The sequence below is a fragment of the Echiichthys vipera genome, assembly GCF_963691815.1.
Source record: "Echiichthys vipera genome assembly, chromosome: 1".
NCBI classification, from domain to species: domain Eukaryota; kingdom Metazoa; phylum Chordata; class Actinopteri; order Perciformes; family Trachinidae; genus Echiichthys; species Echiichthys vipera.
Genome location: NC_139826.1, coordinates 37,623,724 through 37,695,812, shown reverse-complemented (window position 1 = coordinate 37,695,812; position 72,089 = coordinate 37,623,724). Strand labels below are relative to the sequence as shown.

Below are 72,089 nucleotides of genomic sequence, written 5' to 3'. Positions count from 1 at the left end.
CAAAATCCCTGTGACAGTGATTATAACCGTGTTTGACATTCAGTCAGTCAGCTACGGCTTTAAAGGATTGATGTGCCCTTCAAAGGAAAAGACAGAGGGAGCGACGGAGGCGCCGTGTCTGAGCCCGCCGTGTTTTTTTAAGTTGGCAGAAACCTGTCAGATGAACCCGCTTCCAATAGGTCAAGGAATTCAAAACCTGCCTCATTTTCAGATTGACCTTCATGCATTTTTCAAACACTTCTTAGACTTGCACTCGAGGATCGTGTGAAGCTGCATCTAACTTTTAAATGTAGGTTAAAATGCAGATATATGGGGGAATAAACACATTTGCACATCAGCGGGGTCGGTTACCGTTTGCGCGGAAGACAGCTGAACATCGGCCGGTTCAATACTTTACAGGCTCCCTCTTTATTCAGCTTTCATCAGATTACAGCGGAAATGTGCTGCTGCCGCTGCTTCTCCATCTCAGGTTGTGGCTCTCCCTGAGATCTGCCCTACTGTACGTCTAAAAATAGAGGAAGGAGAAAGGCTGATTTCTCCTCCCTGGAGACAGATCAATAACTGATGATTGAGACGGGATGAGAAGCGGGGTGGGAGGAGGAGGAGGAGGAAATGGAAGGTGAGGAAAGATAAAGAGTCGATGAAGAGTGAGAGAGACAGAAAGCTGAACAAACATGGCAAGAAATGTCTCGTGAGAGTGGATTTAGAGCCGAGCCTGGGGATGTGGGAAGTTGTTTGGCTGCGTTGTTATTTATCGGCGAGAGGATGTACGGCAAATGTGTGTGTGGCCTATATACGTTTGTTGTGTGGGTGGGAATGTGTGTAGCTGCGTAGGTTGCTGTTGGTGTCTGAATCTCAAGAAATGTGTCTTTTCCTTTTTCAAATATGACTCTAAAGTGTGAAGTGTGTGGGGGGGTATTTATTTATGTGTACATGCATGTATGGAAATGTGTGCTCAAGCCTATAAGTGTGTGTGTGTGTGTGTGTGTGTGTGTGTGTGTGTGTGTGTACGTGCCTGTGTGTGTACTTCTTTGTTGGGTGTGACGGTGCTTTTGTGGATCTTCCTCGCTGCTCGGCCATCTGCTCGAGGTGATAACAAACACATCAGCCCCCCCAGACTGAAGCGAAACAACCGCTCTCTGACGCTCACCGGCTGCATGAGGATTACTCCTTCATATTACCTTTAAGTCTCCTCTGAGGACCAGTAATGTGTTTTCATCTGTCCTCCTGCTGCGGTGCACACGCAGCTGTGTCATCCTCTTAATGTCACAGGAGGCCGTTCAACCCTCAGCCAGGAGCTCCAGAGTCCGTCTCATCGATACTACGATTGGAGTTAGATGACGGGTTCACTGACCGGACTGACTTCATGTACGTTGCGCGCAGATTCGAGAGATTTTGCTTCAACACTGCAGCAGGTTTATGGTAAATTGACTCCATGACTTATGGAGCACCTTACTCGTCTTTTGACTACTGCTCATCTAACCTAATCTAGTCTAATCATTGAAACCACAGCCACACGCCCATGTCCAACACAGGGGGCGGTTTGTGGTTCAGTGTCTCACCTGAATACCGGAGTAGCCGGGAATGGAACCGCCAATCTTCCAAATGGAGGCCGACCCGCTCTCTGAACCACAGTCGAGCGTCCTCTATGGTTCTGACTGAGCCGGCTCTAGCAGGCAGCTGTTTTTAGGAAAGAAGTGTGGGAAATAGTTTTCCTTCTTTCTTTGTAAGTGTTTCCTAGGGCGCACTCACACTGTCCTTCCGAACCGTGCCCCGTGCTTTAGGGTCCTTGTCCCCCCGCGCCCCAGGCCCGTTTGTACTCACACTACCTGGGCCTCGCGCAAATGCTTCTTGCTGTCCATACGTCATCACACCGTAACATGTCACACGCATTGATGACGTCATGGCGATGCGTCTCTTTGTTTACAAATCTTTCTGTAGACCTCAGAGTTTTTGTGCGTCTTGTCGACTGTTTTTGAATCTTTTCATCGACCAAATCTGCAGTAAACACTCCACCTCCGCATCACACCAACGTGAACCTTTCGCCGCCATTGTTGTTGTTGTTAAATGTCCGCGCATGGTCCCTCCTTCTATTTTCTATGTCTGAACAGGCGCACATAAATTACGTCAGAACCGCCGTAGGCGTCGTGCTCGTACACGTGCGCACGCTCGTGCTCGTACATGTGCAAACGCGCTCTACAAAAGCCCACCTCTCTCAGACGGGCCGTGGACGGCCAGCGGGCCGCAGTTATGCGCCGAGCGGTTGCACTCACACTGGTCAAACGCACTAGGCTTTACCCGAAAAACCTGTTTTGGGTGTGCGCCCTTAGTCTATGATGTAAATCCTTGGTTTCTGTATGTTGATTAACAGTCGGGCTGTGGATAAGTGCTGGGGGGATTACGGAGAGGAGTCACATGGGGGTTGCAAATGGTGACATTTGGTGGTCGTAAAACACCGATAACATCCACTGGGGTCATGAACATTGGGTACTGCGTTTTGTTGTTTTTGGCCTTGTGTTTGTAAGGTACTCTGATGTGACTGCATGTATACTGAAGCTACTTGGGGAGAGGCAGAGAACATTTCGGACCCGGTTGGGGAGCGTCTCTCCTGTATGCATGCGGCTTTGTGAAGACATGATTTGAGAAACTCTGAGGACACCAGAGAATTTCTCTCACAGAAGTTTGACGACTGAGCCACACATCCGTACTTGCCAACCTTGAGACTTAGAAGATACGGAGAGCTCCAGAACCAAAGCGGAGGGTCCCCCACCGGCAGAGAAATTCGAGCTTTAAAGACATTGTTTCCCACATTCTGACGACTTTAAAAGAATGCACATTGCAACACAATTCATTGTCAACGACTTTAGCCTGCAGCACCGTCTGGGTCGGGAACATACTGTAGTTGTGGGCCAGTCCTGTGACATTGAGTTAGCAGTGAGCAAAGGCTATTCTGTTACCTCAAACAAGATGCATTGCTTGTTTGGTATGCACAAAACTGACTGGACCTGAACCTGGTTTGCAGGTATTCACACATCTTACGTGAGCAGAACGTGACGGCTACCTGCGCATGCACACGTGTGTGGTGTCCACGCGTAAAGCATCGCTGCTGCGGCGCTGCCTGCCTTTCTGCATTGAGAAGACCTATAATAATGACCATGAATAAACATTTCATGTCATTCTAAATGTCATTTATATTTGATCTAGAAAGAAAAGGTTAAGATTCTGTAGTAAAAGCTGTTGTGGTGTCAAAAGACCATTCACTGTCTCTTTTTGGTGTCAGCTGTGTGTAAAAATAGGCGGGCGGCGTGGATCATCGCTCCAACTTGTTAACACGATGGGTGCAAAGAAAAAAAAAGGAGCAACAGGTTTTTAGTGACGCAGACGTGCTACTCAGACAAGATGTGTCCCAACCGTAAGTCATCCCACTGTACACTGTCACCAAACAGCAAACTGAATGATCAGCGAGCAGCGGAAGAAAGATTCAGATCCTTTATTCAAAGGGAGTGTGATTGATGCTCATATAGCCACATAACGGCATATAACAATTTAGCAGCAAACAAATCTGTTCTACGTAAAGATGTAGTGGAGCAATGGCATCCTGAGCAGGGAATGAATGAACTGGAGCACCTTTTTAACGATCTGCTCCAGACATGTATGAAGACATACTGTATACAAATAGTCTGTTTGGTACTATTGTGGGAATTTTGGATATTTGTCATTCATAATCATAGTTTTGTCAAGTAAATGGTAAATGCACTTGTACTTATATCGCGCCTTTCTAGTCTTCTGACTACTCAAGGCGCTTTCACAGTGTTTGTCACATTCACCCATTTACACAGACATTCACACTGATGGCAGTGGACACCTACAGACCATCTAATCTGATCATTTACACACCCATGCGCAGCACGGGGAGCAATTCGGGGTTCAGTTTCTTGCCCAAGTGCACTTCGACATGTGGACCGGGGGAGGTGGGGATCGAACCGCCAATCTCTCGAATGGAGGACGACATTCACCTACACCACTGATTCCACTGACTACACACGCCATGATTAGTTTAGGTTACTTTTGAAGTTACTTTTTCTTCAATAAATAATTAGTTGATTGTCTCTCGTGTGCATCTCCTTGCTTTGTCGTGGTCATGCGGCCCGGTTTGTGACATAGAAACATTTTCACTTTCAGCTGATAAATGTGAAAACAGCCTTCGAGTGTCAAACTTTTCCTGTACTTTTTGTAATGACTGATTTAATCTGACCCGTAATCTGTAATCTTAATTGATTTCAGTAAAACCATCACAGGATTTAGACCTTAAAACATTAAAAGAGAAGTCTAGCTGAACAGCTGTCCACCTACATACACAATATAGAAGACGGGCAGATATTGTTTAACCAACTCACCCAGCTAGTGCTTTAATTTAATGTGAATGACAAGTCAGTAACTGCAATCACTTGTAAATGCTTCAAACCCATGTGGTTTCATTTCTCTTGTCTTCGCTCAAGCCGAAACAAAAATCAGTACTCGGAGAAGCCGTTTCTGTGTGATCTAAGTGTAAATCTATCTCTCTGCTTCCCTGAACAACCTCTCGTAGCCCTCCACCACCACCACTCCCACCACCACCACCACCACCACCACCACCACCACCTCCTTCTAGCTCCCTCATTAGATCAAAGTCACACAGAGAGGACTATTGTTCCGTCGTATAGGCGAGCACCACTGCCCGCCCGCTCTGGAGACCAGAATAATAAACACTCACTGCACATATGCACGGGTGCACACACATTCACACACACACTTGGTATTGTTTATTTTATTTTTCATGTGCCTTCATTTGCATACAACAAGGACATTTCAGCTGTTTTTCTCTTTGGGTATATTTGCCCGACACCTCCTAAAGGCTCACTAATTAACACATTGTGTCTTGTTAGTTAAATTTGTTCACCATCAAAAACATTTTTTTTTGAGCATACAACAACGTTCCCAAGCTGTGTTCACTTGTTCACTGACCCTCTCAGTTCATTTTTGCTTTCCAGTGGTGCACACAAAATGCAGTAAGGCAACCAGCACAGCAACACATCAACGTAGCGCTGAGTGATGCAAAATGAGGCGTTTTTAAGGTGCTCTACTCGAAAGACTAAAAGAAAAGTGAGCTACACTAAAATCTGGATCAACACTGTTCAGTTTGACAGTCTAAGTTTGTTAAATTGCGTTGGACACAGTTTGCCAGATACCTTCATTAATGAAATTCGAACGTAAACCTGCTTTCAGTCATCGTCGAAACCCTGATGGGTCCTGATGAGGCCACTAACGGACGTTGTACGTACGAGTGGTGACACAGAGGCTAGCACTTTACAGGCTTTTCCCATGAATAACTCTCCTTGAAACCACAAATTGTCACTTTTACATTTCTGTGCGTGCTTCACAAACAAGATACATTGTGTAAATGAGTGAGCTTTAGCGGTGTTTGTAGCTAGAAACGGGCTAGCTGGTTCCCTCCGTTTCCTGTCTTTATGCTAAGCTAAGCTAAGCTAAAACCATCCCACCTCGAGCTCTCATCTCGTTCTACATGTAGGGCGATTTGGCTTGTAAAATAGCAAATAAGAGTTCTCATTAAAGCTGTGTACAGTTTTCCTCAGCAGTGAGTTCATGACTAGAATGTGAAACGGTTGGGTTTATGTAAGATTCATCACATCATCCCTGCCCGTGTCCAGGCTCAGTGGCATGTGCTGCAGCATACATCCCCATTATGCCCGTGTTTACTCACACACACAAAGGATGAAACATCTTTTTGCTCTATGAGTTCAGACAAACACCCATTGTGAAGCTCCAGCTCAAGGCCGACCACCCCCATCTCCCAACAACAAAAGAGGCGGCGTGGTGGGGGCCGCTGCTTCCTCCTCTCCCACTGCCATCGAAAAGTAAAAGCGCCTTTGAAAATGACTTTTGTTCGAATTGCGGCACGCAGCCTTCACAGACGCAGAATCGGTGCGAGCGGGTCCAAATCCCCAGCCGCTGAGAGGAGAGAAGCTTGATCCTGATGAGAAAGGAATCACTGCCTTTGACACTTTGTCTTAAGCAGCTCATCAAACCATATGATACCGTATGAATAAGCAACAACATGAGCGGCTGCCGGCCATGGAAACTGACTCTGTGCTTATTCGTGACAACGGGTTTCCATCTCTCCCTATTTGTAATGTCATCAACAAGGACGTTAAAGCAGATTAAAGCCAAATCTCTCCTCGTTCACTGCAAAACGGCTTCAAACTGAGATTTCAGCGAATTATTTTGTGATGAAGCATCCGCTATTTCTCTCCTGGAATCTACAGCGCTGTCAGAAAGTAATAGGACGGTGATGTTTTCGTTGTGTCGGGAGGCAGAAATGCTGACTTTCAGCTCGTGTACACGTCCGTGTTGGCTGAATTTTTTCCACTTTACTTTAAAGTGCATATAGTCAATTTTTTTTATGCTGAGGCAGTTGATTGAATCCTGACTGAACACTGATAACGAGAGATTTGTGCCACATAGAAATGAAAGATTTATTAGTTAAACTATGTAAAGAAACGTAAAATGGCAACCTTTTTTTTGGCGACTGACAAATGTTTCCACAGGAGGTGGTGGGAACCAAAAACGGAGCTAAAACAGAGATCGTATGGGATTTAATTCATCAGATGGACCCAAACACGACTCCAATTGAATCGTCATGTTGCTCTGTAACTGCCGAATGTGAATCATGTGTAGGGACCTTAAGCTGCTTAACTGCTGAATGTGTAAATAAGCAGCGGTCAACTAAAAACGTGATAATATGTCTATACAGTTTTTACAACCTGTGTCCGCTGCCCCCAGAGTGCAGAGTGAAAGGTCGGCGGCAACGAGGTCACAGTTCAAGTGATTTGAACTTTGGGCGTAGTGGCGGAGAGGCAAACCTGAGCGGTGCACGCGGCTACCTTGGCCTACAGCCTCCTCTATAGGATTTTTCCCGCTTATCATGTGTAGGGGCCTTAAGGCTCAAGCCGCAAAGATGAGATTCTTATAGCAAGAGGAGATGTGCTATCATCTCATTCTTTGACTTGTGAAAGGTCGACGGCAACAAGGCAAATCTGAGCGGGGCGCCGCTACCTTGGGGCGCTACAGCCTCCTCTATAGGGGATGAATGGATTGGTCGGCGCACACGTTTTTCCCGCTTATCATGTGTAGGGGCCTTAAGCTGCTTAACTGCTGAATGTGTTAATAAGCAGCGGTCAACTAAAACCTTGATATGTCAATACAGTGTTCACCACCTGTGTCCGCTGCCCCCAGAGTGCAGGTCTGTTACTGCAGGTTTGGTAAGGCTATAAAAACAGCTAGAGCGTCTTCACTGTTAATGAAATTTTGGACTAAATTTAAAGCTGAAAGTCAGAACTTTCAGCTAACTGTTTCATTTCAGATCCAAAGATGCAGCTACAGAACCACAAAACTAAACTCTGCACACTGTGCTCTCCCTCTGCCGCCCACCTCTGCACGGATGTGTGATTATGTACTGTTTTTTTCTCCTGAATGCATTTCTTGTTTGACCTTGCTTCATATTAATACACTTCGATTGAAGCGGTTGGGATAGCAACAGTAACAAAGAGCGAGGTTTGCTACTGTGGCTGGAAAATCTTCTGAAGTACATTTCTCCTGTATAATGATTTAAAATGCATCTTTAGATACGGTGCTGCTGATGATTTAAACTTAAACAATAGAGACATGGACATGCGTATGCCTAATGCAAGCAAGTTATTTGCAGGAGGTAGAAAAAAAATGCACAGGAATGTTCCAAGAAATATTGTATTCTGGTTATTTTGCAACTTTGTTTTGATCAGTACGAAATAACACTGCGCTCATAGTTGCTGTCAGACAGGAAGAAACCAAGCACCAGGTCAGGCAAACCTACGTGGAAGAGAAAATGAGCATTACTTCCCAAAGTGTCACCGTTTACAGACAAACTTTGACCTACTGTTCTTTGTTTTTGTTGTTCAATATCCTTCATTTAACCAGGTAAAAAAAAAAGAGATTTAAATCCTCTTTTCCAAGAGTGACCTGGCCAAGACAGCAGCACAAAAGCAGTTAGCGTTTACAGCAGAAGCAGATAAAATACGATCACACTCAACAGAAAAACAAGAGTGGGATTTCCTGATTACGCCGTGCACTGACGAGGTCCAGTTGAGCTTATTTCTCTGTCTTTTACAATTGACTTGAATTCCCCCAGAGCTAAGAGGTGTGTCAATTTCAAGTCCTTATGCACTTAGTTCCAGGTCGACAGTGCAGATCAAAGCCTTTTTGCCCAGTTATTATTTATGCTAACATTTATAGCCACACTAGCAGCACGGCTCTATTGATAGTGTTTGCCAATATTGTATTTGTTTGAGTTGCCATGAAACCTTCCCCCAGCGCCACCAGCAGGTAAAGGGCTTTACCAGTTAAATTTGACTGCAGATAGACTGGCAAGTTTAACGATGAGTCTGGCTCAAGCCCCCACCACAGCGACTTCCTGGTTGATCCAAACAGGAAGTGCCATAAACTGCAGTTCTCTGAGTGTCCACCAGGGTCAGGTTTCATAACAGAGCAGTTTCTCATTGACTCCCATGTTAAACAGGCCGTTTTCACAGTATCATTAAACCTGTTTAAGGACAAAAGAACATTTTAGTCTGTATGTTTGGCTCATATCTCCATGACAACACTGAGGGGGTTGAATTTTTTTGTACCCGGCTAGTTTTTATTTTATTTGAGGTTAAAGTTCATGAATAATTAGGGGCGTGGCCTCTTGAGTGACAGCTAGCCTCTGGCCCTCACTTCTCCTCGGAGGTAAACGTCAGCCAGATGGACGTATCTCCCTCCCCCCAACGTCACATACATGCCCTTTTATGGTCAGAGGAAATGAGGCGGAGTCAAAGTCTGACAAGATGGCGACTCCCGTAGGCGAGGACGATTGGATTAAGTTGAGAGAACGGACCTCAACGGAGACGCTACGTCCATTTTTTGAACAGTCTATGGTCTGGCTAATGTACAGCTAGTTGTTGTGCACCTAAAGAGCTTTATTTTGAGGTTAAATAAAGTTGAATCAGGATGGATGATCAGCGATGGATGTTTTTAACAGGCAGAGAAATCATTTCACACTTCACTTTCGTATCTCTTCCAAAGAAAAGTTTGTCCAACCTGTGGGTTTCTTTCAAACTTTCCACATCCGCGTTCTCTGTATTTCTGCACCGTCACTGCAGCCGAGCAATGACTGTAGCGGCACAGTTGTGACATCACAACAGGACAGGAAGTCCAGACGGCTCGTTTAAAGACTGAATACGGGCTGTGTGCATTTCTATGTGGATTGAGCGTTTTGGTACTTTCACAGTGTTCACATAGCACCCCCCCCCCTTTTATAATCACAACAGACATAGGATTTAATATTTTAAAATGTGTGCCCTTTAACATGTGCATTGAGATGTTGACTGTATCATAATTCTACCATGACAAAAGACTTCTTCATGTGTCCGTCTGGCATTAATGCTGTACCTTAGTACTCTAAAACTGTCCTCATTTACAACAGGTTGGATATAAAAGTCAATATAGTTCAGTACATTTTGGGACACAAATAATAATAACCGCACAACTACCCCGGCAGACTGCAGTGGCCTTTAACATCCGTGGAGCGTTGCCGGTTTGAAAAAGAATAAAAATCAATAGTGTTTTACCTGGGTCTCTCAGCGAGGTGAGAGATTGATTCCAATTCAAAATCCTCCCAGGGCTGATTTAGAAAGAGCACAAAACCAGTTCTTTCTCTCGCCTCCTCACATCAATTTGACGAAAAATACAAATAAATGAACGTCATGTCACATCTGCACGTGCTTACAGATGAATCGTAAAGGTTTCCGTAAAGGTATCGATCAATAAGGCCGTTCTGTTCTCGATGCGGGCTGCAGGCTGGGACTGATACTCTGAAGCCGCCTCAGTCGGACGCCCACCTGCTGGGAGGCCCGGATCAAAGCTCGGGCCTCTGAGGGAGGGTGGATCTAAAAGATCACTCCTCTGACTGGAAGGTAAAATCAGAACGTACACTTCGACTGAGGATGGACATCAAAGTGCTCAGAGACTGTCCATTATTACAGAATTGTCTTTAGAGGCAGTTGTCATGGAAATGACCTGCGGGCACTCAAACACATCTCAAATAAAGCACAAAAACAAAGGGTTGAAGGTTAAAATTCTAATTGTTTATGGGCTGAAACGATTCCTCAAGTAACTCGGCTACTAAAAACTTGATTAATACAAGCTTCTTTTGTTTAGTTGATTTAATGGAAGTATATTCAGCGGACTTACGCTGTGAACAACAGGCGTAAAAGAAGACGTGATGGGGCGGATTACAATGTGGGGGAAAAGAGAGAGAAAATATCAAGGGGCGAAGAGAAAAGACAGGCCACAGAAAAAAGACAGTCTTAAGTTCGGGATCATTTCAAGCTGAAACTCAGTCAGTCTACTCAGTCAGTCTACTTCATAAACGCATGGCCCAACACAGGAGAGCTAACTCCTCAGGCCTGGACTCGGCTGTCCACTTACACCTCAAGGAGAAAGCCCACTCCTTTGATGACAGCAATGTCCAAATCATGGACAGAGAGGACAGAGGGTTTGAAAGAGGAGTAAAAGAAGCATCTATGTAAAAGCGGAGAAACCATCGCTAAACAGAGGAGGGGGTCTGAGACACCACTTATCTCCAATTTACAATGCTGCCCTTTCATCCCTTCATTCAACAATCTAACCTCAAAGAACAATTGTTCTAACGAAGTCGAAACCAACTTCCCACCAACGACTGCCACTCTAACGACTGCCGTTGGCACTTGGAGCACAAAGGGTTCCAGTGACATCATCGGCCTTGTGAGAGGTTAAGTACCTGGATCTCCACACCAGTTAGTTGGACCAGTCCCAGCCTGGTCCTGGTCCTGGTCCAGTCCCAGCCTGGTCCTGGTCCTGGTCCAGTCCCAGTCTGGTCAGATGCGTACATGAACTGATGAAGCCTCTTGGATGAGAGGTGAAACGTCTTCCTAGACAAATAACCAAGTCCAATTGCTTTTGACTGAATTTGCTCCGAGGATCAGTCAGTCTACACATCCAGTCTCCAGGCAGCGACCCGACACAAGGCAGCATTAATGACGTTACAAGGTAGGGTTAAAGCACCTGCTGATGAGACACCCGTGGAGTTTGATGCAGCAGACTTCTGTATGGAACGTCTATATTGCTTGAATGTGACACTTACAGTTTTAAGATTTTGAGTTTATTAAGTTAATATCTGTCAAATAGGGAGTTAAAACAATGGTGATTGATTATATGACCCACTAATGAAAGTGCTTCTCTTTGCCTTTTTGCTGTGTAACCCAATATCCGTGTCTGTGGCGACATTTGCAGGCTAGATACGTTTACGCCGCCATGTCAGTGACGCTGCTCAAAGCGGTTGGTCTGTCGGCCCAGATTGTCACCAACGGTTTTGCTGCTTTCACTTGTAATCGGATATCAAGAATTCCAACCTCCGAGTCAGCCCCCCCGCGACCCCGACAGGGATAAGCGGTTGAAGATGATTGATTGAGTCAGTCTTGTAGTAAGTGTCGAAGTATAATGGTAACATTTTACCGCCAAAGAGGCAGCTACAAACAAGGTATCTGAAATCTTATAGAGTACAACTTTAAATGCACTCATTTATTTATTTATTTATTTTACAGATTATAATATTGTATGCAATTAAAGCAATAAAAATGTTGATTTTTCTAAAAAGGAAACCAACTGGTTCCTTTCAAGAAACATTTCTTATTTTCTCTTTTGTATATTAACTATTGCCCTTTAGTTAAAAGTATTTCTAAACCGATAAATCCATAGAATAATCAGTAGAATTACCCAATGATGAAAGATAATCAATAGCTGCAGCCCTATTATTGTGCAATAAGAACAGAGACAAACATTTATGAACATTTATGAATAATTAGGGACGTGGCCCCTTGAGTAACAGCTAGCCTCTGGCCCTCACTTCTCCTCTGAAGTAAACGTTAGCCTGATGGACGTATCTCCCTCCCCCCAGCGTCACATACATGCCCTTTTTTGGTCAGAGGAAATGAGGCGGAGTCAAAGTCTGACAAGATGGCGACTCCCGTAAGCGAGGACGACTAGATCAAGTTGAGAGAACGGACCTTGACGGAGACGCTACGTCCATTTTTTATACAGTCTATGGTCCGGTTAATGTACAGCTAGTTTTTGTGCACCTAAAGCGCTTTATTTTGAGGTTAATTAAAGAACAGTACAGTAGAATGATGTTGAATCAGGAAATTAAATCACTAACAGAGACAAACGTCATCACAAAAGTCAGGTAGAGAGAGTCTTTTAGCCAGGGAGACAGAAAATGCATCATACAGTTTTCCCAAAACCAGATCTGATTGGCTTAAGAAGACAGGCTGAGAGGGATATGAGCGTCATGAGACGTCTCACTACAGAACAAAGCCTGGTTACACTGAGGACCTGATCCCCGTCGGACTAGTTTTCAGTCTTTAACTTACATCGTGTACTTTCTGTTTCCAGAAGAGCCGATTCACAGTAACTGAATAAATGATAAATCAATGTTGAGTGAGTGAGTTTATTTTCACACCGTTCCCCTGTCGACTTCTGTGTTGCACACTTCATATAATCAGAAGTGCAGATTAAAGCCCAGCGGACTGTCGGGTTTCTGCATCTGCACTACAATCCCTTTTTGTGGCTCTTAAAGTCTGTACTTATGAATATTTAATGCTTTTACTTCACACTGTCTTCACTTTTGGGACTAATTGTAAAAAAGGATGATTCAAAATTGGTTCTGCGTTTTCTGTGCTGACAATGTTTTGCTCTAGACCAGGGGTCTGCAACCTTTACTATCAAAAGAGCCATTTTGCCCCCCTCTTCCACCAGATACAATTTCTCTGGAGCCGCAAAACATATTTGATGTCACAGCTTATAAAGGTTTATATAAAGTGACTGTTGACATTTTATTCCTATTGTTACCTGTCCTAAAATTGCAGTTGTTCGCTAATTTCTCACCACATATCAAGCACACAGGTAAGCCACCGTCATGTGAAAGCAAATTAATATTTCCACCAAACACTATTTTCTGTCGCTAATATTTTTTGGGGGGTGTTATCCAGCAGCAGTGCGGGTCACCAACTCAAGATTAGCCGCCTGCAGGGAAAGGCGCTGGGCCGTACACCAAGGATGTGACGCATATTTTTGTTTCACTTAATATTTTTTCAATATCACCTTTATCTCCAAGATAAAATGTTTCCCCTTGTCCACTGTTCAAAAAAACACGTTATTTACACATTGTTTATATCATTTTTTGCCAAAGCTACAGGGAGCCACTGATAAGGGGGCTGAAGAGCCGCATGCGGCCCAGGAGCCGAGGGTTGCAGACCCCTGCTCTAGACTCTAGACCAGGGGTGTCAACGTGATCCAGTAAAGGGCCGTGTGGCTGCAGGTTTTCATTCCAACCAAGCAGGAACACACCTGACTCGACTCATTCAATCACCTGAACTGCCTTCACACAGTTGACTTGTTGGACCAGGTGTGTTTTTGATTGGTTGGAATGAAAACCTGCTGCCACGTGGCCCTTTACTGGATCAGTATGACACCCTTGCTGTAGACGCTGACCTGAAAAATGTGTTCGCGCTCTCTGGCTGTGGTATCGTTGAGTGCGATTTATGTGATTTCCTCACTCACGATCGTGAATTCATCATGCATTTTTGTACATTTGTAAGAAGCATCTTCTGCTCAGTAATGCATAAGAAGTGAATCTCCTAGTCAATTAAAAACAGAGTACCAAACTGACAGCTGTGCTCCAATCAGAAAAATACCAGTCAGCATGTCTGCTTGTACAAATGCAAACATTAAATAAAGTTTAAACACAGTTTAAGCTTTCCTTGCATGACACTGGCTCTCATGATATCACGCTACTATCACCTTGTCACGTCAAGATCATGTCACATGAAAATCCATCTTTTCAAGCTTCAACTAATGCGTGTGTGTTTTGAGTCACTGTGACCCAATCAGCCAATCAGCGACCTGTGAGGAGCTACTGGCAGTTGAGAGGGAGGGCGGCCTGTGATAGACACATGGTTCATCCAATCACCTGCCTGGTGTGTTTCAAAAGTGCCTGCCCTTTTCCAAACTGTAGCAATGACGGCGTCTTAAATGGTTCTGCGTAAGAAACCATCTGACGAGTTTGGTTGGTTTGAGCTACCAGTCCATTAAAGATGTTATGTCACAACAGTGCACACTAACCCAAACTGCACACAAGCCGGACATTAACTTGATTTTCTGGAAAATCAAGTTAATGTCAGGGGATCAGATGCCTATGGACCGCATTTATATTGGACTTTCATTTCACACACACACACACTCACACACACTCACATTGATGTCAGCAGAGCTACCATGCCAACCTGCTGAGTCACAACAGCCACAGCTGCCAAGATAAGGGCGATGGAGGAGCATATTGATGGGTTTTGTTTTCCTGCAATAATGGACAAAAGCACTTTACTATGAACTTTGTTTCTTGAAGAGGAAGCTACAACATGAAGACCATTTTACCTTGTTATTTTGCGGGCCGATCGTTTGGCCTCATTCAAATAACTTCACACTCAAACTCACTTTCTTGGGTCTGGAGCGATACACATGTGCCTTGACATAAATGCGTACTGTTGTATGTGCACAGTGTACATGTTTACATTACGCACTTCTAATAAATATGTTCACAGATCTCAAGAGCTTGCACTCCCCACTGCACTCACTTGGGTCTTCAGCAAATCACCCGCTAAGTAAGGAGTCAATCGGATGAACGATTATCGAGAAAATGGAAGTACAGACAGAGACTGTTTACATTTTAGATGGTTAAATTATTATCTTGTCTAATCCATATATTTAAAATATGGTTAGCACTGCCGCCTCACAGCGAGAGGGTTCCTGGTTTGAATCCCGGCTGGGTCCCTTCTGTGTGGAGTTTGCATGTTCTCCCCGTGTCTGCGTGGGTTTTCTCCGGGTTCTCCGGTTTCCTCCCACAGTCCAAAGACGTGCAGGTGTTCGGTTCATTGATGACTCTAAATCACCCGTAGGTGTGAATGGTTGTCTGTCTCTGTTTGTCTCTATGTGCCCTGCGATAAACTGGCGTCCTGTCCAGGGTTCGACCCCGCCTCACGCCCGATGTCAGCAGGGATCGGCTCCAGCCCCCCCACGACCCCGGCAGGGACAAGCGGTTGAAGATGAATGAATGAAAAAATAACACAATTGAAAAATATATCTGAATTTAAAAAGAACAGTGGATCAGTCATGTACAGTATATCTCTCCTGCTGCTTCTTCCAAGCAAACACAGTGGGAAGGGAACGTATTGGGCGGCGATCATTATTTCACCCTCCCATCCTCTTTCATTATTGAATAGTCATTTGATTCTGCTTTTGGCTTTTTGATCCATGTGCAGGTCTGACACCCCCCTCCTCTGCTTCTCCTCCTCCTTCATTTGCAAGTGCACAAAGGGGGAAAAGAAAAGACACAAGAGTCTAATACGCGCCCCCCACCTCGCTGCTACCAGCTGAAACTGGAGTGACCTGGTCACTTGGGACAAGATATCAAAGAGAGCCGAGGGGCTGTTATCTGGAGGTGCAGTGACAGACCCCTGCTGCTGCTGTCCCTCTCATTAGTCCCTCTCCCTCCCTCCCTCCCTTCCTCTGATGCGTCTCATTCTCAACGCCTGTCACCGCGCTGTCAGCTGCCTGCTCAACTGTAGACACAGGACCAGCCTGGGGACCGGATGGATGGATGGATGGATGACTGGATGGCATGGATGGAGAGAACGACAGAAAGAAGGAACACAAAAAAAGAAAGAGAGATTTGGAGGAGTAAGCCGTCCTTGTCAGCCGACGCAAACAACAGAGGAAGATCCATTTCTATGAACTCTAATCCGCCCTGTAAACGTCTTCTTTCTCCTGCCACAGTCTGAGCACAAAGCAAAAACCTGGAGCCGAAAGACTCTCTCAGTCCTGTCAATTCACCCTGTTCTACGACAGGGAGAGACAGAATAAAGAAAAGAGAGAGAGAGAGAGAGAGTAACAGCTAAGGCAGCAACCTGGTGTCTCGCCAGGGAACACGGGTGACAGTGACAGACAGACAGTGACAGACAGAGGCAGCAGACTGCGCTCAGCGTGTCATTATGAGCACCAAATACACAAATGTCAGTCATGTCAGTTGCTGTTTGGCGTTAAAATGAGAGTGTAGGGTTGCAGGGGAAGCCTCACTGCACGATTTTAAACACCGACAAATATACTAGGGGATTATCTTGGCCTGTCTTTTATTGTCTGCATCTGGATTTTCTTTTCGTTCTGCAGCAAACAAAACAAACCAAACAACAAAAGCAGGTGAATTGTTGACATGTTGAGATATTTCCAGCACATAAGGAGACGTTTCTATGATCTGAAACATCAAAGGTGCACATCAGGTTTTAGCGACACTTCATAGAATCAAAGAGCTTCTTTTTAGAGCCGCCATTTTACTTTTACTGATATTCAACGGCCATACGGGGAGAAATCCATCAGAGGAGGAACGGAGACAGACGTATCCCCTTATTCATGGTTAATCCATTTAGTGCTTAAAATGAATCTGTTGTTATAACTCCGGCTCATTGAATTCTCTTTTGCACTATTTCAGTTTATCTGATTAACTCAGGGAATGTGTTGAGTACGTGAGCAAATGTGTTAAATCCTCAAAATGACTGAATCACTGGATCAGTAGCTTTTGCCTTGGTGCTGCTTTGAGCTCAATGCTAATATCAGCGTGCTACAGTAACTGATGCTGATGTTTAGCATGTTGTTTAATGTTTACCATCTTAGTTCAGTGTGATGGCATGCTGTAACAGTGAACACTAAATATAAAGAACAGCTGAGGATGATTGGCATTAGTTTTGCAGACATTCTGTCGCACATTTTGAGCCGAGAAGGGGATTTATTCCCTAGGGACCATGTATGTACAAACGTTAGCATGTTCATCTCATCTCATCTTCATCCGCTTATCCGGGGTCGGGTCGTGGGGGCAGCAGCTTTAGCAGGGGACCCCAAACTTCCCTTTCCCGGGCCACATTAACCAGCTCTAACTGGGGGATCCTGAGGCGTTCCCAGGCCAGTGTGGAGATCTAATCTCTCCACCTGGTCCTGGGTCTTCCCCGAGGCCTCCTCCCAGCTGGACGTGCCTGGAACACCTCCCTAAGGAGGCGCCCAGGGTTCATCCTTACTAGATGATCCTGAACCACCTCAACTGGCTCCTTTCAACACAAAGGAGCAGCGGCTCTACTCCGAGTTCCTCACGGATGCTGAACTTCTCCCCCTCTCTCTAAGGGAGACTCCAGACCCCCTCCTGAGGAAACACATTCCGGCCGCTTGTACCCACGACCTCGTTCTTTGGGTCCTGACCCAGCTTTCATGACCACAGGTGAGGGTAGGAACCAAGATTGACCGGTAGATCCAGAGCTTTGCCTTCCTCAGCTCTCTTTTCGTCACAACGGTGCAGTAGAGCGAATGCAACACCGCCCCAGCTGCTCCGATTCTCCGGCCGTTAGCATGTTAGCATGGCTAAAAATCAGTAGCCAAGTGAATGCGCTTGTATACTTATAATATACACTTATAGACCCAGTTTTGTAATGAACTGTAACTGTAACCGTTTTAAGCAGCCTGCATATACAGCACTGACGTATAGAGAGAACAGGATGCAGCGTTCGACTCTCTAGTTAAGCGCTAGTCGGCCCATAGAGCAGGAGCACAAGCGCTGACTACTTCCTGTTTAGCGCTCCAGCTAACTTGAATGTGGCGTAAATGATTTAATCACGTGGCTCTTCTAGACCACACGTTAGCAACCTTGGGCACAGGTGCCACCATTGGCATCCTGTAGCTTAACCAATGCCACACCATAGCAACAAGTGTGCAAGGCGACTTTGAGGTAATTATGTTGCGCTTTCTCCTTTCTCATTGGTTGGTGCACTGCATGTTCTTTATGGTAGTTTGACTTTTTCCTAGTGAAGCTTCATGAAGAATTACGCTGAAAGTTACATCCACTCAGCAACCGGGCTTCTCTCAGGGGGGGAAAACCGCCGGTCAAACGGCCGCTGGAGCAATTCACATGCAAATTAGGGGCGTTTCGGCGAAATATGTCCACGATGTCAAATTAGCTTCAAAGTGTGGTGCACTTCCTGGGGGCCAGAGTACACGGGCAGAACTAATTATACTCTATATTGACGACATTTCTAACAGGCTCAAAAATTATTTATTCTTTTCTCACTGTTAAATACATGCTGCATATTTTTATTCCATCATAAGACGAGGGTCTTTACACCTCTCTCTGTTATCTTCACGAAACGAAACTGCATGTGAAGCTATGCGGTTGAACAGCGGTGTGATTGCTTACCTTAATAATACAATAATGTAAACAAATGATGTGAGAGTGATTCATAATTCCCACCTCTTTAGTCAATTAATATACTCTTTGGTTGCTTTCACTCCCTCTGCTCTGTCACATCCTTTTCTCACACTGCTGGGAATAGAGGGATGCAAACTTTGACTGTATAGAAACATAAAGACGGAGAGCAGGAGGAATTCTTCTATTTAGGACCGGAGAAAATGTAGGTTTAGTTAAAGGTTATGTTTTAGAGGAGAGGGCTCAGGTTTGGGTTCACAGGAAGTGCGTGTGTGTGTGCGTGTGTCCTCTGACGTCCTCTGCATCCGTACGGCCGTGTCCCTTTCGCTCAGGGCTTATTTTCTCACTCTTTCATAACAGTTACCCGAACCTCGAGGTGTGACGGGAATGCTTAAAAATAACCTGACTGCATCTCTCTCATCGCTCTTCTGTAGTTCTCACACTTTGTTTTCACACGTTTGTGTGTGCTCACTGGTCCACAACACACACACTCACCTGCAGGTGGTCAATAATCTGATGCGGTTGGTTGCATTCTGTTTTTTCTCTGTCCTGTGTGGGAAGCAAGGAACGTGCCCTGGTTGCTGCTCGCAGAGGTGTATTCAGCAGCAGCTAAACTGCCTCGCAAAAGGCCCCGCGTTTAGTGTAATTTGGAACATGCTGCCGGTTGTACTGCTGTACTGTTGTTACTGTGCTGTACTGCCTCGTTCATATAACAGCAACAGCATGTTTTACTGACTCGGATGGTCAGTTTATGCTAACTCTCATCCCACCTCTTTGAAAACATGATCTGCAACAGCCCCGTGGCTAAGAAACCGTTCTGACTTTGAAATACTCTCTTCTTTTGCGAAACACTTTATGTTGTGCAGCAATTTCTTTCTGCAGCTTCGGATGAAAGATCAAACCACCGCCACCCTCCGCTGACTCACAGAAGGTTATTCGTGTAATTAGCTGCTCCTGCCTCTCTCTGGAGTCTTGTTCAGAACACCAGCGTTGGCCTCACTCCGGCGCCAAACGGAGAAACAATCAGTTTCAGTTTCACCCGCCCGGCATGGGCTCCGCGTCACGTTTTGGTTGCTATGGAAGTACATTGCTTTTACCACAGGAAAACCATCTGAGATGCTATCTTGTAATTAATTAAATGACCCCCCCCCCCCCAGCCCGTAATTACCACATGAATATCTCCAGAACTATGAGATACAGATTGCATAATTATGTTAAGTCATTATTACAAGATACAGAAGCCATAATTCGTTTTCCTTTGATGAATGCTCTCTGCAGGTTATCGTACGGATTTAACCCTTAAGCACTGGTCTGTGCTGCTCGACGCCGTGTTCAGGACCTCTTTAAGAGCCGCAGCCTTATTTTTGGTAAATATCTCATTGTGGATCATCGGTGGCATCTACGTTTGATCTGGGAGATGTGTGCGTTCGGCGCTGTCAGCGAGGTGTGTGAGAGAAAGAGTGAAACCAAATCCAAAAATAACAGCAGCATGAAACAGGACGTCTGAAGCTCGTTATTCCCTCTTATTGACACTCACTAACTTCAGCAGTTAACTTAAAGTGACTCAGCCCTGTGAATTCTCATCAGCAGACAATCCTCTGGGAAAAGCAACACCTGTCACGGTTCGCGACAGACAAACAGCAGAGTGATAATTTTCCAAATTAAAGCAGCTTTAGCAAGAACAAGAGAAACGAGAGAGTGAGAGCACCAGAGCCTCCGCTTGGATGACGTGTGAACTGCTCTTTCGAGGGGACTTGTGGTCCTGAATATCTGAGAAGGGTCACTGCCCTCTGTCTTGACGTGTGAAGAAGACGTGTGTGTGTGTGTGTGTGTGTGTGTGTGTGTGTTGCTTTCTGTGGAAAGTTTTTCAGTATCAAACCCTAAAACGTCTGTAGTTGTGAAGCTGGCGTCCACTCTGCTCTGATGTTTCTGAGCTTCTAAAAAACGTAGACGTTTGGAGACACACCGCTGAGCCCGTTTTAGGTTTAAAACTCAGGGGTTGTGTTTTAGTCTGGACGGGCAGAAACGGAGAAGTTTGGAAACGAACACGCAAACAACCACGTCAGTCAAGCCCTGTTAAATAGTATACTTGTTCATGGTGAATTGCCTTCAGGAAACACACATCACCCCCCGGCCCCCCCATGCACACGTCGCACACAAACACAAACACACCCCTGTTAGGTTACCACACCAAATAGGCCTACACCAGACATTACATATTTTTTTGCAAAATAACGCAAATTATAATACATTTTTACGCATTACATATTTTTTTTATCCGATATTATTTTTTATCAATCGATGAAATAATTGTTAGAATACTCAATTACAAAAGGTTTAGTTATCTCATCTCATCTTCAGCCTCTTATCCGGGGTCGGGTCGCGGGGGCAGCAGCTTTAGCAGGGGACCCCAAACTTCCCTTTCCCGGGCCACATTAACCAGCTCTAACTGGGGGATCCTGAGGCGTTCCCAGGCCAGTGTGGAGATCTAATCTCTCCACCTGGTCCTGGGTCTTCCCCGAGGCCTCCTCCCAGCTGGACGTGCCTGGAACACCTCCCTAGGGAGGCGCCCAGGGTTCATCCTTACTAGATGATCCTGAACCACCTCAACTGGCTCCTTTCAACGCAAAGGAGCAGCAGCTCTACTCCGAGTTCCTCACGGATGCTGAACTTCTCCCCCTCTCTCTAAGGGAGACTCCAGACCCCCTCCTGAGGAAACACATTTCGGCCGCTTGTACCCGCGACCTGGTTCTTTGGGTCCTGACCCAGCTTTCATGACCACAGGTGAGGGTAGGAACCAAGATTGACCGGTAGATCCAGAGCTTTGCCTTCCTCAGCTCTCTTTTCATCACAACGGTGCGGTAGAGCGACTGCAGCTCCGCCCCCGCTGCTCCGATTCTCCGGCCAAACTCACGCTCCATCGTCCCCTCACTCGTGAACAAGATCCGGAGGTACTTGAACTCTTTCACTTGCCCTAAATTCCGTGATTTAATGAAGATAAAGACAGTTCTTGGCATCTGGGACAGCCCTGGTGTTTTCCACCATCGTTACCGCCGTATACTCATGTGATGTGTTACTTTCAGTAACAGTTCCATATCGGCGTCAGTAAATCTCTGCCTTTAGCGTTGTTCCTCCTTGAAAGTATTTTCGACTTTTACATTCGTGATTTGTGGAGCTAATACGCTCGAGTGGAAGGAGATCAAAGAAGAACCAGTTTCCTCCCGGAGCAGAGAGAGAGAGAGACCTACTCCACTATATCTTTACATAACAAATGTTTGTTTGCTGCCGTCTTCTGAACGATCCTTTAAATAACTCCACTTCTCACTATTCCAAGTTCCCTCGTCAGCACTGCAGCACGAACCATCTCCTCTCCTCAGGCAGTGAGCGCTCTGTCTTTGTTGCTTAGTGTCATTGCTCTCGAGCCTCTAATACCCCTTTTAGCTACAACCTAATGATTCAGTGGGTTTAATTCACCTCCATCCTGATCAATAAATCACTGAACTTCTCCTGTTTGCCTGGACCGTCTGCATCTGCTGCACACCCCTCCCTCCAATTCTTTGTTCTCACCCACGTGACGGTTTTCTGCTGAACATCCATTTCGGTTTTAATGCAGGAACCCGCAAAGGATTGAGTGTTCTTGCAGAATTTAAGTGGCTGCGTAGCTACAAGACTCTAATAATAGTCTACCTATAAGTTGTCCCGTATGCTTCCCTCTGTATCAGGGGTGAAGCTTTCCGTTCTACATTGGGAGGGACACGTGAAGAGGGGGTCTGTGGGCCTCCCCTTGAAAATTCAGAGCATCGAACACTTAGTTTCCTGCGTTTGGGTGAATTTTCATGCACCAAATTATGGTGGAAGTGTTAAGGACAGGTGATGGGTGACAACTTAAAATATAGAAATGTGTTTTTTTTAATGCAATATAATGAATTAAGTCCCGTTATAATTGGCAGACTAGAATTTGGCCTGTTTAGTTATCATTCCCGCTTCGATTTAAGGCTGTATTTGTTGTTTTATTTATCGTCTTCTGAGGTTGCGTACTGCACCCGACCTCACTCCAGGCATGGTTTCATTTAGGAGTGATGTTCTTGTGGTTCCTCAAAATAAAAATCCTCCGCAACTCTCATGTTTTTCAGTGTTCAGGGTGACGCGTTCGTGATCTGCAGCAATTCTTTACGAAGCTTAGAATTTAGCCACGTTCATCACCATAAATCACATTGCATGGGGAGTCTAATCTTTGTAGGTTTTAATGCTATTATGGTCTGTTGCCAGCGGGATGATACAAAAGTGTGTATTAAGCACTTTACAGAAAGCAAACAAGTGAAGAATCCATTCAACTGTAAATCCAAACTTCAATCTCCCTCAAAGCTCAAAACTTTTTTCCTTACAGACCCACAGGGGGGTGATTTTTGGTGGTGCATTCCTTTATTAAAGTGCGTATGTGTGTGTGTGCTTGTGTGTGTGTGTGTGTGTGCATGCGTGTGTGTGTGTGTGTGTACCAGAGTAACTGCCTTATGACTGCTGCTTTCTTTGTTTGCTCTCTCCACATCAGGAGCTGCCTTCAGTGTTTAATAAAAACAGGGCAGATGGACACACACACGCACACACACACACACGCGCACGCGCACAATGCTGTAAATAACACAAGCGTATGGGCCCAACAAACGTGTAATCTGCACACACACTGAGTCAGATGCTGGATCAGTAGCCTGCAGCAGCCAGTGTCTTACACCGACGTGGATTAAGATCCTGTATCTGCAGACAAAAGGAGTCAACCTCCTCAGCGTGGGAAAGCCGTCTAAAGATAAGAGAGACCTCATCACCTTAGTGCTATTCACCGCCTCCTGTTGCCACGGGGTCTCTCCGGCATATCCACACACACGTAATGACAGATAAATAAACCATAGGGTATCCATGCATGTGCTGCAAACCTACTGTGGCAAGATGTTCACGAACAAGACAAAGCAAGTGTGGCACTGCTGAAGCGTATCAAAGATGCACGTTTGTCCTTTTAGCTCTCCGCTCACACAGCACATCATCTCCCTCCAGCTATCGCATCTTATATTTACACATTACGGTATATACATTCCTCCCTCTGCCCCCCCTGTTGAGGTATCGCTGTTTCTGGAGATCAGTGCAGATAAATAATGCATGCTGCTCAGACACGGCACGACTGCTGAACGCACACACACACGCACACACACACAGGCACGCACGCACACACACACACACAGTACTAAAGGAATGCAGCCATTAATATTACGAGTTCATGTTGGAGAATGACACCTTTTTTTTTGCACACAACACATTCTGGACTCTTTCTCTACTGTTGACATTCGTCCCTCAAACAACCCCCCCACTGATGCTCGGGTGTGCACGCCTGCACGCCTGCACGCCTGCACGCTCCCAACTTGAGGCTGAGCACCAAGTTCACCGCTCTCTCTCACGCTGCATTCGCCTTCACACCTGAATGTCAGCATCATATTACAGCATGCCAAAAAAGAAAGGTTTAAAAGGTGAAAAAGGAAGAGTTGTCTCACCTGTGTGTGTCTGTGTTTGGCGTCTTCTGTCCTTGTGCGTGTGAAGCGCAGAGCTGAAACTTCTGTCTCACCACCAGCACTGTTGGATGAACCTTCCCTCTCTCTCTCTCTCTCTCTCCTCCCTATCTCCCCACCCCCCCTCTCTCTCTCAATCTGCTCTCTCCCACCCTCCTCGCTCGCCCTCCTTGCTCGTTTTTTCCCGTCACTGGCTGTTTTTTCTCCATCTGCCTCTTTCTCCCTCCTTCAGTGTCTTCCCTCAACCTGCTGCTGTCTTTAAAGATGTATAAGCCCCCCCCCCCCCCCACACACACACACCCATCACCACTTGCACACACACACACAAATATATGCTACTGTAAGTGGGGATTGTGATTTGATGAGGTTTTTTGGAGGTGCAATGCGTACCACTGCAGTGGAGCTGCTGCTGAGATGTTAAATTAGATCCTAGTGTGTGTGTGTGTGTGTGTGTGTGTGTGTGTGTGTGTGTGTGTGTGTGTGTGTGTGTGTGTGTGTGTGTGTGTGTGTGTGTGTGTGTGTGTGTGTGTGTGTGTGTGTGTGTGTGTGTGTGTGTGTGTGTGTGTGTGTGTGTGTGTGTGTGTGTGTGTGTGTGTGTGTGTGTGTGTGTGTGTGTGTGTGTGTGTGTGTGTGTGAACAGATAAATAGGAGGGGAGGAGCAGCCGCGCCATAATAACCGTTGGGCTTCACTATGTGGTGACAGCGCTGCCAACTTCCTCTCTCCTGCTCATTGTTGGGAGTCATTATCTCACCTCTGGGAGGGAGGGGGCCGAGGCGTGGGATGGGGGTGGCGGTGGGGGAGGGAGACAGAGAGTGAGAATACATGTAATGCTCTCAAATTGAAATTCATCCTACCCCGTCTCCCTTTATAATCTCATTCAAATTCCACAGTCTGTTGCTCGCTCATATTTAAATGAGCACTCGACTAAATCCCTCCTGTGCTTTTTGCTTTTCTTGGCGGGCGCTCGGGCAGGCTGCTGCACTCTGTTGCATCCCCAGCATCCTGAACGCTTCTCTGGCGCGCTCTTTATGTTTTTGGCCAACACACACACAGAAATAGCATTAAAAGACTGGGAAGAACGGCCACGCAATGAGGCTAAACAGGACTAACAGGCAGGCTGGTAACATACGTCTGCTCTGACCGAGGGGAAGGTAATGAAGTGCGGAGCCGCCGAAAAAGCTCAGGACACTTCCACGCCGACAGAAGGTTCCCGTTTCCTCTCCTCAGATATTCTCAAGAGAGAAACAAGAAAGAACAAAAAGAGTAGAGAGCCGGTGATGACTGCAAACAACCGAATGAAAAATCTCACCAAGATAACATATAATTCAACTATAGCAGCTAAAGAAAGACGTCTGGTAACATTGTTGTAGTCAGGGTGGTTTAATATGAAACATTTCTGCAAATGTTGGAGTTGTTACTTATATCATCCCAACTGTTTGCATCAACCTAAAGTAATAAGGTCATATTCTCCTTGTATATGCGTGTAAACATGGTTCATAAATGGGCTTTTTATCCAGTTTTAAGCCACATTTTTACCATGCACTTTAAAATCGCGATCGTAAATCCTGGTTGCTGATTGGATAAACCATCCGTCTATCACCAACATACGGGCCAAATCAACCAATCAGATCAACAAAGCGTATGACGTACTAACAGCGTCAAGGCAAAGCTCAGAAAGTTAGTGACGTGTCAGTAAAGGATATTTTCCCTTTGTGTTTAACGTGAATTTACAGATCAAAGGCCCAATTTCAGGAGCCCGGTCCATATTCAACAGAAGGATCCAGAGAACAAAGAGTTAGTGAGCGGCCAACAGAATTATGGCTACCGCTGTGTAGATCAGGGCGGATTGGCACGCGTTGCGTAACACTCACTGCGTCTTCCCCGAGGCCTCCTCCCAGCTGGACGTGCCTGGAACACCTCCCTAGGGAGGCGCCCAGGGTTCATCCTTACCAGATGATCCTGAACCACCTCAACTGGCTCCTTTCTACGCAAAGGAGATCCAGAGCTTTGCCTTCGGTGCGGTAGAGCGACTGCAGCTCCGCCCCCGCTGCTCCGATTCTCTGGCCAAACTCACGCTCCATCGTCCCCTCACTCGTGAACATGGTCCAGAGGTACTTGAACTCCTTCACTTGGGGTCAGGACTCATTCCCTACCTGGAGTAATAAATCCAAAGCAAAAACCTTCAATCTGTCACATATTTGTGTTTTTCTTGAGCCTAAAGAGCGTATGCCATATACTCTCATCATTTGTGATTTTTAGGTACAAACCCTCCTGAAAACTTGACCATGATGTCCGACTGAACAAGGAAGTGAGACTAAACAGTTTCATTATGGCCCTTTTCCTACTTTCTACTTCTGGCCCCCCTTGCTCGGACCACATCCATCTTCATCTGTGCAGATCCGGGGGACGACGCAGGGGACACGTCCCCCTCGATATTTAGAGCATGTGCGTTTGTAGCAGAAGACTTTTATTTTGAAGAACTGCTCCAACGTGACTCATAGACGCGACAGTGTATCTGATACAGTCGGAGGCAGTATGCGACCTCTCAAGCAACAGTCGCCAACTGACATAAAACGGAAAGAAGAAGAAGAAGTGATGTTGATGAATAATGAACGCTACGATGAAATAAATGCAGTAAAAGATACGAATACAGACGCAAATTAGAGCCAGAATAATACAGTAACTCAAGGGCAAATCCTACTCTGTTAACTATGACGGAGTGTTAGAAAAAAAGGATATTATCAGAATTAAATCATAACAGAAAAGGTTTTTTGAGGTCATACTATTATATTTTAAATAGTTTCCTAGGTTTTCCTTTACATAAATAAAGTGTCCACCATAAATCGGTGCATAAACATCCTCCCCTATGAAGATACTTAAGTGTTTGAGGCTCAATATGTACCCAGACCGCCCATAGCATGTGCCCTTAAAGGATAATCTGCGCCCTTGACCTCCATTTTGATCTCATCTACACAACTGTGAAGTTTCATGACTGCATCTTGCACAGTTTGGAAACCACTGTGGTGCAATCTGTCCACAGACGGACGTATAATCACATGGCAAAACACTCAAAGCCTCGTCTGTGGTAGTTTTCTCTATGGTCGGTGTCTCCAGGACTGCATTTTGCTCTTTTAGACACACACACACATACACACACACACACACACACACACGAGGTGAAAATGATCGCAGCGTCACTGTCAGCGGGAGCCACGACCGTTCCCCCTCATGGACGTCTATTTCTGGGCTCTTAATTCTGCCATCTGCCACCTTCAGCAGGTGTTTTCTCATCCTGCACCATGAGACCAGCGTACAAGACAGACTCTGCTAATGACCCGCCCCAGCCATCACTTAATGACGAGAGAACGCCGCAAATCGGTCCGAATGACCCCCTTATTTTCTGCACTCCCTTGCCATTTCCCCTCCATCTCTATCCTCGCTGTCAGTCCCCGTTCATGGTCATCAGCGATCCACTCGGGATGAGCCAATTAACCTATAGCCGGTGTAAATGTGCCGAGCGGAGAGATGAACAGTGCCGATCTGTGGGTGTGGGAGAAAGGGAGCTCGTGTTTCTGTTGCTCTCGGTGAGTGGATGTCAAAGTTGTCTTCGCCGGCATTAATTAGTGAGAAAAGCATCTGCTGCCAACGCAACGGCACGTCCAAAAACCTTTGAAATCTCATCGAGTCGTCATTTTAAGAGTGGAGGATGTTGGGAAAACAACAAGAGGCAGACATAACGTTTCATCATAAACACAAGTTTGGATTTTTCTATTTCATTTCCCCCAATCTTCAAATTAACACTTGTGTTCAGATGGGAGGGGAAGCTGCGCACAGGCAGCTCCAGGCGGTCGTGTTCATAACAAAGCACCGTCTCATCTGTGGAAACAGGCGTACGGAGATAAGCCCGCAACATCTTCATCCTCCCTGACATTATGTTTTATTGCTGCTCCATGCCTCCCAGAGCGACAGATGGATGGATGGATGAGGTGGGGATGGATAGATATGGGGAATGATTAGAGGATGAGAAGCAGGGGAAAAGAAAGATGGTGGAAATCCTTGTAGGGAAATGTTGCAGGGACTCCTGTTGTACTTTTTTTAGGTCGAACGCAGGCCCGGTACTACATCACACTGTGTGTTTGTGCCTGGGAATTATGAATCTTTGCCCGTCTGGACTTTAGTTTTTCTCTCCACTGCAATGATTTTAGTTTCTGTAAATGCATGAGCTTGAAAGAAGAAGAAGAAGAAGAATTACTTTATTAATCCTGCAACAGGGAAATTCAATTTTTTCACTCTATTATTAATTTTCAGTTTACACACACACACAGGCCCGAAATACACACATGCACAGACAGGACCTATATACATGCAATTAAGGAGAGATGTTAGAGCGAGGGGGCTGCCAGTGACCAGCGCCCCGAGTAGTTGGGGGTTCAGTGCCTTGCTCAACAGCACCTCGGCAGTGCCCAAGAGATGAACTGGCACCTCTCCAGCCACCAGTCCATGCAGGCAAGCAACTCTAACTAGCTTCCATTAGAAATCCAGTCCAGTGAAATTGTACAAGTCCAGAGAGATGTAGTAACATCAGCTGCAGATGGACACACAGAAACAGAGTCGTGTGTGTGTGTGTGTGTGTGTGTGTGCGTGTGCGTACGAGTCTTTGCTTCAGCCTGAATTAAAGCCTCTGTGGAAACACGTGAATATGAGAAAATAGTAGATGGATAAAAATGATTGAGTATTCCTCAACGGCGGTGATGTAACGGGCTGGTTTCATTAAAGTGATCTTGATTTCCTTCCGGTTAATTATTCATCACAGCGTTCGACGGGCGCTCACTGTCTTCAGACTTCATCTCAACCTCCGGTGAGGGAAGTCGTGCCTTCCATTTTTTTAAATTTATACATATTTGAATATGTTAAAGTTGTTTTTTAGATGATTTGATGATGATCTATGTAATATGTGTATATATATGTATCTTTCTATCTAGAAGATTTTTAAATAGCTCTTTTCGACGCTATCTTGGATCCATATCTCATACTCAACTCCCTCGTTTTGAAAACACAGATGGCAGCCAGACGCGCGTCATACCCCATGCAGCTCTTGTTGATGCTGTGTTTGCATACTAACCAGCGCAGCCGTAAATCATCAATCCGTCTCTCTAACAACTCCAGTAAGAGCGAGGGAGGAGGAACACTGTGATTGTTTCATCATCTGCCATCCCGCCTATCCAGGCTGGCGTCAACTGTCAAAACAAGAATGCAGTCATTTCTGTGGCATTTCTGTCGGCCTATCAGAAGCTCTCGTCTCTCTCGTGACTTTGGCAAACGTGTCTAGCTTTTAGATTTGGATTAACAGTGCATTGTTTGGAGGCCACAGTGCAGCGTTTTATTTTTGCTCAGGCTAAAGTCAATCACACGAGAACGATGAGCTGTGTTTCCGTGAATGGGGCGTGTCGTTAGCTGCGTCAGAAGCTATTCAGCACAGGTGTTTCCATTTCCCATTTAGCATCAGCCCCATTTATGAAGAAGGCAGAAAAGCACCTCAAGCGAGCGTAACAACTTTAATCCTCATTTGAAGGACGTTTTATTGCTTTTTGCTGTTTTCATTCCACTTTTCGAATGCAAATGTTCAAAATGCGGCTGTGGCTTAGTGGAGGAGTGGGTCGTCCTCCATTCGAGGGATTGGCGGTTCGATCCCCACCAACCCCGGTCCACATGTCGAAGTGTCGTTGGGCAAGACACTGAACCCCGAATTGCTCCCTGTGCTGCGCATGGGTGTGTAAATGTGGTGTGAATGGTCAGATTAGATGGTCTGTAGATGCCACCAGAGTGAATGTCTGTGTGAACGGGTGAATGGGCCAGACACTGTGAAAGCTCCTTGAGTAGTCAGAAGACTAGAAAGGCGCTGTATAAGTCCATTTACCATAAAGCAATTATCTATCTCCACCTTTAACAGCTGCAACATAAAGTCGATGAACACGTGGATCAACAATCCAATAATAAAACATCAGACAACATCTATCCTGTGACCCATCTTGCCTGTTGTTAGGCACTGGGATTAAAAAAGTCGTAATGTTCGTGTTCTCATTATATTCTAATCTCCAAATGTTCCAAAGGGCTTCATTTGCATACCAAAATCATTAAAATGCTCTTAAGGTGATAATGCCTCGGGCCCCGCTGATCTCAGTCTCTCATCTTCTGCGGGGCTGGTGACCTTCTGCTTACTGCTGCAGAAAAAAGGACTCCGCTGTTTAGTTAATCTACGGCAGAACATTTCAAAATGAATCTTTCAGGTTTCTCGGGGTTGTTATTATTAACATCAAGGGCTTCGGAGAGCATTGCTTCAGGTTGCAAGGGGCTCTGTCACTGTGGGCTGCCCTAGTTTCATCATTAGGTCTGTTTTTATGGAGCAGCCTGGGAAACTAAATATAGCTGCACAGTGGGCTCAGTCACACAGCGCAAAGAACAAAACCAGCGCTTGTTGTTGATGGTGATAAACGCTGATGATGCTGTGATGTCGATGACTCAGAAACAAAACTCCCAGTTACTTAAATCGTCTCAAAAGGGTTTGTTGAGATCACTCCGCGCACTCCGAAACACAGAAACTTCACGTTGTGACGATGGCAAGAACCAGAACATCCAATTAAAGTTTGTGTTGTAAAGTAATTCAGAAGATGGCGGCTGGGACGTGCACGTGTTTAATGCTGGATCGAACAATTACAACTTTAGCATTGGTGTCCTCACAGCGAGAGGGCTCCTGGTTCGAATCCCGGCTGGGGCCCTTCTATGTGGAGTTTGCATGTTCTCCCCGTGTCTGCGTGGGTTTTCTCCGGGTTCTCCGGTTTCCTCCAACAGTCCAAAGACGTGCAGGTGTTCGGTTAATTGATGACTCTTAAATTGCCCGTAAGTGTGAATGTGAGTGTGAGTGATTGTCTGTCTCTGTTCGTCTCTATGTGCCCTGCGATAAACCGGCGTCCTGTCCAGGGTGGACCCCGCCTCACAACCGATGTCAGCTGGGATCAGCTCCAGCCCCCCTGCGACCCTGACAGGGACAAGCGGTTGAAGATGAATGAATGAATGCTGTTGTTGCCGCCACAGATGTTATTGTCTTAATTATTATGGGAATCAAGCCTTTGCAAACACTGAGATCATAGAGCTTATTTTCTTTCTTTTTGTGTCAAAAACTGCAACAAATGAGTCTCTTTGTTCTGATTTATGCTGATTTTTGTCTCATCAAATCGATTCTGAGCTTTGTCCACGTTGACTCGTTCTGTTCGACCAGCAGAACGAAACCTAAAGATTTTCAGTTTACTGTCGCAAAAGACTAAACGTTAACTGAGCAGTTTGAAAAAACTACAGAATGGGTTGAACATTTCAACAGCCACGCAGCAAAATAATAAATTAAATAAAAGGCAGAATAGATGTGAAGGTGCTGCCGTAGCTTTAGAGTAAACTGAGCCACCGTTGTTAAAAATACGCATATCTCTGGATGCAGGTTTGGCAAGCGATCGCATTTTGTTAGATATACTGTACATTTGGTCATTGTCCTCTAAGGGCGCACTCACACTGTCCGCCCGTGTCGTGCCCTGTGCTTTATGATACTTGTCCCCCCCTCCCTCTCCCCCCACGGCCCAGGCCCGTTTGTACTCACACTGCCTGGGCCTCGTGCAAATGCTTCTTGCTGCCTACACGTCATCACGCTGCAACACGTCACACGCATTGATGACGTCATCGCGATGCTTTGTTTACAAATCTTTCCATAGAGTTTTTGTGCGTCTTGTCGACTGTTTTTGAATATTTTCATCGACCAAATCTGCAGCAAACACTCCACCTCCGCATCACACCAACGTGAACCTTTCACCGCCATTGTTGTTGTTAAATGTCCGCGCATGGTCCAGAGAGTCAGAGGCAACTGTCAAGACTTTCACTAATGTTTTCTTACATAGTCTCTTATTTGCAAAAGATCTAAAGAAGCTGCTTCCTGGTAACATGTATTTTCTTTGTATCTGTGTAAAAGAAGCAAAGGTGTCTTAGGTGTACAGGTCTACTTTTGTATTGGGGCCAGTTTGTCACTGATAAAATCCCTCGTCCCTCGTCCCTCCTGCAGCACTGCACCATACCCCTTGGTACACATTTGAGTCGGGACACAAAAATGAGCACTCGAGCCTTTACTTGAGCTCCATTGCTGTGAGACATGACCTACTTGAGACTTGAATGCTTTTACTTTAAAGTCTCAAGTTCACAAGGCTTTGGAACTGGAGGGTCCGAACCCCTCACGGCCAAGTCGCCGTCCCACGAGACCCCCCCCCTCGTTCAGAGTCTCTCCATTTATTATTCCATGTGTTTTAGGTCCTGTTTGTATGTGTGCTTATTTCCAGTTTGTCCCTTAGAGGGATTCATTAAGTATCACTTCCTCTTCTTGGAGTTCGCTTCAGTCCTCTCCTGTTTTATTTTAACCTGCTCGACAAGTAAGTACACGTGAGTGCATGTGAGCCATCAATGACGTCAGACAAGCATAAAACACGCACGTGGAACATGCACTCTGCTGTGCATCATACCTCCATGTGGTATTTTCAATGTGTAAATGGGCTCATCTGGGGAGAAGTGTTTTCTGCTTCTCACAGTTTCTGACAGATGACAAAAGAGAGGAGGAGAACAGCCTCACTGCTGAGAGCCACGTTCCTTCAATGTGACTTTGACTTTTTTCTTTTCCTTCATCTGTTGCTCAGCTTCAGAGCTGCGAGTCCTCTCAGACACCAGCGGCCGTAATCCTGTTAGTGTATGTTGATGTGTCTCAGCCGAGAATCCGCACACGACGGATCCCTCGACAGTCCCCCGTCATCTCCACAGAGTCTTCAAAGTGGTTGCAGAATATTTGAGTCTATATTTTTTAATGCTGTTCCCTTCAATTACCCAAGTTTAGTGTACGGAGGCGTCTATTCATTCACCTCAAAGATGGCGCTGTGGCTGTCACAGTGTGGCCGCAAATATCCTTGTTCAAGTCTGGGAAGATGGTGATGACAGGCAATCATCTCTCTCTCTCACACGCACACACACACACACGCACACGCACGCACACAGGTGGCAGTAATCTCTGTGCTGACATGACCGTCTCAATCTGTCTCTCCGCCCTGAGGCATCCGTCGCCGAGCTGATTCAATTTGCTCCATCAAAATGCAATTTTTCTGCTTCATCGTCACCTCACCTCCTCTTTTCCTTCCTCCTCTTCCCTCTCTCCTTCCTCATTGAACCTCCTCCTTTCCCCTTTATTATCTGACACCTTCCGTCTCACTCTCTCTCTCTTGGTGACATTTCCTTCCTATCTCTCGCATCATGTCATCTTTCTCCCCCTCTCTGTTTTCATCTCAGACTTTTCTTTTTTCCTCGCAGGATTGGATCCTGATATTTCCCTGGGGTTCCTCTCGAGCTTGTCTTGTGTTCTTTCTCCCCCGGATTATGAGGGAGACGGCGGTAACTTTATCCCCCTCACGGGCCAATAGACGCTCAGAGGTCGGGTGTTGATGGGGTATAAAAAAGATTGGGAGGGGTGGCGTGCAGGTTTGATGGCCTGCTGGTAAACGGCTGGAAGAAGCTCTGCAGCGGCCGGCTGAAGGCTTCATAAAAGACGATGTGCATGTGAAATGGGGCACTTTAAAGGCAGACTACGCAGAGTTTAATGCCACTAGAGACATGGAAAGGAATGGGTATGAATACATTGTAAATGAATATGATAAATTGAATACAGAACAGTTTTATAAGGCATTTAATCAGGACTGTATTTGCAGTTTACCTTGAGGTGTCCATATGGCTGAATGAGTGCATGTGAGCCCAGTTCTATTATTTACATGCACATAATATTCCAGTTTTTGCCCTCACTCTGAAAAAGACAGTGTTTCTGCAAAAAACGTTGTTTACAAAGTGCTTCAGCGGCGGCGGACACAGCCTCCTTCCTTCATTCCTTCAACAACTCCCTTGAGAAGGTTGTTGCGATGTTTGCACATATCCAAAGGCCTGTTGTTGAAGTCTTTTAGCCTGTCGGTGGGCTTGTTTTAAAGCTGCAAATTCTTGCAGAAATCTTCAAATGTCAAAAGTTTTTGATCCCAAAGCAAGGCATGGATTTTTTAGGAAGGATTCACGACAATGTTTCTATGAATTCTCAAGTGACCAAGATTTGTTGGCACCAAATCTGTGTAGCAAATGGAATTAGAATTTGACATATCTCATCTCATCTTCATCCTCTTATCCGGGGTCGGGCCACGGGGGCAGCAGCTTTAGCAGGGGACCCCAAACTTTCCTTTCCCGGGCCACATTAACCAGCTCTAACTGGGGGATCCTGAGGCGTTCCCAGGCCAGTGTGGAGATCTAATCTCTCCACCTGGTCCTGGGTCTTCCCCGAGGCCTCCTCCCAGCTGGACGTGCCTGGAACACCTCCCTAGGGAGGCGCCCAGGGTTCATCCTTACTAGATGATCCTGAACCACCTCAACTGGCTCCTTTCAACACAAAGGAGCAGCGGCTCTACTCCGAGTTCCTCACGGATGCTGAACTTCTCCCCCTCTCTCTAAGGGAGACTCCAGCCCCCCTCCTGAGGAAACACATTTTAGGCTGCTTGTACCCGAGACCTTGTTCTTTCTGTCATGACCCAGCTTTCATGACCACAGGTGAGGGTAGGAACCAAGATTGACCAGTAGATTAAGAGCTTTGCCTTCCTCAGCTCTCTTTTCAAATATTAGAATTTGACATATGTAAATGGAATATACTGTTTGTGACCTGTATCCAGAATATTGTCATGTTTGGAACAATAGTAAAATATTAGTTCTGTAATATGTATGTTTGTTAATGTTGTCAAAGATTCAGATTTAGGGAACCAGGCGTACCCAAAGGTTTATTAATCTGCTGAAAAGATGGCATATACATAGTTATGTCCTTGTGCACGTCTGAGTTGTGAATCCACACACAGTTGAATGCATGTGGCCCAGGATGTTAGTGTTTTTTGCTGGTAGGTGACACATTGCAACAAAAACCAACTGCCTTTTTGTGTTTCTCCTTTTCTTTTTCATGTCTCATGGCTGTTTGCTCTACAGCTGGCCTCTGTCTCTTCTTCCATTTGATTTTGGGAGGAGAAACAGTCTGCAAGAGAACAATTTCTTTTTATGTCTCCACATTCAGAAAGTAGCACATATTTAACAAACCGAGTAAATACAGAGGACAACACAGTGGGACAAAGTGCTCACAGGAACAATCGTTGTGGATCCCATTACTAAGACAGAAATGGACCCTGTCAGTTCATGCTGCAATTTGCCAAGAAAGGAAAAGAAACAAAAGGAAACTATTGTGTTAGGATGATGAAATGATGGATGGTGACGAGAGCAACAGTATGAAACAATAAGTCTGTAAATAATGGGGGAGAAAATCCACAGTCCTTGTTCAGTGCAAACAGGCATTAAAAAGTTCAGTTGACGCGAATATCTTGCAATGAACAACAACATCGAATAGAAATAATGAATAGAATCATGTTCACGAGTGAGGGGACGATGGAGCGTGAAGATGCATGGCCGGAGAATCCCAGCAGCGAGGGCGGTGCTGCAGTCGCTCTACCACACCGTTGTGACGAAAACAGAGCTGAGGAAGGCAAAGTTCTGGATCTACCGGTCAATCTTCGTTCCTACCCTCACCTGTGGTCATGAAAGCTGGGTCAGGACCCAAAGAACGAGGTCGCGGGTACAAGCGTGTGAACTGTGTTTCCTCAGGAGGGGGTCTGGAGTCTCCCTTAGAGAGAGGGGGAGAAGTTCAGCATCCGTGAGGAACTCGGAGTAGAGCCGCTGCTCCTTTGTGTTGAAAGGAGCCAGTTGAGGTGGTTCAGGATCATCTGGTAAGGATGAACCCTGGGCGTCTCCCTAGGGAGGTGTTCCAGGCACGTCCAGCTGGGAGGAGGCCTCGGGGAAGACCCAGGACCAGGTGGAGAGATTAGATCTCCACACTGGCCTGGGAACGCCTCAGGATCCCCCAGTTAGAGCTGGTTAATGTGGCCCGGGAAAGGGAAGTTTGGGGTCCCCTGCTAAAGCTGCTGCCCCCGCGACCCGACCCTGGATAAGAGGCTGAAGATGAGATGAGATGAGATGAGAGACAAAGCATGTGCAACAGGGTTTGTTTTTTTACTACAGCCAAATTTGTCAATTCTCCAAGAGTAATCACATGAGCAGAAAGCTAATAGCTTTAAACCATTTAGTGTGACACCCTCTGCAACAACCTGCTCCCTCTGGAGCAAGACACAATAGAAATAGCTGCAGTATGACTAAAGAGAAGGGGAATTTGGAGCTATTAATACCTGCTGTTAACAATGAATAACCTCGGTACAGTATTAAATACACTTTGACTGAAAGTGTGTATTTTCTTGAACATGCATATCAATGTGACGTCCTCTAAGCAGTTTTAAAAGGGCACTTTGTAACACGCCAATTCAAAATGAGTTAAGGACTGAATAGAAGAATGCTGTTTATTTCTGCGCTGTTCAGTTAAATGAAAGCGTTCTGAAATAAGCGTTTTGTGCCACGAGAGACTTCAAATCCCTCTGCAGTGGTTCTTTAAATCCACTAACAGTCACTGGAAATAGACTCGCATGTCTCGTTCCCTGTGAGACAATGTGCCCCAACACATTTAACAGCTGCACCTCTCTGAGGACTGCGTGCGTGATTAGCACCCGCTGCAGGTGAGCACGAGCAGCCTCAAACAGGGCGACTGTGTCTGTAAACACAAGTAAAACAATGTGTTGACAATTACTGCATAATGATAAGCAGTGAGCAGAGTTTGCTAAGCCCCTCCATCTCTCTCTCTCCCACTGGAGCACTGATGTGCACAGTTTACAGTAATGTTTCAAATGTATCCCAATCCGTAGTCTTTTTTGAAAGGGGATAAAAGCAGCTTTAAGATGAATACAAATACGTTTTATTAGCTGTACCTTGCTAGCATTTTATATATATATATATATATATATACATTATCTATGTTATATAGGGTGACACGGTGTTGTAGTGGTGTACTGTCGCCTCATAGCGAGAAGGTTCCAGCTTCGGTCCCCGGCTGGGGCCCTTCTGTGTGGAGTTTGCATGTTCTCCCCGTGTCTGCGTGGGTTTTCTCCGGGTTCTCCGGTTTCCTCCCACAGTCCAAAGACGTGCAGGTGTTCGGTTCATTGATGACTCTAAATCACCCGTAGGTGTGAATGGTTGTCTGTCTCTGTTCGTCTCTATGTGTCCTGTGATAGACTGGCGTCCTGTCCAGGGTGGACCCCGCCTCACACCAGATGTCAGCTGGGATCGGCTCCAGCCCCCCGCGACCCCGACAGGGACAAGCGGTTGAAGATGAAAACAGGAACATGTGTGCCAAATTTATGTTAAATAAGCTGAAAAATAAGACCCACAAGATAAAATAAAATGAAAATAGAATACATAAAATGCATCTTCACATGGATAAAACCCACTTGATAATACTAGCAAAAGAAAGTAAAACCAGTGTTACTGAGGGTTGTAATAAAGGACTGTATAATGGTTGTTCGCTGATCCTGATCTCCAGCTTCGCCCCAGGTGTGTCTGCCAAAACACAGATGCTGACAACTCTTCTTAGTTAGACTGTTTAATAAACTCAAGTGCTCTGCGACGGGCATTTTACGACAGCCATCGCATAAATAGGTATGTGTACGAACAGTTACTGAACAGCCTGAACTCTGGTATACCCCCAAAGCAATTTCAGTCAAAAGCAACTGGACTTTGGGGACAACGATGACATTCACAAACTCTGGTATAGTCACATCTGGGACCTGGCTTTTTTTTTTTAATGCAGCCTGAACGCTCAGAAGATAATGTAGTTGGCTAATAATATGTTTATTATTGTGCTTTAAAGGGATGTTGGCAAGTTAGCCAGGTATGCTAATGCCTGTTAAATCAATTCTTTACACTTTGTTTCTTGCATTGTTGATTTTAGAAAAGTCAAACAGCACATCGAGAGTCCAAACCTGCACAAACCCGCCATGCCTGGTTATGGTTTGGAACAGCCAGAGTTATAATTGCAATGCCAAATAGTCATGGATGGATTATGAGACAACGGGCTCTGCGGACAGGCCTTTGTGGTTGTTTTGTTTTGTTTTATCTTAGGGCGCACTCACACTGTCCTTCCGCACCGAGCCAAAACAGTTTTTTCGGCTAAAGCCAAGTGCCTTTGAGCAGTGTGAGTGCACCCGCTCCGCGCATAAATGCTGCCAGCGGGCCGTCCACATCCCGTCTGAGAGAGGTGGGCTTTTGTAGAGCGCATTTGCACATATACGAGCACGAGCGTGCGCACGTGTACGAGCACAATGCCTACGGCGGTTCTGATGTCATTTTATATGCGCCTGTTCGGACATAGTAAATAGAAGGACGGACCATGCGCGGACATTTAACAACAATGGCGGCGAAAGGTTCACGTTGGTGTGATGCGGAGGTGGAGTGTTTACTGCAGATTTGGTCAATGAAAATATTCAAAAACAGTCGACAAGACTCATAAAAACTCCCAAGGTCTATGGAAAGATTTGTAAACAAAGAGACGCATCGCAATGACGTCAATCAATGCGTGTGACGTGTTACGGTGTGATGACGTATGGACAGCAAGAAGCATTTGCGCGAGGCCAAGGTAGTGTGAGTACAAACGGGCCTGGGGCGCGGGGGGAGAGGGAGGGGGGACAAGTACCCTAAAGCCAGAGGAGCGGTGCAGAAGGACAGTGTGAGTGCGCCCTTAGCAACATTGTGTGAGTCTGGGCCCCTGCCCCTTTAGGCCCCTGGGCCTATTCAGTAACCTGTCCATGCTAATAGTGCCACATGGTGGTGCCTCCCTTTGTTCATCTTGTGATGCGTGTGTGTGTGTAGGATGTAGAGGTCACACGGTATCGCTGATGTCTCCGACTAGCGTCCACAAGTGCAGGCGTTTTGTTTTATTACCCGTATGATTTAGAAATATGGCGCCATGGAGACCTGGCATTATATGGTCAAAGTTAGGTACTGCAGAATAAAGTGAGTTTGGAAATCTGTCGTCTTTCTGAGGCTGTTCTAGATTTGCGGCTAACTGCTAGCTCTCTCCAACGCACCAGCCACGTTACAGGTCGCTAAGCTACGATCGGACAATCTCTGTTTGAGGGGAGGGACTTTGTGAATGGTCAGTTACCTGCTGATTAAGACGAGCAGTTATGCGCCAAAATGATGACACTTTTCTTTCCACTTTCCTTTTTTTTGATATCTAAAATAGATTCCCATAGAGAGGATTTCAGGACCCTTAGGCTCTTTTTAAATGAAAGCAAATCAGTGGGAAATAAAATCTCTACGACGTCTTTTGATCTGCATGGAAATGTGCAGAAAACCTCACAGATACAGGAAGTAAAAAGGATTAAAAAAAAGACGTTTTCTCAAGGTCAGTGGAGTGTGCACGTCTCTGCTGTTATTGAGTAAAGACAGAGCTCCCACGCTGCTCTCCAGGGGGCTCTCTGATAGGCTGACCCACTGCCAACGTTTTACCATTTGGATTAATGATAAAAAAGACAGATCGCTTCACACACACATCACAACACATGGTGCATCTGAGGACTGCTTTACTTCGCCTGAGCGGTAGAAAAAGAACTACGCAGATTGGATGAATACTGCTAAATACGGCGGTGATGGAAAAACTCAGTCTGACAGGAAGCGTTCCTTTCGAGAGGCTAGACGTTATGATGCTATTTCCCCATGTGAGTTTGTGTGTGTGTGTCATCATTGCAAAATGTGCAGGAGGTTTTGATTCACTAGGTGTTTATTTGTCTGTTTGTCTTTCCGCAGACAAATTGTGCACTGGGATAGCGTTACAACCATAAAAGACACAGTTCTAAAACTTTACAGGTGTAGCTGAGATCAAAATGAAGGTCGAGATTTAAAAAATGGGTGTAGTCAGAGTCAGGGCGCCGGCAGTAAGGTGGTAGAAAGTGGTAAAGGGGCCATTGCTCCAACACTTTGCGCCCCTGGCCCGATTTGGCATTGTAGCTAGCGTAAATGGTAAACGGACTTGTACTTATATAGCGCCTTTCTAGTCTTCTGACTACTCAAGGCGCTTTCACAGTGTTTCACAGGGGATCGAACTGCCAATCTCTCGAATGGAGGACGTCCCACTCTACCACTGAGACACAGTCGCCCTCCCAGTGATCCCATTTGAAGATTAGGTCTCTAGTTATTATCATTTTTGCAGCAAATATATGCTTTATAGAACAAACATTCCCTCCGTGGAGTTAAAGCTGTAAGATTTAATATTGTACATAATTATACGACATCTCCATCCACCAAAGAGAATGATAAAGGTGTAGTTCGTTCTGCCTTAACAGGTGCAACGGAGCTTACAGGAGACTGTCAGTCACAGTCCGAACACACCCACACAGTCCTGAGAAGAGGTCCAATCAGCCTGATTAACTGAAAACACATGTTATCGCTCCTTGTTTCTTAAAAAGGAAGGCCGGACTACTTCTCTCAATCAATAGATTTGTATTCTGAAGTATAAAAGATATTCTGCTCCATCCAACCTCAGAAATCACAGGCAGTGAACGCTGTTACTCTGCAACCACTGAGACTAGAAAGAGCCCCCAGCCTCATTACAAAGGCCTTTTATTCTTGTACAGGGCCAATCACCTGTTTGTGATTGGTTAAAAAAAAATACTACTACTACACACACACACACACACACACACACACACACACTCATTTATTCACAATTGGTGCACAATGAGCTGATTCCTCCAATGAGCAGGGAGTTTCTGTTGAGTCCCTTTTCCAGTTACACTACCTTGCGTCTTCATTCAATGACTCCTCCTTACAGTTCCTGTTTGTACGTGGTTTCTTTTAATCATAGTAATCCTATATGTGCACAAAAATCGTGCCCGCTTCGTGTGGTCCACTCAGTGCAGGGCTGTGTGAGTGCTGACTGTCAATCACAGTTTGTGCACACGCCACAGATCCCCCCTTGTGTAGTGTAGAAAAATCCAGGGGAAGAAGAATCCCTTTTTATTACAAAATTCAATTTAACTCTGCTATTGAATATATTGGATATATACCACCATCAGTGGTGTGTCTCGCTGTATCGTAGCTGCTATTGCCCCGACTCATCATTGATCATGTTTGTCATAATTATTGTCATTTTCATGTTCTGTCACCTTAGCTGTGCTTGTTTCTACTGTTCTGCTGTATTAACTGCCATAACATATGAGTCAAGTTCACATTACTATAGATATTATTATAGTTACTGTTACTCTTTGGTTGCTTGCATCTCTGGAAGTTAGCCTGTGAATGTTCTCTTTCGTCCGTGTCATCGTTACCCTCAAAGCAATTTCAGTCAAAAGCAACTGGACTTGGTTATTTGTCAGGAAGACGTTTCACCTCTCATCCAAGAGGCTTCATCGGTTCATGTACGCATCTGAGCAGGCTGGGACTGGTCCAGGACCAGGACCAGGACCAGGCTGGGACTGGACCAGGACCACGAACAGGACCAGAACCAGGCTGGGACTGGACCAGGACCAGGACCAGCCTGGGAATGGTCCAACTAACTGGTGTGGAGATCCAGGTATTTTACCTCTCACAAGGCCGATGATGTCACTGAAACCCTTTGTGCTCCAAGTGCCAACGACCGCCGAGAGTGACAGTCGTTGGTGGGAAGTTGGTTTCTTCTTTGTTAGTGCTCTATTGAGTCTTAACAACAGTCGTTGGGGTCACAGGAGGCCATGTGTGAACAGTTGTTGAATCTCCTGGGAAGGGATGAAAGGGCAGCATTGTAAATTGGAGATAAGTGGTGTCTCTGGAAGTGTGTCTGTCGCTCTGTCTTTTGTCTGTCTTTGTCTTTTCTCTCTCTCTCTCTCCTTCTCTTCCTCTCTCCGGTGCAGACAGATGTGCGTCCTCCACAGAGCTGGGTCTGTCTGACGTTCCTGTCTGTTATAGTGAAGGTTTTCGTTGCCACCGTACTCTACGGGGGAATTGTTGGGTCTCTGTAAATCATAAATAAGTCATAGAGTGTGGTCTTTACCTACTCTGTAAAGTGTCCTGAGATAACTTTTGTTATGATTTGGCACTATAAATAAAATTGACTAGAAGATATATATGAAGAGCTCTTTTCCAAAACGAGATAAAAGCCAAATTTAAAAAAAATGAGTTTGAGCCACTTTGCTGTTTACAGAACCTTTTCACTGCTTCATCAGTGTTTCTGCCAAATCGCTTTATTTCCTTGTTTAAAATGGTCTCAAGATGCAGCTCCTTTCCAAACCGCGACCAGCGCCAATCCTATTTTTAGCCTAAATGCGATACGTCCTCTCGACCAATCAGAATCCAGTGAGTGTTCTATGCGATCCAACATGGCGGCGCTCTGAAGCGGGAGAGTTTTTTTTTTTCGTCCGTCCGTTCAACATGTTCAGACTGAGCCATAAAAACCATTTTGACAAGATACATTAAATATCAACCAAATGTGTGGGTGTAGGGAAAAAAATTTAATTTTCCTGAAAACTATTAAAATGTATTTATAGCGTTTTGAAAAGAGCTCCTCATATATATATATATATATATCTTGGATATATGTATATATATATATAATTCTTCTTTTTAACATGTTCAAAATAAAGACATTTCATTCATTCATTCATTCATTCAAGATCCCCCAAACACGGAGCAGTTAAGCGTAAAAAACATCCCCGAGCTGAGACTTGGAAAAAGACAGATATTGGTTTTCCTCATACTGCAGTAACCTCTGTGGCACGTTGTCGGCCTGTTCACCTACGTTCTGCTCCATCTCACTGATCAGAGCTGACAGGAGCATCTAAAGCTGCTGAGCCCCAGCAACTATCGACTGGCTGCTCATCAAGCCCCCCTCGGGCACCTAAACTGATCCTCAGACACAAACCAACAGACACAAAACCCACCACTTTTGCAGCACAATGCTTATTATAAAGTAAATCAACTCTAAATCGCTGTTGCTGCGCGTGCCGGGTCACACCCTCAGAAATATCACAACAGGTGTTTCCAATTAGCTTTAAATGTATCCAAGGAGTTTATGTTTTTCAGGTTCCCTCAACCACTCCTGTTGGAAAATGTAAGATCTACCGTATTTTTCGGATTATATGTTGCAGTTTTTTTCATAGTTTGGCCGCGGGTGCGACTTCTACTCTGGAGCGACTTATGTGTGAAATTATTAACACATTACCGTAAAATATCAAATAATAGCCCGGGCTGTTATTTATGTCAGTCACGTAAGAGACTAGGCGTATATCAGCAATCGTCACACACACACACACACACACACACACACACACACACACACACACACACACACACACACTCGTCAACCAATCCAAATTCAGCGGGGGCGGGTCATGGCAGCAGTGCATTGTGAAAAAAAAGATGCTAGCTGCTACTTCCGTACCGTTGAGTTGGCGGAGTTGTTCAGAAGTGACAGCGAGGAAGAAGAGTTCAGTGGATTCAGTGATTAGTGACAGAGTGTTTGGTAAACGTAGAGCATGTTCTATATGTTATAGTTCTGTGTGATTAGTGACAGAGTGTTTGGTAAACGTAGAGCATGTTCTATATGTTATAGTTCTGTGTGATTAGTGACAGAGTGTTGGGTAAACGTAGAGCATGTTCTATATGTTATGGTTCTGTGTGATTAGTGACAGAGTGTTTGGTAAACGTAGAGCATGTTCTATATGTTATAGTTCTGTGTGATTAGTGACAGAGTGTTTGGTAAACCTAGAGCATGTTCTATATGTTATAGTTCTGTGTGATTAGTGACAGAGTGTTTGGTAAACATAGAGCATGTTCTATATGTTATAGTTCTGTGTGATTAGTGACACAGTGTTTGGTAAACGTAGAGCATGTTCTATATGTTATAGTTCTGTGTGATTAGTGACAGAGTGTTTGGTAAACGTAGAGCATGTTCTATATGTTATAGTTCTGTGTGATTAGTGACAGAGTGTTTGGTAAACCTAGAGCATGTTCTATATGTTATAGTTCTGTGTGATTAGTGACAGAGTGTTTGGTAAACGTAGAGCATGTTCTATATGTTATAGTTCTGTGTGATTAGTGACAGAGTGTTTGGTAAACGTAGAGCATGTTCTATATGTTATAGTTCTGTGTGATTAGTGACAGAGTGTTTGGTAAACGTAGAGCATGTTCTATATGTTATAGTTCTGTGTGATTAGTGACAGAGTGTTTGGTAAACCTAGAGCATGTTCTATATGTTATAGTTCTGTGTGATTAGTGACAGAGTGTTTGGTAAACATAGAGCAAGTGAAGTCGCTTTTTACATAAAGTTAGTGCTGGAAAAAGTGACTTTCCCTTTGAAATGTTGCAGAAAACTGAATTACTTAACTGTGTATTTACCTCTGGTGGTCGGGCCAGTTAATGCGTAAGAAGAACAATACAATGGAGAGGAAAAATACAACCTATATCAGTCATATACCGAGGAATTATTCTATTCTATTAAGCTTTATTTTCATGCATCAGGCCCCAGGCTTCAGCACTTTGTGATATTTGTATATCTTTACACTGTACACAGTATGTATATCGTGTTTTTACAGTTTGGTAATGCTTTTGTCTGCAGAGCCCTAGACCCGCCCCCCACCACACACACACACACACACACACACACACACACACACACACACACACACACACACACACACACACACACACACACACACACACACACCTCTCTGAGAGGTTTGTAAAAGAAAGACTCTCCTCATTACCTTCATATGAAACTCTAATGACAGCCAGCCCACCTCAGCCACATAATGAGCTCAAATGAATTGTGCTCCCTTCCATGGCAACACTTTGCATCGCATAACAAAGAGTGAGAACAGCCACAAAACACACACACACACACACACACACACACACACACTCAAACAAATTAATGGACAAAACCACAACATGGGTTGAATTTTAAGCGAAAGGTCGATTGTGATGGAGAGCGAGCCGCTCACACATCAAACACCTGGTGGGTTCAGTCTGTGCCGTGAGCTGCAGCTCTCACCTTATGAATCCACTCAGTTACAAGCGTACAAGCTAACAAACAACAGAAACTAAGAAAAGATGCAAACTATACTTTTACCGTTCTGATTCGTTTGCTAGTGCAACATTTTAGTGACAACAGACTCCTCATCTGGGTCTGACTGACGCTGAGTTCAGGACGCTATAATTTCCAAATCGCTAACGTTTCCTCCGGGCTCTGTAAGTCAAACCTGCCATACCGGGAAACAGCCAACCGTCTAAGAGGCTCCGCTGCTTCACTGCTCAAACAGCTAAGATACTGTACACTTACTCTATTCCATACATTAAAGATGTTACGTACAGGTGATGTGTTTTCGCCGATCGCTGAATAAATACAACCAGGTCATGAATTGAATTAATGCGTATGTCTTCTTAAGCTGACCCTCTTTCATTCCTGACCAAGCAAGAGACATCCAAGCCATTAGTTCCTGTGCAGACTGTTCTCGTGTATTTTTTTGTACACTTGTGCACAAAAGTAATGCGCACAAATTCGTCTTGTGCATTTATTGTGTGTCTGTTCCACGCATTGAAAGCATGAGAAATAGTACAAGACAGCGAATCGCCGCTTAAGGAGGTAGGTTGGGAAGGTGGATGGGTCCCAAGACACAGGACTTTGACCCGGGCTTTCGTTTCCCGGGTCGTGGCCATTCATGTCCTGGACGTACGTAAACAAACCACAGCCCTTTTAAGAATCGTATCCAAGTGTTTTTTATGCGTAACTGTCACCCTTTGTAGGCTAAATCAGTCTTGAAATGGTATTATTTTTGTTTTGTTGTTGTCCCTGACCACTTCCGGTTTGTCACCGTCGTTCGGCCAACTTTTGTTTTTACGGTTTCGTAAGATATCAAACAGATTTTATGTGCCAAACTTTTCATACGATATCCTACATCCCTGTTTGTGAGAATACGTCGTCCCGTTAGATCACAGCGCTTCACGAGGGACGCTCCAGTCCCAACTGCTTCTAAGGGAAATGTTCCTTTCGACATAATAATAATAAAATTTATGCTTCCCAAAGTACTGCAGTCTGTATGAGAAGATTACTGCGTCATCACAAGTTGTTACCGATATTACCTTTTGCTGAATAAATGCTTTGAATTGGACATTTTCAACATCAATGTCAACGCTGCGGAAACAACGCTGTTTGCACGTCATCCTGCGTGCAATGGTTAAAATGATCTCATAATGTTATTGAGTCTTAAACGGAAGTCAAACCTTCACCTCATCCTGTTGTTTATTCATATATTGAATTTCTTTTAGCGACATTGGCTCCTCTCAGACTTGACGAGTGTTTCCGACTCTAAATGCTGTTTTTGATTCTGAGTTAAGATGATGTACAATCGAAATCAATCCCCTCTGATAAACGAGTTGTAAATCATGTCTTTTAAGTGTGTGCCCCTGTGATTTTGTGTGTGTGTGTGTGTGTGTGTGTGTGTGTGTGTGTGTGTGTGTGTGTGTGTGTGTGTGTGTGTGTGTGTGTGTGTGTGTGTGTGTGTGTGTGTGTGTGTGTGTGTGTGTGTGTGTGTGTGTGTGTGTGTGTGTGTGTGTGTGTGTGTGTGTGTGTGTGTGTGTGTGTGTGTGTGTGTGTGTGCGTTAAGCCCCGGAGGAGCGATCTATTGTTATAAAGAATGTTTCCGGAGATAAAACGCAACAAGCTGGAAGCCGATTTGTGTCAAGACATCCTAGATCTGACATGACAGTCCGCCCTGATGCTCTGTTACCTTTGGCCACACTGTCTTTCTACTCCTGCCCTTATTTTACTTTGCCCGTGTACTAACTGCAGGCTAACAATAGAGCCAGATATGAGATAGGAATGTTAGCCTGGCAATTTATGGCATATATCAGCATAATCCAAAGCCTGCGGGCAGATCTCCTCACTCCTCTGAGTCCAATTATAGCGTGTGTGTTGTGTGAGCAGTCAGGCTGTGTTGCAGATCGAGCCCCAGATCCTGGCAGCACCAGCAACCTCCTCTCTCGCTCTGACACCCACACATGCTCGCATGTACCCGGCTATAGAAACGCACACACACACGCACATGATTTGTACAAATGTAACGAGGCCTGCTGTGCGCCTCCATTGTTATTTGTTGTCACATTCTTACTCATATGTGTGGTTAACAAGGCGGAATGTATTTAACGGTGTGAGCAAAAGGGAGGAAAATCACCACCTCACTGTTTATTACTTTAACTAATATAATGATTCTGCCTCTGCAAAATGTTTTTATATGCTTCAAATGTGATTTACGGATAGCTGTTTGGATTATGTTCAGTGTGACAGCCTATAAATCAATAAATCCTCCAAATGAAATGACAAAATACTAAGCTGAAGGAGTAGATATGGACTCATCATCCACGCCCACCACCACCTCAGCTCCAATACAACACGGGTAACCTCAAAACAGCCCTTGGCTATTAGACTTCTAGAGACTGAGGCAGGGTCTCTAACAACCTTTCTCCAATTCAGTGGTTATGCCCTGTTGTGCATATATATATACTCACCTTTTGCACATCTGACCTGTTTAAGCAGTTTCTCACCAGTGTGATTTCAAAATGCAGTGGGGGAATGTGTAAAATTTCCAGTTATTTAAAGTTATAATCTGTCAGATTTGAGATACGTTGTTTCTAGCGGCGTCTTTGGTGGTACGATGTAATTGCAGGCGAGCAGCGGCTTCCATCTTGTCTTGTTTGCAGTCGCTACGTTAATTTGTCCTTCTTCAATTTGATTATTTCTTTGTTTACTTTTCTTTGGACTGGCCTCTCTGTTGATTCCATTGTGAGTCAGCAGTAATGCAATGGACCTGCGGCGGTCAGACACATTAGCGTTAGCCTCGCTCAGAAGTAGGAAGTTCCCCATTTCCAATTACAATGAAACGCAGCATGCACTTCAGTGATTAAAGGTACATCCACACGATTGGAAACAACCTTTTTTTGTCCTTCGTTGTTAAAAGTTTTCCGCCCACACACCCTCGACTCAAGAAGTATCTGCGTCCACAGGAAACCAGGGAAACCGACTCCAAACGCTGTTGTACCCATGCCAGGCCTGGATGTGGCGCTGTAACTGCCACAGAAATACACCAACAAACTGAAGACTTTCACACCTTCTTAGAACTGGATTTAGAAACAGAGCCTAGAGCAGTTTAGTTCCTTATTCAGAGCATCAGGGGAAAGGGAGAAATCTGTGCTGGGCCTCATTCAGTCCCATGCATGTGGCTCAGAGTCCAGTTCAGTAAACAGTCTCTGGGTCCGTCTCTCTCCTCTCACGCAGCAGCACTGTTGTTGTTATGTGACGCCGCGGGGTTAGAGGTCGGAGGTGGGGCAATGACGCCATCGTTTAACAAAGTTTATGGTTTCGCCGTCCAGACGACAACAACATGGGGGGCGTTTTCAAATCTTCCCACTCTGGGACCAGGTTACAAAAGGCTCCGATAACGCCGGCTGCCTGTGGAAGGTCGGCCAAAACGATACTAAAGTTGGGCGGTTACAGGAAAATGTGTCTCCGTGTGTCTGGGCCCTGACTCCACCGGGGCAGAGCAACCACCTTCTATAAACCAAACACAATTGTCCGGGGGTAAGCAGGCATCGCCTTTGCAAAATAGAAAAACATCCGGTCACTCCAGGTTCTATCCAAGCCGTGTTAACCTTCAGTAAGCCAGACTAGTGAATACGTAAATGAGGGACTTGAGGAGGAGTCATAAAAACACAATGTGCACCATTCGCCTCGCAGGGCTGCTAGCGTGGCTGTAGACTTGTGGTCTTGTTAGAAAACTGAGCTGGAAGTCATTCTTTTACCTTTGATTTACCTTTTAAAAACAGTTCAGTCAAACATATCGTTCTGTTTTCTGTGCCCTACTTAAAAACCATCAACGGGCAAAATGTCAAATAAGGTCTGGAGGTCGTATTGTCTTGGAGTCACACAGAATGATGTGTTTTAATACTTGTGTCGTTATGGTGTGATCATGTCCAGCCCTGTGTGGCCCTGTGGGCTCTTTTAAGCCCCTGATCAGAGGCTCTGGGTCTGTAACGACACCCAGTGGGAGGAGGAGATTGCTCAGTGCCAAGGACCTTCTACCTCTGTGAACACCTCTGCCTCTCACCCTCCCACCTCACTTTGATCTATCTTTTACATGAATTTCCACTCCGTCCTTCAGCCTCCTTCCTCCTCAGCATCCCTCCCTACCTCACAAACCAAACATCAGCTTCCTTCTCCCGAATAAAAACTGATCTTTACAACACGGCATATCTTGCGTCAGATTTAGAGAAGAAATGCACATCCAGTATTTCTCATGGTGCAGAGAAGCTCATTGTCTCGTAGAGAGATTCTGTTCCTGCTCCAAGACGTGTTAAAACTACACCTCTGTCTTTAAACCAGTGCATCAATCTTTAAAGACGCACTCGAGGAAACGCAGGGTTATCTTTGAGGCGAATGCTTCAAACGAAGTGCCTGTGGAGGTTGTCAAACGGCGTCTGAATCAGCTGTTGATTGTTCAGGGATTGATTTGATATCTCAAACTGATTTAAGCTGATTTTGTGACCACGGACGTCACGATATAAGGTTTTTATGTCACGATTATTGTCAGAGGAATTCGGTCTCGCAATTATTAATCAGGGAATTTTGTTCCTGCACATAAACAATGTCAGCCGCTACTATTGGAAAAAGAGGGTTCGGCACGTGCCCGGTTTAAACTGTTCTGGTCACGCTTCGTTAACGTTACACTCACTTGTTATGTTTTTTATTTTTTACCTTGACTTGAGCATAAAGAGCTGGATGATTATTTCCAAGTGTTGGACCTTTTGATTTGCAAACGGGATATCCATCTGTAATTGGGCCCTGCTCGTTTTGTAAATGTCCTAAATGCTCCGCACGCACACAGACACTGTGACTCGTGAGTTTTCACAGGACATAGGGGATAGGGCGACACGGTAGTGTAGTGGTTAGACTGCCCTTCTGTGTGGAGTTTGCATGTTCTCCCCGTGTCTGCGTGGGTTTTCTCCGGGTTCTCCGGTTTCCTCCCACAGTCCAAAGACGTGCAGGTGTTCGGTTCATTGATGACTCTAAAATCACCCGTAGGTGTGAATGGTTGTCTGTCTCTGTTCGTCTCTATGTGCCCTGTGATAAACTGGCGTCCTGTCCAGGGTAGACCCCGCCTCACGCCTGATGCCAGCTGGGATCGGCTCCAGCCCCCGCGACCCCGACAGGGACAAGCGGTTGAAGATGAATGAATGAATGAACAATGCAGGGATCACAACACCACAGATATTATAGCTTCTACATTTCTTATGGTTATGAAACTGTGACCTTATGTAACGGCTGCTGGAAAAATCGGTCAATCCCGACATCCCTAATGCATTATGGGAAGTCTAGGGGTCAGGGGTCGACTCATTTGAGACTAAAAGTAAAAGAGATTGATTGCGGTGCAGCAGTTCTTTGTTTTAATGTTTTAATGCAGGATAGGAAATGAGCTTCACAGAGCTACGTTAGAAGTAAACATGTCCCTACAAAGTTGTGGAAATTTGATTCAGTGAGTGATGGATGCGTTTCAGATACTTTGAAATTAAATGTATGTTTCATGTCCACTGTGAACAAGAAGGCCTTTGTCCTGGTTGTAAAGTGCTGGTCTTCATCTGGCAGGAAGCCATAGTGCACCGCTGATGCACTCTGCTTTGTTAGAATACAGTGGAGTGTTTGTTCTTGCTTTGTTTCTGCACCTTCTTTTCTTCTCTCATCCCTCTCTTCCTCCCGACTGTGCTCCCATCTTTGCGTTTCCGAGATTTATTTGTGGTTCAGCATCAGGTCAGATCACAGCAGGCGTAAAAAAGCCCTTCTGTCTTTTCTATTCCTCACTCTCCTCTCTCCGTCACCTCTCAGTTCATCCATCCATCTTTGCTGCTCCCTTGTGAAACCAATCCCATTCACACCCTGGAAGAGGGAGACACCCACTCTCAGAAGTGTGTGTGTGTGTGTGTGTGTGTGTGTGTGTGTGTGTGTGTGTGTGTGTGTGCTTGTGTTTGGCTGTGTGTACCATGTATCTGTTGTGTTTATGTGCTCCTCAAGATACGCCTTCTCCAAAAATCGGATGCCAACCATCGTCTCCAAGAATAATCTGAATGATAACTTTGGATACGCAACAACAATGAGTGGCAATGACATCGCCCCTGTGTGTGTGTGTGTGTGTGTGTGTGTGTGTGTGTGTGTGTCTGTCTGTGTGTGTGTGACACACAGCGAGAGAGAGCTGAAGGTGCACATTTGATAGAACTTGAGGGAAACATAAAAAAAGGAAGTCAAAGGGGGGAGAGAAGATGTCAGAGTCCATTTGAAATAGCAGCTGGTGCCCGTTTCTCTGCTGCGACCGCAGACAGACTGACCAGAGTGATTTTTGCCAGTGTTTCATTTTCATTTATCTTCTTTGTTTACAGGAGTAATCCAACATTTTGGTGATACACACATTTGCTTTCTTTAAAAAAGAGCCGTATGAGAAGACTACATGTGAAGTATGCAGCTCGAGCCAGCAGGTGATTAGCTTAGCTTAGCATAAAAACAGAGGGAAATGGCGAGCTTCCCGCCTGGGTCTAGCTTCATGCTAACAATCATCTCATCTGACTCTCACAAGAAAGCAAGTGAGAAAGTGTATTTTTACAAAACCATTTCTCCCAGAAGCCATTGCAGGTAAATTCCAGCGGGCCAAATGTAAATGTACAGTGTTTCATCCAAATTTGAGTCCAATTTTAATGCCTGAACAAAAGCGCATACAGGGGTCCTGTCCCTCTTTTCAGACACAGCTGAACTTGTTTCTAGGACTTCCATAACCATACTGAATATTTATAATTACTGTATACTCCTCTGGTGCAGAAAGTTCTTTTAATGTCAATTACATGAACCCTTTTAAGGCTTCAACCCATCCATCCATGTATATTCTTCTGCTCACAGAGGGCCAGGGGCAGTCTAAGCAAGGTATCTGAGACGTCCTTTTCCTGAGCAACGTTTTCCTGCTCTTCTTGGGGAACCCTGAGGCATTTCCAGGCCAGACGATCTCTCCAGCATGTCATGGGTCCACCCCGCAGTCTCTTATAAGTTGGATATGCCCTGGAAAACCTCCAAAGGAAAGCGCAGAGGAGGCTTCGTGATCAGATGCACGAACCACCTCAACTGGCCCTTTTTTTTCAACACGATTGAGCAACGGCTCTACTACCAGCTGCACCCGGATGTCTGTGCATCTAAGGGTGCACTCACACTGTCCGCCCGTACCGCGCCCCCGGGCTTTAGAGTACTTGTCCCCCCCTCCCTCTCCCCCCGCTGGCCAGCCCGTTTGTGCTCACACTACCTGGGCCTTGCGCAAATGCTTCTTGCCTGTCCATACGTCATCACGCCGTAACACGTCACACGCATCGATTGACGTCATTGCGATGCGTCGCTTTGTTTACAAATCTTTCCATAGACCTCAGAGTTTTTGTGCGTCTTGTCGACTGTTTTTGAATCTTTTCATCGACCAAATCTGCAGTAAACACTCCACCTCCGCATCACACCAACGTGAACCTTTCACCGCCATTGTTTTAAATGTCCGCACATGGTCTGTCCTTCTATTTTCTATGTCCCAACAGGCGCACAGGAAATGACATCAGAGCCGCCGTAGGCGTCATGCTCGTTCTCGTACACGTGCGCACGCTCGTGCTCGTACATATGCAAACACGCTTGACAAAAGCCCACCTCTCTCAGACGGGCCGTGGACGGCCAGCTGGCCGCAGCTAAGCGTGGAGCGGTTGCACTCACACTGGTCAAACGAACTATTCTTTACCCGAAAAACCTGTTTTGGCCCGGTGCGGAAGGACATAGTGAGTGCGCCCTAACCCTGTACTGTGTCTTGGCCTCAAACATCGCATCAGCGTTCATAGTACACTATAGCGAATGTCTCGATATGCGTCGATCAGCACGGCAGACAGATGTTGCCACTTTCTGGGTTAAACCAAAAATAAAAAGTTCCTCAGGATCTAAGAAGTTCTTGTGTCTTACTTCAGACGTGATGAATAGTCTTTGGGATTACACACTCTGCTCCGCCTAGGTTGCAAAATGTAGAAATAATATTCCTCCAGCCTTCTTTATTGGGCATAGTTTTGAAAAAATACATCTGGAGCGTAAAAACAAATGTGTTAAGGTTTGCGGACAGCTGAGGCTTGAGTCTGCAGGGAGCCATTTTTTAATCTGATCTGATCTTAATGGTCTTTAGTGGTGCCATAGGAGCTTAAAAAGCTCCTTTAAAAAGCTTTAAAGGAGCACAGTCGAAACTCAAAACTGAAATATGACTTTTTTAAAGGTTTCTTTCATGTGTTAGGTAATATTAGTTATGATCTGTTGCTATTTTAAGTCTCAGCGGACGATTAAGTCACATGATTAATGTGTTTATGTTGCATTTTATTTTTATCGAAAAACAAACTTTCCGCATTAGCCAAGCGTATTTGTTGCGATATGTGGATTTTTCTTTTACATTCACACTGAAAACAGGTGGATGATGACACACTTAGTGTTTCAGGGGTGTGTTTGAAATATTATGTTATAAAAAGGAGGATAATAAATATTTCAAACATCGGGAGGATAAGCAGAAAACATTTTGCCCTCCAGGGGCTGCGACTACAAAAAGCCCTATTAGCCATGAGTCCTTACGTGTGTGTGTGTGTGTGTGTGCGCGCGCGTGCGTGTGTGTGTGCGCACCATCCACCTTCACAGACGCATTCTCCCCTCTTCTACGTTAACGTGCTGTTGCTAAGATACTGGCCGCTCATCTTTACTTCTCCACACATAACCAAGCCTGTGTGTGCGCACGAGAGAGAGATGTTGCTCCTTACCTCCTGACACACACACACACACACCTGTATAAATCATACCACCGCTGCTCGTCACCTTAAAGGTCATTGTTTGACAAGGAAGAAAGGTGTTTTTTCTCCGCCTCCTGCCTCCCACTCGCCTGCAGACACATTCCCGCATCCTGAAACCTGGAGACAAATTAAACAAGAGCGCCAGACTGACCCGAGAGCCGCGGAGACGCGTCAAACAACAACATTTACATCCCACAACTCTTTAAGCAAAATGCCATCATGTACAGTTCATCCTTAAAAACCTTTTTGTGTGTGTGTGTGTGTGTGTGTTTGTCTCCAGGCACTTAGCATATGGCCATCAGAAATGCAATAGAGATACAACTGCTCTGAGGATTTGGCAGTGTGCCTGTGGCAAAGACTCCTGGGATAAATTATGCTCATAAAATAATGGTAGATGCAAGATCGGGTCGTGTGGAGATGAAAACCCTAACTTGCAAAAAAGTCTTGTGAGACCTAGTTTGTGTTGCTTGTTAGCTTGTTACTGTCAGTGTGTTTCTCTCTGCACTGACAGTCCGCTCTGAGCTGGAGGTTTCACCTTTCTTCGCCACTGTTGTGTCCAAGTCGTGCCCCCATCGTATAGTGTCTCACATATCAGACAGCTGATTGGTTTATGGATTAGTGATGTACCAACTAAAGCTGCCCAGGATACGTTTGAATGTCAGATTTTAGAGATGTGCACAGGCGTTTAATCCTTCAGGAGAGGAATGTGAACGCACCTCTCTAGTGACAAACTTTGCCCGTTTATAACGTAAATGTCAGAGGACACCAACAGAAGAAAAACACTTTTCAGAGTGGAGGGGGACTTACCATCTTGCAAGAGTTTGGCAAATCTTGGGTTATCATCTAGACACCACTAAATTGCACCTGCTGGACGTGTCACCAGCAGCACTTTGGCTTCAACACAGCTCAACAGACTGTTATTTGAGCCCTGCTACACACTGGTACACCCGTGGACTGAGTGTAACGGCGTTAAGAAGAACTACTGTGAAAACCCATCAATAAAGGCATCTTAAGGCTCTTACACACCTACATTTGATTAATTTGCACGTCAATATACCGTATGTATTTGAAGTGTTGTTTTAGTCATTAGCATAAAAACACAATGTGGAAGCTCCTTAGTCCCATTCAAGATGGACTACTTTACTCTGTTCAACCCATAGACTGTATAAAAATGGACGTAGCGTCTCTGTTGAGGTCCGTTCAACTTGATCCAGTCGTCCTCGCCTACGGGAGTCACCATCTTGTCAGACTTTTACTCCGCCTCATTTCCTCTGACCAAAAAAGGGCATGTATGTGACGTTGGGGGGAGGGAGATACGTCCATCTGGCTGACGTTAACCTCCGGGGAGAAGGGATGGCCAGAGGCTAGCTGTCACTCAAGAGGCCACGCCCCTAATGATTCATAAACTTGAACCTCCAATAAAATAAAAACTAGCCTGGTACAAAAGAAATCCCCCCCTCAGTGTTGTCATGAAGGACACTTGGAGAACTGCAGTTTTGGCACTTCAGTATTGGATCAACCAGGAAGTTGCTGTAGTCGGGGCTCGGTTCAACCTTGGCAAAGGCATTGCATAAAAGATCCATTCTTTCTGTTTTTCACAATAAAAGACTGCGTAACTGTCGAGCAGATCTAACCGGCGGCAACACAACAACTGTCTGAATATTTCTAGGTGAGCAGTTTGGATTTTCAGGTTTTTAGTTGTTTCGTCATTCCCCCGGTGTTACGTAAAGGCTTTAAGCCCAGGGGTTTCAAATGCAGGAATGCAGAAATGCTGGTTTTCATTCCAACCAGACAAAAACACACCTGGTCCAACAAATCAACTGTGTGAAGGCAGTTCAGGTGATTGAGTAAGTCGAGTCAGGTGTGTTTTTGCTTGGTTGGAATGAAAACCTGCAACCACAGCGACCCTTTACTGGATCAGTTTGACACATGTGCTTTAGAGCAAAAACTATACAAATGGACATGTTCCAGCAGGACTGGGATCAAGATCACAACTACAACAGACGTTACTGAAACGTTGACCACTGTAGCTACATGCTATTATCAGGGAAACCCTTAAGAGATTAGGATCCAGTTAAATGACAACAACAACTGTACTTTAAAAGCAAATGATGCTATGTCATCAGATCAGCTAACATTATCATTACAGTCAACACAGTCTGTTGTACTTAACATTAAACAGCACTGATGTGGTCCAGATGTTCCTGGTTGAATAATCACTAACTTGTAAATGTTGCTTATTAAGAGGAAATGCCCCAGAAAACCATTGATGACATGGGCATATGTAAAATTTACCAGGACACTTAACAGCTGTAAAATGTTTCACCTTGTGCTCTCTCTCTATCTGTCACACACACACACACACACACACACACACACGCTGACATGAAAAGAGGGGACCGTCCTATTAAAAAGGACATAGTCGAGACCGTCCTTTAAGGGCGCACTCACACTGTCCTTCCGCACAGCGCCCCGTGCTTTAGGGTACTTGTTCCCCCTCCCTCTCCCCCATGCCCCAGGCCCGTTTGAACTCACACTACCTGGGCCTCGCGCAAATGCTTCTTGCTGTCCATACGCCATCACGCCGTAACACGTCACATGCATTGATTGACGTCATCGCGATGCGTGGCTTTGTTTACAAATCTTTCCGTAGACCTCTGAGTTTTTGTGCGTCTTGTCGACTGTTTTTGAATCTTTTCATCGACCAAATCTGCAGTAAACACTCCACCTCCGCATCACACCAACGTGAACCTTTCACCGCCGTTGTTGTTGTTAAATGTCCGCGCATGGTCTGTCGTTCTATTTTCTATGTCCGAACAGGCGCCGTACATTATGTCAGAACCGCCGTAGGCCTCGTGGTCGTGCTCGTACACATGCGCACGCTCATGCTCGTACATGTGCAAACGGGCTCTACAAAAGCCCACCTCTCTCAGACGGGCCGTGGACAGCCCGCTGTCTGCAGTTATGCGCAGAGCGGGTGCACTCACACTGTTTAAACGCTCTAGGCTTTAGCTGAAAACCGGTTTTGGCCCGGTGTGGAAGGACAGTGTGAGTGCGCCCTAAAAGTTGTGCATTCAAACCTCCTCAGACGTAAGTAAAAGTATTATTAACAAAATATAAAGCATTAAAAGTTAAAGTACTCTGCAGTAAAATGTCAATATGATGGATATATCTTTATGTATTTCATTATTAAATTATATCGATACTGATGTTACAGTGTCGTGTAGTCTTAAGATTCTGTATACTCTGCTTGTCCTAAGGGTAAAACTGTATCAGCCATCACTAAATCCCACATGTGCCTGTGTGAATGCCTGCAGCACATTAGATGAGAGGGACGCCTCTCAAAATAAAGCTTTCTCTGGAGAGCCACTTTCTGCTGGCGCGAAAAATTTCACCTAATTTTAGTTTTTGCCGGGAAAACGTTGAGAGCGGGCCGAGCTGGGAGACGAGTCGCAGTGCTGATGAGTGATGATGAGTCACTTCACACAGATAAACAGCAGAGAGAGAAAAGGAAAAGCCAGAGAAATGATCTGTTTATGTGGACTGTCCTCGTCCTTGATCTCAGTGACAAGTTGAAGGATGAACCTGGGGAATATTTTTATTTCTAAGCAGCTAAAATGTTGTTTTCATGACAGAACAATCTGCCGTAGTTTGGAGTTGATAAATAACCCAGCCGATGAGAAAACTATTGCATTTCTCTGTTTGTTGTCCAACAGCCGTCCAAGCTTCCTCTCTGTCACGACTGCTGCCTCAGATGTTTTGATTTTGCTCCGTCAGCCTCTTGTGTTATCATACTTCCCCCAGGCTCATCATGCATTTCTGAGGAAATTCCCAGACCTTTCCTTCTCCACCTGTCCACCTGATGCCCTCTGACTTTCTCACTCTGTGTGTTACAGCCTGGCCATCAGGGGAGACCTAATTTTCCACTGGACACATATTTAGCAAGCCAAAGAAACAGAAGAACTTTCTCTGCTGAGAAACAATCAAAGGCAAACTCACAGAGGACCACAGCCTCAAATAATATTATATATATTACATATTTCTCCTATAGGGCTACACGGTTGTGTAGTGGTTAGCACTGTCGCCTCACAGCGAGGTCCCGGGTCCGCATCCTGGCTGGGTCCCTTCTGTGTGGAGTTTGCATGTTCTCCCCGTGTCTGCGTGGGTTTTCTCCGGGTTCTCCGGTTTCCTCCCACAGTCCAAAGACGTGCATGTGTTCGGTTCATTGATGACTCTAAAATTGCCCGTAGGTGTGAATGGTTGTCTGTCTCTGTCTGTCTCTGTTTGTCTCTATGTGCCCTGCGATAGACTGGACGTGGCTTTTGCTCCTATTCTGTGACTGGAGTCTGTAGACAGTCAAGTCAAAACTTTATTTTGTGTATCATGTGACCAGACAGTGCATCCATCTACAGCGAAACAAAGAAGATATTACATCTTACACTGACAAGCTGAGACAACACACCATTCAAACTGTGAAGTACATCTGAAGGAGGGCTACTGCCTCCTTTAGGTGGAAATCTGCAATCACATCTTTTTATTTTGAACAAGTAGAGTAAAGTAGAGATTTGAAAACCATCCTGAAAATATTATCAATTAAAAATTAAGCCTGTGAATGTTCTCATTTGTCCAGGTCGTCGTTATCCCCAAAGCAATTTCAGGCTAAAGCAGCTGGACTTGGTTATTTGTCTAGGAAGACGTTTCACCTCTCACCCAAGAGGCTTCATCAGTTCATGTACGCATCTGACCAGGCTGGGACTGGACCAGGACCAGGACCAGGCTGGGACTGGTCCAACTATCTGGTGTGGATATCCAGGTATTTCCTATCTCCAATTTACAATGCTGCCCTTTCATCCCTTCCCAGGAGATTCAACAATCTACCTTAAAGAACTGTTCACAAATGGCGTCCTGTGACCCCAACGACTGTCGTTAAGACTTAATGGAGCACTAACGACGTCGAAACCTGCCGATGGTCGTTGTTACTTTGAGCACAAAGGGTTCCAGTGACATCATCGGCCTTGTGAGAGGTTAAATACCTGGATCTCCACACCAGTTAGTTGGACCAGTCCCAGCCTGGTCCTGGTCCTGGTCCTGGTCCAGTCCCAGCCTGGTCCTGGTCCTGGTCCCGGTCCAGTCCCAGCCTGGTCAGATGCGTACATGAACTGATGAAGCCTCTTGGATGAGAGGTGAAACGTCTTCCTGACAAACAACCAGTCCAGTTGCTTTTGACTGAAATTGCTTTGGGAACAATTAAAATTGCAATACATTTTTTACTCCTATTTATCAGTTCACAATTTTGTGGTAGTTGTATTTTCAGTATTTCTATTTTCTGCTATACTATTTCCAGTAATCATTAAAAACATTTTCTGATAACCATAATCATAACATTTGTATTTAAAACCCCCCATAACCATAATCAATAAAGATGTGAGTAAATTATTTAAAATCAAATCTCAAATTATAAGAAACGAAAAAAAACCCAAGGCTAAATAATTTCTATATAGGTTACTGGTACCAAGTCTGATCAAAATGTACTAGTTATTTTAGTTAAATGAAGTTAAAGTAATGTGTTTCTCTTGATTTGAAGTAATTTTCCTGCAGCAGAACAGATTGGCTGCTATCATGACGAGCTGAGAGTCGAGGTTTCTGGAGGCGACTCCTTCCTTCCGTCAGCACGTTTCTGGATGTAGGAAAATAAGAGATTCTGATTTAATATCTCATATGTATGATATTCCAACCCTACCTTTTTGTCTCCTGCTGTTACATGATAACCTAAACAGTAGTGGGATTAGGTTTGCAACGGGTCGGACAGTTTCTAGTACATTTCTAAAAAATTAATGTCTGAAATATATGGGAATTAATGGGAAATAACTTGAATATACTGTATGGCATAGGTGTCAAAGTCAAGGCCGAATGAATTGATTGATTAGTATTAGAACCGGCCCGCACGCCACAGCCGCCTGCTGGTGTTATCCACGCACCAAAACTACATTACCCACAATGCAACGGTAGCCCGCAAACTCACTGCAGCGCCGCAAGTGGGCCGCCTCGGCTTCATTATTCATCAGCATTCAGGACAGATGTCAACTTTCAGCCCCCCCCCTCCCAAATAACGGCTAAAGGGAAGGTGGACGATGAGAACAGGGTGTTTCAAGCACATGTTCACAAAGCTGTGTCTTTATCTTGATATTAAGGAACACATTTTATTTTTGAAGGACATTTTCTTTTTTGCTGTTTGCCTGTTGAAAATGTTTTCCTTGAAATAACTAAAGTCATAAGAAAATCTTTCTTTATTCATTTAATGTGTTATCTCTTTGGATGAAGTTTGTTTTTGTCTTTTGGAAAATGTTTTCACTTGAAATTAGTGACAGAGCCGTACAAAAATATTGAATTATTCATTTAATTATTAAATAAAATACGGTACACTGTGTTAGGTCTTGGTTCAACAGGTTATATGCATCATTTTAATATGTTTTAATAAACATTGAACCAGTCCGGCCCTCGGCTTATAGCAAATATGTTTTTTTTGGCCTCTGATGTATTTGACTTTGACATCCCTGCTGTATGGGAATTAACGTGAATGTATGGGAATTAATGGGAAATAACTTGAATATATGGGAATTAATGGGAATATATACAGGAATAACAGGAATCAAAATCCTGGGGTTATTTATCTTAAATGTATTTAACCATGCACTGTCCATACACATGCACAGATAATCCATTACATTTACATCCTGAATGGGACATTCTTTAAAGAATTTTTTTTTTTCAACATTCATGTTTTTTGTTTTTTTCTACTCAAATAGATGGGACAAAAAAAGTCTTATAAATATATATGTATATATAAAATATATAGATTTTCATATCAGCATTTGACAAGCTAAATAAAAGAGTCACAATTTGCTACATTTTCCAGTTTATTCCCATGGAAAGTTTCTCAACTTTGAATATTCCTGGGAATTTTGCAACCCTTAGGGGGATGCATTTGTCGTGTTTTAGTTTCACAGTTATATAGAATAGTCTTAAATGTCCACTCACAGCAGTAAAGCTTGTTTACACGGGCGATGTCATTGGCGCTCATCGTTGTGGCCATTCCAATGCTATCAGTCAGATTATTTTTGGAGACGATGGTTGGCAGCCCATTGATGGAGAAGGCGTATCTTGAGAAGCACATAAACACAACAGATTTGGTACACAGACAAATGCAAGCACACATTCGCGCACACACACATACACACACACACACACACACACACACACACACACACACACACACACACACACACACACACACTTACATGAAAAGTGGGGACTGTCACATTAACAGGGACATAGTCGAGACAGTCCATTAAAAGTCATGCATTCAAACCTCATCAGACATAAGTGTATGTAACACTGACACAGGAGGTCCCTTGCGTATTTCTATTAAACGCAACTGTTTACTTATTGGCCCCTTTGGATGCAACTTTTGCGGTTTTGACTTCACTTCATGTATTTGCTAAATTAAATTACTAGGTATTGTGGAGATTCCTATATAAATTGACTAATGAATGAGTACTCCTTTCACCAGTGACATTGCGTTTGCAAACACAAACACTCACTCGCTGTAGTGCATGACAGAGTTGAAGTCGTAGGGAGTCCCCAAGTTGTGAGTCCTCGTCTTCTCAAAGTTATCTTCCACACCTGCATGGGAGGAACGAACAGACCAAAACGTTTGAGCACAGCATAAAAATGTTTACCTGTTTTGTTCTTCAGCAACGGTGGATTGAAATTGTTTGTCTGTGGTTTCAAACTGGTGCATGGTGCATATCTTGGCTTCCCTGAAGTTCACATCTAAATGTCTATGTTATAAGTAGACAGAAATACTGTCGGAGGTAGTTTGCAATATCGTTACTAAGATTTGAAATAAATGGTGACTTATTGAACATTTGAACAAAGGCTAATATCGGCTGCTGACTACTTATGTATATGTGCAACTAATTATCAGCCTCTTAAACGTCTGGCAGCAGAATCCTCATAATTATCAGACTACAATAACCATGAGAACAGTTGTTAAAGGGATATTCAGAGTCTGGATAAAAGCAAAAGACAAAGGCCCTCATTTATCAAACGAACGAAAATTAGCAGAAAAACGTGCATACGACCATTTCCTGGCAAACTTCGGCATTTATCAATTTGGACGTGAGCGGGAGCTACGATCAAATCTCACGTCTGGTCTGAGATCGTGTCGCAAATTTGAGCCTGTGGTTTTGTGGTGCAGCAAAATCTGGCTGAAAATAATGGACAAACCTCAGTTGTCATTAAGCAGAAGCAGTCACACATTAAGAACAGTTAAAAACGGATTCTTAAAACGAATAAAAAAAATAAAAATTGTGGTTGGAGCGATTGATTGTACTCGTGCGGCTGAAGGCACCATCCATGAATGATTACGCGTTCATCCATCGCCAAAACTACCACTCGATAAATGTACAGGTGATTTGTGATGCCAAGCTGTTGCTTTTAAACGTGGTGGCCAGGGGACACACACGATTCTTTTATATTTCATAACAGCTCGGCTCCAGCCCCCCCGCGACCCCGACGGGGACAAGCAGTTGAAGATGAATGTACGAATGAATGTGTTGGTGGGCGGTTGCAGCAATGCACACTGCAGAGCCAAAGTCATCTCCTCGGTTAGTGGCTACCCTCGATAAATTGCATTAAATCAAACAAGATATGAGATGATTAACATCTTGGTATGGTTCTTCTAGGTGACAAAGGTTTCTTCTTCTTCTATGGAGTTTTACGGCAGCTGGCATCCATGATGTTGCATTGCTGCCTCCTATTGGACTAATGTCCCACAGAATTAGATTCTCCCATAAAGTCCAGTGTCAAATAAAATTTTTAAAAAGTGACGCTTTCCCTCCCCAGTTGTTCCCACATCAAGTACGCTTTTTAAGGAAACTTCCTTCATCCCACACTGCCTTAGGTGCCTGAACAAGTCTTGTCTACAGGGTTCATACTTCCTGCAAAATAGCAATACGTGTTCAACAGTCTCCCTCTGCTGACAAGAACACAGTCCGTCCTGGTGACAAAGGTTATCCTCTAACGAAATACCTAATAACCCAGCTGGCAAACCCCGCTACAGAGCAGGAGCGCAGGTTCCACACGTGTGTCCTGTCGTACAACCAATTCTGTTGATTGATAAATGAGGGCCAAAGTGTGCAAAAATATATGCTTGGAAATAAGCGAGACCTACCCACTATCATAAACGCTTTCTAAAATGTTGAGGCTGATTGCTGGCAGCAGATATTTTTGGATTGTTCGTAACTCAGGAGTCCTCATGACTACTTTTAACTTTTCTTAGATTTCGGAGCTGCTTTTGTCTCTAAAACACTCCGTGAAATATTCTTAGACCAAATTTTGAGTTACTCCTAAATCAGCAGGTTAGTCATAACTTTTAGACTTAAGGTTCTCTATAAACAAATATCTGCATATAGTACCCTTGGTGTGTTTGGCCACGAAAACTTAACTGTGCATCGTCCGATCTGCCTCACACCTGTTAATAGTGAGTTGTAGGCAAAGTGCCACCAGAAAGTCAGCCTTATGTGACAAAGACCATCTGATTCACATGAAATTTACATGGTTTGGTCTCTATAATATATGCAGCAACATGACATGATGCTTAGTCTGCCTAACAGCCTCATAGCTGTAAACACTTGTTTTGTTATTTTGGTCTAATTTGTGTAATGTGTGTGTCTTTCAGTCAAGATGGCATAAGGGGTGATCTGACCTGGCCGAATGTTCTGGGTGAGGATGGTGACGTAATCGTCTCTGTCGGAGCGGACGTGCTCGTGGTGGAAGCCCAGAGCGTGAAGAACCTCGTGCTGCACGGTGTCCTCGTACAAACAACCGTTTTTCTTCAGGGAAATCGGCTGTTTTCCCCCCACGCGGCCCAGGTAGGACCAACACCTGTCACACACAGACACACACATTTTCTACACTCAGAATATTTTTCCACTTTGCACTTTATACTTACGATACAGATCGATTCATTTAAACAACTGTATGAGGAAAAAAGAGGTCAAATGATCCAATATATTACAAAAAACAACATTAGAAAAAACTCCTTTTTCTTTCCTCTCCCTATAATCTTCTCACAACCTGTCAGATTTGAGCTCCAAATCGAGCAGCTACTACAACAGTTGAATGCTGCTTTAACCCCTGTGTTGCCTTAATGGTTTCTTATATAACTGCTTTCTATTTAATATCATTAAACAGCGACCATTAGTGGACTATGACGGTTATGTTTTGCATCAGAGCGACTTGGTTAGGTTTAGAATAAGGTTGTGGTTTGACTTAGTACTTCAAGGACACAAACACCGGTCCTCTAGGTGAGAGGCCTGTGCTTTAGGGACACATCCACCATCCCAACTCTCCTCCAAAGCAAAAACAAATGGGTGTACATAGCATTGTAGATTAGAATCTACCTTATTCTTATTCAATGAAGATGTTTATACATCTTATGGGTGTGATTCATGGTTCTAAAATGGGAGAAGACTATTTGTAGTTGCATCACATTAATATATAAACGTTCAAGAATGATATTTCTTGATTGCACAAGGTATTTGATGGACAGGTTGGTTCTTAATGCAAGATACATGTTGGGTTTAAAATTCCATTAAGCTTCTTTATTTTGGGGATTTAGGGATGGTTGATACATTTTTACCCTTAGGACAAGCAGAGTATACTGAATCTTAACACTAACACTTTGGGGGCGACAGTAGCTCAGAGACAAGAGACAAAACATGGTTAATGTGACAATGAATCAATTTCATCACTTTAATAAAGAGGAATTAGTGGCAGTTACTATGTTACTATGGTACGAAGGTGCAATTCTTCCAGAGCTAAGTGGCAACTTCCTCATTGCAACCAGAAACAATTGGGTTGATGGCAAATGTAGTTTAAGAGGAAAGCACCCTAACTTTACTGAAACAATGGGCAGCAGTAGCTCATTCCATAGGTGACTTGGCTGGGAACCGTAGGGTCGCTGGCCCAACCACTTGGGGCGCCGGTCACTGGCAGCCCCCTCGCTCTAACATCTCTCCATTAATTGCATGTATAGGTTCTGTCTGTGCATGTGTGTATTTCAGGCCTGTGTGTGTAACATGATTAATATGAAGAGTGAAAAAATTCAATTTCCCCATTGCGGGATCAATAAAATTCTTCTTCAAACACAACAATGACACATCACTATCAATCCTGATTTCATAATGAAATATATATATAAATATATATCTATCATAGGGACCTTTTACTGCAGAGCACTTTACCTTTTAATGCTTTTTATTATGCTGATAATACTTTTACTTGTGTTTGAGGAGGTTTGAATGCATAGCTTTTAATGGACTGCCTCGACTATGTCCCTGTTAATGTGACAGTCCCCTCTTTTCATTTAAGTGTGTGTGTGTGTGTGTGTGTGTGTGTTTGCCGCACTCGTGTTTGTGCGTGTTCCTACCCAGATCCAGAAAAGATGCGGAGGAAACTCGTATGCTTTCTCCTCCTCCAGATAAAGCGAATGCAAGTTGATTTGTGGAAGGTCCGCAGACCTCTAATGATGATTTTTCTCTCTGCTTTGGCTGCGCACACAAAACACAGATACAACAGAACTGAGAAACCTTTACTTCAAGGAGAGTAACGCACATTTTCATTGTTAATCAATTCAAAATCTCACTTATCGCAGAACTTGGTATGTGTCTCTTGAAATTAGAAAAATTATAAATGATCCTTTGTCCTCAGTATTATATTTTCTACAGTTTTGACTGATGATTCTGAGGATGTTGTTGAATTCCCGCCTGTTAAGTAAATCCATGCGCGCCCAATCTGGTGAATATTGCTAATCATTTTTTTTCCACTACAACTACGTTTTGGGAGTTCTGACTGGAACCAAACAAAGTCACTACAACTCACTGTAACTGGCAGAGATGGAGACAGGCACTTTGACGTATCTTCCTTTTTTGGGCCACTTGCAACCTTTGAACACGCAGACATGTGCGTTCTTCTTGTGATTTGGCATAATGTCACCGTGCGTCAAGTGTTCTGCAGAACAACAGATAAACAGACACTTACATGAATATCAACCAAGAGTTTGATGGACATGGACCAAAGATCAAGGCTGCAATCAATGTTTTTTAGATAAAAACCACATTTAAAAATGCTCAACAAATGAGTTGATTATCATAACTGTTGATAACTAATTCATTTTCTATTGGTCAATAGCAACTAACAGATGAATTGTTTCAGCTCTACACCAAGTCTCAGTGTGTTTTTGCCATCATGTATTTAGACTTAGATAATGTAACTCTTCTGTCTTACGGTTGTGGTCATTCGCTTTGGCGATGACGTCTGAGACGCTCGAAGACGCATCTGTAAGAAATCAGAGGGCAACAGAAAATATAATGTAAATATGTAAATATTATTTACATTTGATGTGGAAGAAAAGTGATTTCAGTATTTCTCCTTTTTTCAACTCACCTCTTTGATCAGTTGCACCCTGCAACACAAAAGGCAAAACATTGCACATGTAAAATCATGGTTTATATTATATCTATATCTTATCATAATAAAGCTTCTGTCAAGTGTGAAGGAAACTAATTAAAATATGTTTTTGGGGGGATAGCAGCAAAACTGCTCCATCTTGGAGGCTAATAAAAACAAGATGATGAATCAAAATGCACTAAGGTCGTAGTCGTTTCTTTTCAGCTCATTAAATGTTGAAATTTGGGGGATTTCTTCTTTTTAAACTAAAGTGTTGAAAGCGTCACTGGACTTACTGGAGGAACAGCCGTCAATGAGAGGAAGAGGAGTAAAATGATCACTGGAGTCATGACTGAGAGTCTTTTCCCGTTATATCTGAAAATAAAGTCAAAAGGAATAAGTTAGGTGTGTGTAATATATAAAAACAAAAGAATTAGTAAGAGATCTGTGGAGTTTACCTGCTCGACCTGAACTCTGATGCTGGATGCAGCAGGTGCTCAGCTCGACCCTCTTTAAAGGCAACTCGCACTGGGTGTGCCGGAGGATTCACCAATGTCTGTCGAGCTGTCGGTTTGTTTGTTGATGTGAAGCTGCACAAAAGAAAGAATTGCACTGACAATAACTTTATCTGAAGGGACATATCCCAATTATTTTATAATCTCATCATGTTTTGTGAGTAAAATTTAAAGAAAACAACCTGAAGATATCAAAACTACAGAAAGAAAGAAAGAGTAAAGGCAAGAACAATAAAAATCAACAATGAACCCTCAGGCCCGTTTGGAAGCACGTGTCAAAAACTTGACTCGTGTTGAAAACTCTTCATGACATTGAGTAGCTGTGGCATGCATAACTGAGCGTGTTTGAGTGTTTGAGTTTATAGCATCTTGTTTCTTTAAAAGTTAGAGTTTAGAGGTAGAGTGGCAGCCAATTCGCCAATATCATCCCAATTGTGCAAGACACAGCTGAATCAATGTACAAGTTTGTAGCTGAAATCAACTCAATCAAGAGTGATTTCAAAGGAGGGTGTGGTCCATCAGTGTTTCCCCTAACATTATATAAGTTGGGTATGGCACCTCTGCCTTCCTCAAACGTCAAGTAAATGTGATCTAATTGTATTTTCTGAATAGCGTCAGATCACAACAGGAGTCATTTAAGGATCCCTTTCCTATAGAACAGCTATTTACTTTGTCCTTTTAGTAAACAAATGAAACAGTCTTATGTTATTCATGTTATTTGCACGACAGCATGTGATTTCTGTCTCTATATGGTTGTGTTTTTACAATTCTCAGAAAACTCTGACAGTGTTGGAGATTCACTTGTTCAAAGATCGTTAAATTGTTTGGGAAAATGCATCACTCCCAATGGGGGGGGGAAAGGAAACTGAAACTTAGCAGAGATCCTATATTGTTAGTTCAAGAAGATGATTCACTCCTACAAAAAACAACTTAAACAGAATTAAACAAACTGAAATTCTTTCTTTATTTTGTTGTGCTTTAAACCATAAAGTGATTTTTGATTTAACTTTGGACTGTTTCTGTTGGGGAACATTATTTGGACCTTTTGGAGGACTATTTAAAAGACAACCTAACCATTAACTTGTCTGAATAAACACCGGCTGACACGCTACCAACGCTACAGTGGAAACACATGAAAAACACCATTCCTTTAAGTTTTTTTGTAACCCCTCCCCCTCGCTCTATACAATGAGAATGTAAAGTCAATGTCAACAAGGGTTCAAAATCAAGTCACAGACAACACAAAAATTCCTCCACACTTGTTCATCAGGAAACATAGTCTATACGTAGAACGGGTTCATTCAGGTTTGTCAAACTGAAATATGTACGGGGCAGGGATTTTTGTCACATTAAGTCACTCACTAATGTCTTGTGTCACTCATCACTCATTAGAGACGCACCACAGCCATTTGTGTGTGCTGCTGAACTGTCAAGATGTTCCAAGAGGCACTTGGGAATGTAGCGGAGCTGCAAATTGTTGTTTGGTGCGTACATGTGCTTTGTTGTTAACACTTGAGTACAAATCCCATCCACAATAATGGAAAAAAGAAATAAATGACGTGCCATGTGATTAATGGACATAAATTAATTGCATATATCTCTACTTGCTATGAGACGCATTTAAGAATATTCAAACGGATTTTGGTAGATGAATAAAACAGTGACATTATTAAGGCTGGTCAAATATCCAACTTTGGATTAAGTCATGGAGCATAGACTGTAAAACAATATAATATAAAAATAACAATAACGGACGTAGTCACTGTGATGTCACCTATTTGGTGAAGACTACTGTTATGAAGCCAAGAGGGCTGGTGGGGCTGCTACGCAAGTGACGTTTCAATGGCGCTGCACTAAGCTAAACACTAAAGATGGAAACTTTCACTGATAAAAGCAGATGGCGCAAATCCTTTAATGGACTACCAGCAGGTGAGCGGGGAGCTCCCTGTGCTGGTGCCATTAATCCACTAGTGCGTCTGTGTTCTGATTTGACATTTGTGTTTTCAATCACCATAAACCCATCTGTCCACATTGCTCCCCAGTTTACCTTCACAGGCCTTCTGTGCTTTTTTTTTCAGCTTCAATTTTACTACCACAATTTGGGAATCTTTTTTCTTTGTCCTACCCACGGGTGTAAGGAAACAGGTTTTCACTGGAAAGCTAGTTTCTGGGTTTGTATTTATACTGTCCAATTCAGAAAAACAGCAGCAATGGTCGTTGCTGTTAAAATGTGGAAAATGTTTAGATTTTTCTGGCCATTTTTCTTGCAGCGCTACGAATAACAACCCTCTTCTTTCCTTTTTTTGTTGTTACACTTTTACAAAAAATCCTGCAAATTTGACACACACTGTTCATTTTTCTGCTAAGTTTGGTTTTAATCAGTTATTTATGCACACTGCAGTAGTTGGAGCAATCATTTTAAGCTTAAACCATCAAAACCACTCAGAATCTGAATTTTAAATTAAAGGAGCAAACGTAAAAATAAAATTAAAACCACCCATTGACTGTCCAACGGTTAAACCATGAAGCTAAAGATGTGTTTTTCTCTTCCAAACAGAAGTTCCTTGAAAAGCAACTTGAGTTTCTCATCAGGGATTTTTCTGACTCAGCAGGTTATGGCAGTGATTGACGTGAAAAGATAAAGCAACAATTTACGAGTGTCTATTTTAAGTACAGTACATCCTAAAGGGAAGTAATTACGAATACCAGTGTCTGAAAAGGTTTGGGTATCTGTATGACATGTTTGGGTGAGCGTGACAACAGCTTGACGTTACCCTTGGACTGACAGTGGCTCCCTAGTAGCTAAGCAGCTACTACTGTTCAGCTTGAAGGGTGGAGGGGAACTCAAGTGAAAAAACTCAGCGGCACATGAAATAAACAACCCATATTACAGTCACAATTAAACACTACACCAGTTAGTTATATATTTAACTTTTTACACGTTTTAACCAAAGGGGGCCGTTTAAATTTGTCCACCATAGCGGGGGTGGTATTGTTTACTCTTCAATGACACAAGTTTAGCCCTTCCAGGCTATTAAAAAGCCAAACCTACATAGATACTGTTTTTACTTTACTGCACCTATTAATGGGGAAAAAAAATTAAAATAGAGATTAACTTACCTTGCACAATCCTGTCCACCTAACCATCTCCTCCGCGCAGAGTAAAGCCACTTTTTGCCTTTTTCCTCATCTTTCTTTAACTGATGACTTGTAAAACCAAGTTCAATCAACACATTGAACTCAATGAATAACTATAGGTTTTTCTTTCTAAAACTTGTAAAGTTGTGGACAAAATCCAAAACTTGTCATAGCTCTTTGTGTTAAAGAGAGATAGAAAGTGGACATAACTAAATGAGGCACTGTTTTACAGTGCAGCCAAAGAAACAGAAGAACAATTCACTGTTTTTTTTATCATCATTCTCTGCTGAGAAACAATCAAAAATGCGAAAAATCACAGAGGACCACCGCCTCAAATAATATTATGTATATTACATATTTCTCTGGACAAATGAAGAGGAATAGAGACCCTGCCCGGAGGAAGCCCGGGGCCCCCGTCTGGAGCCAGGCCAAGACGGAGGGCTCGCCGGCGAGCGCCTGGTGGCTGGGTTTGCCACAGAGCCTGGCCAAGCACAGCCCGAAAAACTGTTGTGGCACCTCCCTCCTCTCCATCCTGTGGGCCCACCACTCGCAGGAGGAACCACTTGGGTCGGGTGCGCTGCTGCACGGGTGGGAGTGAAGGTGAGGGGCCTCGACGGACTAGACACGGGCAGCAGAAGCTGGTTCTGGGGACGTGGAATGTCACCTCTCTGTCGGGAAAGGAGCGGGAGCTTGTGCGGGAGGTGGAGTGCTACCAGTTAGATCTGGTGGGGCTTACCTCCACACACATTCTCAATTCCTGGAACCGTACTCCTGGATAGGGGTTGGACCTTATTCTTCTCTGGAGTTGCCCATTGTGTGAGGCGCAGGGCGGGTGTGGGGATACTCACAAACCCCCGGCTGAGTGCTGCGGTGTTGGAGTTCACCCTGGTAGAAGAGAGGGTCGCCTCCCTACGCCTGCGGGTGGTAGGGGGGAAAACTCTGACTGTTGTTTGTGCATATGCACCAAACAGCAGTTCAGAGTATTCGGCCTTCTTGGAGACCCTGAATGGAGTCCTGCATGGGCCTCCAGTAGGGGACTCCATAGTTCTGCCGATAGACTTCAAGGCCCACGTGGGCAATGATGGAGACAGCTGGAGTGGCTTGATTGGGAGGAACAGCCTCCCTGATCTAAATCCGGGGGTCACCTGTTATTAGACTTCTGTGCTTGTCACGGATTGTCTATAATGAACACCATGTTCGAACATAAGGATGCTCATAAGTGTACGTTGTACCAGAGCACCCTAGGCCAAAGGTCGATGATCGGTTTTGTGATGGTATCATCTGATCTGAGGCCGTATGTTTTGGACACTCGGGTGAAGAGAGGGGCAGAGCTGTCAACTGATCACCATCTGGTGATGAGTTGGGTCAGAGGATGGGGGAAGATTCAGGACGGACCAGGTAAGCCCAAACGAGTAGTGCGAGTGAACTGGGAACATCTGGAGGAGGCCCCTGTCCGAGAGATCTTCAACTCACACCTCCCGCAGAGCTTTTCTGGCATCCCTGTGGAGGTTGGGGGCATTGAACCGGAGTGAGCAATGTTCAAAGCTTCCATTGCTGAAGCTGCAGCGGTGAGCTGTGGCCTCAAGGTCTTGGGTGCTTCAAGGGGAGGTAACCCTCGAACACTGTAGTGGACACTGGTGGTCAGGGAAGCTGTCTAACTGAAGAAGGAGGCCTTCCGGGATATGCTATCCCAGAAGACCCTGGAGGCAGTTGCAAGGTACTGGCAGGCCAGAAGGGCTGCGGCCTCTGCTGTGTCAGAGGCAAAGCAGCGGGTGTGGGAGGACGAACGAGCCAATCCAACAAAGAGTTTACTAGGGGAACGTTAACAACGGTCCAGCGCTGCATGCCTGTTAGCTCAGGGTCTTTATAGTCCTACAGGTAATCACCGTAACAGGCTGCAGCTGGGAAGAACACGCCTACCGGACCTAGACAAACAAAACACAGAGGGGAGACACATGCAGGGAAAAACACAGAGAGAGAGACAAACT

General features: G+C 44.5%; 1 protein-coding gene across 1 annotated transcript; it reads right to left on the bottom strand.

Annotated features, from left to right (window-relative positions):
* Nucleotides 1-59,552: 59,552 nt before the first annotated feature.
* LOC310952174 (high choriolytic enzyme 2-like) lies at nt 59,553-66,921 on the bottom strand (the record flags this gene model as incomplete). Its single annotated transcript, XM_083920682.1, has 10 exons — nt 66,907-66,921; nt 66,745-66,823; nt 66,446-66,464; nt 66,287-66,337; nt 65,882-66,010; nt 65,430-65,550; nt 63,705-63,883; nt 61,537-61,618; nt 60,993-61,095; nt 59,553-59,612 (listed from the first exon to the last, which is right to left on the bottom strand). Exons 2-10 carry the CDS (start codon nt 66,796-66,798, stop codon nt 59,553-59,555), a joined length of 798 nt encoding a protein of 265 aa, XP_083776808.1. The 5' UTR covers nt 66,799-66,823; nt 66,907-66,921.
* Between the last annotated feature and the right edge of the window lie 5,168 nt (nt 66,922-72,089).